Here is a 72,089-nt window from a genome sequence, read left to right on the forward strand (position 1 = left end):
CCACCCAAAAACACTCAAAAACATGCTATTTATGGATCATGTCAGCTGCTCCACTGAGCATCTGCGCTGAATGTCAACTGCTCCTCCTTGTACCTGCGCTGAAGGTAAAAACTAATGAAGGCTACCTGCGCTGGGCGAGATTGGCCAAGTGGCACAGTCATTCTGCAAGGTGTCAACTGCCCAGGAAGCTTCCAAACTGACACTTGGGTCAAGGAATTCGCCTAGTGATGAGTAAGAGAGTCTTGATCTCCAAGTGGAAGCAAGATTCTCCAAGTGGACTCAAGAACTGAAGATTAACTAAAGTGGGAGAGGACACAAGTCAGCTTTAGGCCAGTCTCAAGATGACTCATCCTTTCTCCAAAACCCTATATATAGAGCTCTCTCATGAGGTCTAAGGACGCTGGAATTTTGTGCAAGTAAGGAAGTGTTGTTGGTTTGTGTATAGAGCTATTGGGTGTTTTGCTTGAAGGAGGTGAAGAGGAGATTTCTTTCAGCTGGGAGGTGTTGCTGGATTGGGCCCATTGTGGTTGTAACTCTCTCAGAACTTTACTTCTATTATCAATAAAGTATTTGAGGTTCTTCTATATGCATGTGTCTTTATGATGAATAGATGCTTGTATATTTGATTTATGTTAATCCTATAATCGATTATGGATGTATGCTTCTTGTAGTTTCCTCTTCTTGTGCTTTTACAGGATCTGTGTGTAGCTGGGCCGGTGAAAGGGCGAGGAGCTAGGAGCAAACAGCAAGGAGTGAAGACTGGATCGACTATTAGCGCAAGATAACGGTTAGTAGATCATCCTTTTCTTCCCTCTCTCATCTCATAAAGAAGAAACTTTGAATAGCTTTGCATTCAGTTGTTGCTGAAGTACTATCACCTTCAGAGTGGGATAGAGGCATTCTGCATTAGATACTTTTCCCCCCAACAAATTGGCGACTCCGCTGGGGAACGTATCTTGTTGGTTGTTTGTGGTTTTTTGCTATTCATTTCATAAACAAAGGGAGTACCGAATCGAATTGTGTTTGAATCCATCAAACACAAAGTAGAGGGCAGCTACTCTAGCTCAGTTTCTGGGCAAGTTTATGATTTGAAGAGCTGATCCACAAAGACTCTAATAAGCTCTTAGTGATAGCTTTTCATCCTCCTTTACATCCCTTAGTGTGTCCTTGACTGATAGCTTCTGATTTGAGCAAAAACTGTGAATTTTTGAGCAATCTGTGACCCGGAAACCAAGACGGACGAAAGTCTCGTCCTTCATTGCAGGCTGTACAAAGGCAGTCTGCATTTCAGCGCAGTTCCCGAAGGGGCTACCTGCGCTGAAGGTCAAACAGGCAGTGTTACACCTGCGCTGGACCAGTCTTGGCTTAAGTTACTGAGGTTTCCTGCTGTGTCTTGCCTTGTTTTCACTATTGTTTTTTGTTGTTTGTTGCCAGTCAGTAGGCCTATCTGAAATCATCTTCCTTTGTCATTATTCCGCCTCAGTGGTATAAAGAAACTGTATTTGTTCTTTTGTATTTCTTGTGTCATTTACACTTTCCCATAACGAAAGTGAACCAGTCTTGCATTGACCTCTTAGATCTAGACCTGTGATTAAGTGTCGTTTTGATCTTAAGAGTTAGTTTATTTGTTGTTCATAGCTGATTGAGTTTGTCGCTTTCGTTATATGGTTTGAATTTATATATTTCTAAGTGTCGAAACAAGTGAATCGTAAGGTGTCTTTCGATTTTGGACGAACTTGTTTGCTTTCGCTTGAAATTGAATTCAAAGTTATACAACAGCTTTCTTTTTGCATTTCATCAACATTAAGAAAGAGAAAAGAAATACTTGCATTGTGCATGTACATTATGACAGTTTGCATGTTGATTTAGGAAAGTGCATTAGTGTGTGCTCTATGATCTGTGTGAAAAGGTGTTATATTCCTTCTCCCTCAGTAGTTAAGGTTTTCAAAGTTGAAAGATTGAAAAGCTTGCTTATCATCTTAGATTGCATTCAAGAGTGTTTCTATACATCTCGTGGTGATCCATAAAGGCAAACTGCTAAACAAGATCAACCTTAAAATAAATTGAATTTACATAACAACGCATTGAAACATAACGCAAACATCTAGAGGTCTAAGCTAGAGACGTGTTTCGTCGTCGTTAAACGTGATATCTTAGCGTTGAGTGGTTGGGTGATTCCTCCACGGTGAAGCGATAAGTATCAATACGGACTTGTGCTCCCACGTACCGTCGCGTATATATTGGGAGACCCCTATAGGATCAAAGTCTTTATCCATAGGAAACCGTGTCGGCCGCCCTACTGATCGCAATGCAGTGAACACAGCATTCATGAAGATCGACCACTCGTACCGTAAAACGTATTCTGTGGTTTTGCGAAAGGTTTGGCACACCCTCTGCCTAGAACTCCAGAGCAGTTTCTTTTGGCCTTTTTCAAACTCTATAATTGAAAAAGTCCATCCGAGCATTTGTCACTTCGGGCTCGTTAAAACATCGAAGGAGACTAGAGACATCTTTAGCTTTTTCTCGACTCTTAAAAAGTGAAAAAGCAAGTTGTGTCTAAGCGTCGTTATAAAATTTATTTTAAACGGAACATAATCACCTCCTATTCCCGCGTTGATCTTTGAGTTGAGAACATGGAACGCCCCAACCAAGGAACTCCACATGATGGAAATCCTGGTCCTTTCTCCTCTTGGGGAGAAGTTGGTGCGCCCCACATGGCCACATTGTCGTTTCCAGGACTGACAATTGGCCTGCCTGTTTGGCTATTCTCAACTAGTGTAGTTCAGAACACCGTGGTTCCTGAGCAGTCGAGTCAATAGTTAGATGAGTCTAGAGCCTCCCACCAGCCTTCTACTTCCTTTAACCCTTCCTCCAATCCTTCATCTTCAAAAGGTAAAGCTGGCAAAAGCCAAGCTCCTACGGAGAAGAAGGAAAAGAAGAAGGAAGAGAAGAAGAAGAAGGAGCCTAAGGCGACTGGGGGCAAGCAAAAGACATCTGACAAAAACCCACACACAGTACAGACCGGGCCTAAATCGCCATGTGTCATATGTAGAGGAGACCACTTCCATAGAGATTGTCCCTGTATTCCCCGGATACTAAGGGACTGGTCCCCTCGTCTGCACAATTCGGGAGCATCAACCTCTGATAACCATGTTGATTGTTTACCGTCAACCAGTGAAAGTGAAGGTTCAAGACAAAGAGGGGGAGCAAAATCCCCCTGCAGACTGTGTGAAGGCGGTCACGCCATCCACCGTTGTCCCTTCTTAGACGAAGCGAAGAGAGTTTTGGAAGGTCGTCCGGTTTCTCCAGTAGTACTTCCTCCTGGATACAAAAAACTCGTGCCAAGTCCTTCGTTGGTTGAAAATACAGCTGGCCCGCTCAAGTGGTCAGCTGAAGCGTCAGTCATTGAAAATGAACCTACTGAATCCAGACCAGACGAAAGTCTAAAGGTCGATACGGCAGTTGACCCGGTTCCTCCTTCAGAGGTTTCATCCTCAAATGACACCGTCACTGAAGATTCATCTTCAAATGACACCCTCACGGAAGAGAATAAGGATGACACCATCCAGATTCTTTTCATCAACACAGATTCTGATGAGCATCAGGGCAATGCGCCCATTCCTTTATCGCAGGAAGGAACATCGTCAGGGTCGTATCCGGCCGTATATTCGGTCCCACCACCAAGCAACCTGGTTGTGTCCTTTGATTGGAACCAACTAGGCAGACCCCGGTTACCAGCCAGTATACCATTCAGAATCATAGTCCAAATTTATAGAATGGTGATGGCTAGAACTATCATTGATGAAGGGGCATCTGTGAGTATCCTTTCCTCTGTTGCTTGGAAAGCACTGGGTTCTCCGGCGCTTTTGCCTGAGATAAGAAATCTCTCGGGCTTTGATAAAGGAACCAGTCGACCATTAGGGATCCTCCCCAATGTGCCTGTTACATTAAAAGGGAAGACCGTTAATTTGAACGTGATGGTCGTTCAAGGACCCTTGGATTATAACCTACTCCTTGGACGAGACTATATATATTGCATGGGAGCTATAGTCTCCTCACTCTTTAGAGTAATGTGTTTTCCACACGAAGGAAGGGTGGTCAAGCTCGTAGACCAACTTTCATTTTCGGGATCACGCATCGCAAATAGTCAAATACCAATCCTCAATGGTCTATTCACCCAAGAAATGTCTCCACCCCCAGTCCTCCTTCCCGATGAATGCGAGTGATTCGGAAAGATAGAACTGGAACCCAGGGGGCATGCATCCTGGTCTGCTTCGGGCAGAGGAAACCTTGGGTATAAAGTAGAATTTCCGCGAAAGAATATGACTAGTCCGTACCCCGTCCATGGAAGGAAAAGGGGTTGTTCTAGAACAAGATTCTTTTGTCAAAGTTATGTGTTTGATGATTTCTAGTCATTCACCTTTGCCTAAACAAGTAGGCTACCAAGGAAAGAGATTCTATTGCGGCAGCAAATGGTAACCATCTTTGGGTAAAAGGCAAGCCTCACCCATTAAAACTAATGTTTTAGAGGATAAGTAGGGGCAGCCTCCAAAGAAAGGGATTCCTTTGCTGCAACAAGTAGTAACCATCTTTGAGTAACCTAATGATAGACATCGCCGAAGAAAGAGTTTCATTTGCGGCAGCAAATAAAACCATTTTTTGGATAACCTGAAAGAGGCAAGCCTCACCCATCGAAACGAAAGTTTTGAAGGATAAGTAGGGGCAGCCTTGAAATTGTACCTCATACCCGGGGGCATGCAAACCTTTTGGAGTGTAAGCAAAGAGCGGTCATTGATCGTTTCCTAACTTACATAAAGAAAGGATGAGAGGGAGCATAGCTTTGCTAAGGCGCAAGCTCTATAAAAAATGGGATCTTTCAGGAGACATTCTTATCTTATGACTGGTATATCGAGCAGTTTTAGCATAAATTTCATGCTCGTTAAAAAATAAACGCAAGATCCGAGCAGTTTTAACGCGGTCTTCATGCTCGTTAAAAAATAAATAAAAGCAGTGAGCAATGTTTCCTCCAGAGTTTAAGCTCATTTTTATCTAAAAAAAGAACCTATTCCGGTAAATAACCATGGTGATCGTAAATTTATTAGCCATAAAAGCCTTGGTCGTGTTTGCACCCGCCACCTCCATTCCATTTTGCCTATCGTTCACCTCCATATGATTGTTTACCCATTTTGAGGAACAGCTGCGAAGAGTGATTCCACTTAGCCATCCTTGTGACACTGCCGTGATTGGAAAATTCCAACCTGCACCTGGAATCTGCTGCTATCCCTGTTTATCACTCGTTCCTCAAAAGACGAGTCTTCTTTGAGCTCTTTTCATCTGACTCGTAAAATATGAAAAGTTTGCCGAGTTTTGGCCTTCCAGCTCGTTAAAAGGACCGGAAGAGCTATCCCTCCTCTAGATTTTAATCTTTTTGGACTTGAGGGATTATTGCACAAAAAGGTCGAGCGCTTGTTTTATTCGGCTCGTTAAAGTAATCGAAAACTCATCCCTTCTGTATTGTTTTATACTTTTTCGGACTTAAGGGATTAGATGACGAAAAAGGAATTGTGGAGTTAACTTTCTGTACCTTTTCAGACTCTCTAAAAATGAAAAGGACCGAGTTGTCTTTGTCGCTAGACTCGTTAAAATGATTAAATAGCGACAAACTTGTCTTTAGACGAGAACGAGTTTCCCTATCGCTAGGCTCGTTAAAACATAGCGATGGGCTTGCCCGAAGGGCAGGTTATAGAACAAGCATATGTTATCCTCCTCAAGCTTGACAAAAATAAAGAGGTACTGGTCAGAAATGACTGGGGAAAAATTGGGAGAACCTCAAAGCTTTGATGGTAGCAAGTCGCTCTTGAACATGACACTTTGTCCTCCGTACCACATCGGGTTGGGTTGTTTCATTCACCGGTCTCATCACCATGGTCCTCGCCAAACCATCCGTATTTGGGGTAATGCTACCGATCCATCACATTAGTGTCGTTATATGTTCAAGAGATGTGTTCAGAAAGAGTCAACCGTGTCCCATCCACTGCCATACATTATCCTTCATCCACCCATGATCGCCACCCTGAATCATATCTCACAGTTTGTTTTCACCTCCACTAAAGTCATTAGCTCCGTTCCGTGTCACTGATGTGGGATTCATTAAGGCCCTCCTTTGACGGTTCGCTTCTTGTCGACTTCAGCTCATTATCCAAGAAGTTGATCTAGGAACACCCCCCCCAGTACTTTGAAGCTTGCATGCCTCAATGGCAAGTTTCTCACTTCCGGCGACAGGTATACATCAATGACCTTCGACCAGAAGATTTTGCATGGTGTTCGACGCCAAGTCCTTTATTCACACCACGTGAATTGTACTGTAGTACCTTCAGGGTCATTGTCATTATTGGTGATTCCTCTCGCGCTTGTTAACGGTTTACATTATTGACCGGTAATCAAGCGATGTCTTTCCATGTTCGACTTCAACGAAATTCTCACATGGATCGACTTGTACTTAGAGTGAAGATCGAACGAGATTGAAGACCCCGGATCTAGTTTCATCCATCCGGGCTGCGATATATATTCAGGAAATATAAAGACATTTGATATGTACATCATTGCAGCAAATGATCATCCTACTCAAAGGATGATAATTTCAGCAGAGAATTATCAGTCTATAATCAGACGGTCGTCTGTTATGTGTACCAAAATGAATTTATAAAGCTGAGCATGGGAATGCCCGCCTCAGCTAGATCATGAAAGCAGAATGAAAAATAATGTATTGTATTGTATTTTATTGCAGGGCACCTCTCAGCGATTGAATGAACTTCGGATCCTCCTAATAAAGCATTTCACCCGATAAACGACCTCATACTTTAGGGGGCAACTGTTATAGACATTTTTGTGCCTAACAGCATGGAGCATGAAATGTCAATAATCTGAGAGATCCAAAGTCCCTAAACATGTTGTTCTTACCCTTAGAGGAACAAGGTCTGCAAACCACAGCACTGAGAATCAGTTCTCCACCCAAAAACACTCAAAAACAGGCTATTTCTGGATCATGTCAGCTGCTCCACTGAGCATCTGCGCTGAATGTCAACTGCTCCTCCTTGTACCTGCGCTGAAGGTCAAAACTAATGAAGGCTACCTGCGCTGGGCGAGATTGGCCAAGTGGCACAGTCATTCTGCAAGGTGTCAACTGCCCAGGAAGCTTCCAAACTGACACTTGGGTCAAGGAATTCGCCTAGTGATGAGTAAGAGAGTCTTGATCTTCAAGTGGAAGCAAGATTCTCCAAGTGGACTCAAGAACTGAAGATTAACTAAAGTGGGAGAGGACACAAGTCAGCTTCAGGCCAGTCTTAAGATGACTCATCCTTTCTCCAAAACCCTATATATAGAGCTCTCTCATGAGGTCTAAGGAGGCTGGAATTTTGTGCAAGTAAGGAAGTGTTGTTGGTTTGTGTATAGAGCTATTGGGTGTTTTGCTTGAAGGAGGTGAAGAGGAGATTTCTTTCAGCTGGGAGGTGTTGCTGGATTGGGCCCATTGTGGTTGTAACTCTCTCAGAACTTTACTTCTATTATCAATAAAGTATTTGAGGTTCTTCTATATGCATGTGTCTTTATGATGAATAGATGCTTGTATATTTGATTTATGCTAATCCTATAATCGATTATGGATGTATGCTTCTTGTAGTTTCCTCTTCTTGTGCTTTTACAGGATCTGTGTGTAGCTGGGTCGGTGAAAGGGTGAGGAGCTAGGAGCAAGCAGCAAGGAGTGAAGACTGGATCGACTATTAGCGCAAGATAACGGTTAGTAGATCATCCTTTTCTTCCCTCTCTCATCTCATAAAGAAGAAACTTTGACTAGCTTTGCATTCAGTTGTTGCTGAAGTACTATCACCTTCAGAGTGGGATAGAGGCATTCTGCATTAGATACTTTTCCCCCCAACAGGACCGCACCCTCCGGGTTAGACACAGTGTGTGGGACCGCACCTTGTCTACATGGAAGGTGCAGGCCCCTGGTTTTTTCCCAATGGAGAAAAATTTGGGGTCCGCAGGCCAGCAGTGGTAAACCTACGGGCCCCCGCGCGCAGGTTTCAAGCCTAAAAACCCTCCAAAAAATAAAATGAATGACTAAAACAAGAAATGAAACGGTTAAAAATGAAGAGTAGGATGATGTGGATTACCTGGAGAAGACGGCGTTCGATTTCGATAGTTGCATTTTCCGCAATCTTCACGGGAAGTTTTCTGAACAAAAGCACTATTTTCTCACCCAAAATTCAAACGGTAAAAATGAATTGACAAAGGCCCTTTTTATAAGTTTTTTGAGTAAATAAATTGCAAATTTGTTTATGTTTCACTTTGAAAAGGTATTTTTGTGACATTTTTATCCATTTCAAACAAGTATAAGTAATGTTTGTGTTTTTGTGCAGGATAACGGATTATTCAGGAAAAATCTATCGTTTTCAACGAAAAAACATTTAGAGTCACCTTTAAGCTCTTTTCTGACTCCTGAAACATGAAAAGATTGCCGAGTTTTTCTTTTAAACTCGTTAAAACAGAATTAAAAGACGGTCCACTTACAGCTCTCTTCCGACCGTAAAAACATGAAAAGATTGCCGGATTTTTGCCGTTTCACATTCGATATTGGTTATAAAACGACGTGTCATTGATCGCTTTTTTACTTTTTCGGATCAAGGGCACTAATGACGAAAAGTACTCCTTGGTCGTAAAATATCAGGCGGTTCTCTCAAGTATTATTTTATACTTTTTCAGGCTTGAGAGACACAAATTTACGAAAAAGGTCAACCCTGGAGTCTTCTTAAGTTTTTTCAAACTCTCTAAAATTGAAAAACGCCAAGTTTCTCCTATACTGGACTCGTTAAAATTTCACAGTAAAGGACCTGTTCAATTACAAACAGGAACGAACCACTCCTTCTTAGGGTTCGAATTTAAACTAAGTTGGACTCATCCAAAGGATGAGCTTATAATCAAGCAAATGTTATCCTCCTCAATCTTGTCAAAAATAAAGAGGTACTTGCCAGAAATGGTGGGGGAAAAAAAGAAAAATGAGTCTGTTTGTTATACTTTGTAACCACTCTTGAACATGACACTTTTATTCACCTAGTTTGGGAAATCCTTTGCCTAACAATTGATCAAACCACATTGAAAGTCTTCAGCCAGTTTCAGGGTATTAACTTTGGGTCAATTTTCACCAAACCATCTGTCGTGTCATTACGTGTTCAAGAGGTCACTGCCAATAAGCCATTCATCTGCAAAATATCTCTCATCCATCTTGATCATCCCTGAGTCAGTCCTTGCAACTAAATTTCTTCGACTTGATCTATGATTTCGTGTTGTGGGTTTGCCTACGACGGATCGCTTTCCATCGACTTCAGCTCATTATCTAGAAATATGATCTAGAAATCGTCAGTGCCTTGAGATCTGCATGCCTCAATGGCAGGTTTCTCGCCTTTGACGACAGGTTGCATCATTGACCTTCGATCAAAGGATTTCGTGACATGTTCGACATCAACACATTTATTCGCATCTCATGGATTGTACTGGGTACTTTGAGAGCCGTTGACATCACTGGTGGTTTCTCTCACACTTGTTAACAGTTTACATCATTGACTGGTAATCAAGTGGTTTCTACCAAGTTCGACATCAACACATTCATTCGCATGGATAGAATCGTACTGTTTTGGGAAATAGAAATGAAGACCCTCGATCTAGTTTCCACAATCCAGGCTGCGAGGAATTTTGTATTCATTATATAATGGACTATTCATAAACAGATAGCTGCGTCCATAATGTGTCCACATGAGTCTATACTTGTGATGTTTTACAAGATCATTCCTGTATCAAAGCAGTAGTTAGTTTTCTAGTCAGTTTTGATCTAAGTATGGGAATGCCTACCTCAACGATGATATGATCTCATATATATATATATATCTTGCATTGAATGTTTTTACAGGTTCCAACCGGGCTCTCCACAAGATGATCCTCGAAATGATAAAGTACTTCACTCTTCCTAAATGATAAATGAAATCCACATCTACTACAGACTTCGCACTTTAGGGGGCAATCTGTTACACAAAAATATCATCACCATGATTATTTGCAATCAGTATGGGTCTATCATCACTTGTACTGTCCTCCTGAGCAAGTCTCAGACCTCAGCTCTTCAAGTCAAGCTTTGAAAATGGGAGAAAGACATTAAAAATCAATGAAACTCTAGTTATGCACTTTCTCTCACTGTCACCTGCGGTCCCGCACCTTCTGTTTACAAAAACTACGGACCTGCCCGCTCTGTCCTTAAAGGTGTGGGTGCGGACCCCTGTGAAAGTCAAAAGGCACAAGTTTTATCTTAAAAAACTCACTTTGGGTTAATTCTAGACTCTAGAAGGAATTTTGATGTGGATTGCTCACTCTGAGGTGGTTCATGCATCCCAAAAGAGAAGGAGCTAATCCCTTGATGAGAGGAGCTATCCCTTTGAAGGAGGACCTAGTAACCTCCCTCCATTGCACTATAAATTCAGGCATTGGGCTAGTTGCTGAAGAAGTTAGAAGCTGAGCATTTTTTAGGGTAAATGCTGGTGAAATCAAGACTTCCTAGTTGAGCTTAAGAGGAGAGATCACATACCTTTTTGGTTTCATTGGGGAGTGAGTGAAACTTGTCAAAGTAGAGGAGACTTCTTGCTGGACCCTGGGAGGAGCTTGTACAGCGTCAAGGCACAGGTTGTAAAGTTCTTCTTCTTTCGAATTAATACAATCAAACTCATTTTTCTCAACAAGTATCTCATGTTATTTGTTTCATGGACTCCTTGACTTTCATGATAAATATGTTTTATGATATTGGCTTTTCAGGTGCTATTTAATTTGTTTGCCTTGTTTGTGTTTGCAGATTTGCGACAAAGGAGCTCATTTGGATCGGAGGAGCGATGGCATCCACAAACTTGCGTTGGACCTAAGGTAGACCGTAAAAACACTTGTTTGCCATTGTTTATAAAAGCATATTTAAATAAAGATAGTGTCTGGTTGGTTTGCTTGTCATAAGGTCTTCTTTAGATTCTAGGAAGGCCTATCTTGTCCGCAAGATCGACTTATTCTGTGTGACAACATGACACCCATACCACCTAGTAGAGCTTCGTAACATAGCTCATGGCGGTATTTACATCCATATACATATGTACATATAGCAAGATCACAAAAGTATATACCAAAAACATGTACTAAAACATATACCAAACCAATGTATCAAAACATATACCAAAACACCATATCAAAGTGGCTTTGCCTCAACCAGAAAACAAGGAAGGAGACATGATTTGCCATCTCGTAGCTTCAGGGCCCAAAGTGCTTCCACTGTGCATTAACTTGCTCGATTGCTTGGTTCTGGATCATGAGCACCTTTTTCTGCAATATACACTAAGGCTTTGGTTGGAATTCTCCATCTGGTTCCACCTACAATACAAACCAATCAATCACATGATCAGTATCCTTAACATACTTCTTAGGAAAAGATACATGGAAAATATCATGGACTTCCGCTATCAGTGGCAGTGCAATTCGATAGGCTACTAGCCCAATCCTCTTAATGATACTGAAGGGTCCACAAAACCATGATGCCACATTGGCACAAGATCCAATCTGCAAAGATCTCTTCTTTGGTTTGATGCACGAGTACACCTTTTCCCCAACTTGGAACTCCTTGAGCAACCTATTCCTATTTGCATAACTCTTCTACCTATCCAGTGTTGCCTTTAGATTCTTATTGATCACTTGCATTTCTTGTTCCATGTCTACCAACATCTCTGGTCCAATCAACACCCTCGTAACCAGATCACTCCAACTGATAGGAGTGTTACAACTTTGCCCATACAATTCCTCAAAAGGACACTTGATAATTGTTATTGTATGCAAACTCTACCAAGGGGAGATATTCTTCTCACTTCCATTGTTGATGCATTACATACATCCTCAACATGTCCTCTAATATCATATTGACCCTTTTTGTCTATCCATCTATTTACGGATGATAGATCGTATTAGAGGCAAACTTTGTGCCCAAACCTACAAATAACTCCTTCCAAAACTTGGAAATTAACTTCACATCCCTGTCTAAAACAATCTTCTTCAAAACACCGTGCAATCTGACCACATGTCGAATGAATACCTATGCTACATTGCTAGTTGAGAATGTAGGCTTCACTAGAATGAAATGTGCAACCTTTGTGAACCTGTCCACAATAACCATAATGGAATCATGTTGTCTCACTGTCTTCAGCAACCTTTTGATGAAATAAATTGAAATAACCTCCCATTTCCATTATGGAATCACAATCGGTTGTAGCAATCCACCTTGATGCTTACATTCTACTTTCACTCGCTAACAATCAAAACATCTAGCCACAAACTCTACTACATCCCTCTTCAAATTCGGTCAATAATAAAAAAAATCACTATTGTCAATGTCTTTTGATACCCTCATTGACCTGAATATGGTTTTGCATGAAATTCCCTCAAGATCACCTTCTTGAGCTCACTGCTATTTGGAACATATATCCTCTCTCAAAGCCTAACCAATCCATCTACCGTAAGACAATAATCCATATCCAGTGCACCTGCACCTATACATGTACCTATACCATCACCTGTACCTGTACCTATGCTCTGATGCAATGATCCAGATTTAAACAAGAACACAATAAATTACAGAGATAACCATAAACACAGAGAAGCAACAAAAATAATACTCCATTTCATTAATGTAAAATATTGAAATATGCTTACAAACAGAAATGGAAATAAACCAGCTAGGGCGATGGTAGCTTATCTCTAACAAGAGATGTGGCAGCTACATGCCTTTGAACTGAACTAAAATGAGGCTCAAGGGCCTTTTTATTATTGAACAATAAGAGCAAACCCTAAACAACCAAAACTGTAACCCGAGGAGATGTAACACCAAGAGTTTATGGGCCCGTTGGGGTGAGTTGGACAACCAACTTCCCGAGGTCACAACTTGGTCATATTATCTTAGTTTGACGCACAAGATAACCCATTGGAAAGATCTCTCCGACATAAAAGACAACTTTTGATAAATAATCACTAGCAGTAGATTTCCAAAAAAATGTTGTTTAGGGCCTCAAAACGGCTCTAGAAGTTTAGGACCAAAAAAAACTACTAAAAATAGTAAACTGTGCTACAATTAAGGAAACTGAAAAACTGAAAGAAGCAACGGTGGGGGTCCAAGTGGAATTGGTGGGTGGCCACCAATATCCACCTGGATCATTACTCCCCCCTTAGGAAGCAATGGTCCCCATTGCGTTGAGTTCCTCCATGAGATGAGGAAACTTCTGCTGGACTTGGTCCCTGGTGACCCACTTTCCCTAGTGAAGGAGTTGGCTTGCTTTGACAACTCAATACAGTGGCATATTCTGTTGGCGAGTGTGCTTGATATATGTGTCCATGATCCGATCCGTTGCATCTTGTTCCAAGAAATCTGGATTTAACTCTGTGGGTGTGAGTTGTTCTACAATGTCATATGTGTTTAGTAATGGTGGAAAGTATGGCTGAAGGCGGTCCACATTAAACACTAGGTGAAGGCCAAGGAATGGGGGAATGTTGGGCTCAAATACAATGTCTCCCAAAGCCTTGGTAATGTTGTAAGGACCATGTCGGAGTGGTCTAAGTTTACGATAGGCTCCGGTAAGGCGTTCCTTTTGCAAATGCAACCAGACTTTGTCGCCCACCTGAAACTTGTATAACACCTAATGTCGATCATGTCGCTGCTTGTACTTGGAATTTGATTTCTCCATAATGTCATGGACCTGCTGGTGAATATGTTGGATGTGCTCAATGAAGTTGTTTACCTTATCTATTTCGAACTAGACATGAGCCGAATCTACGTGAGTAGCTGCAAATGGCATGGCCACATCAATGGGACATAGTGGTTGGAATCCCAAGCCCACCTGAAAAGGGTTGTGGCCAGTCGAGTTGTGGAGAGCCCGGTTATAGTTGTGCTTAACATAAGGGAGGCTCTCATCCCATGTGCATGGATTCTTTGAGTTGTACATGCGCAGAATTTGTACGATCATCTTGTTGACAACCTCTGTCTGGACAACAATTTGAGGATGGAAGGTTGTGAATTTAGTGAGTTTGGTGTCCAACATCAACCAGAGACTAGACCAAAATGTACTGAGGAACCTGTTGTCCCGATCTGAGATGATAGACTGTGGGATCCCAAAGTGTACCCACACTCATTCAAATAAGATTTTAGCAGTGGCTTCTGCTATGATATTCTCCTTGCAGGCTGCCATAATGGCCATCTTCGAGAACTTGTTGACGACCACAAAAACACAGTTGTTTCCATGCTTAGTGGAAGGAAGGCCTAACATCTAATCCATGGAGATGGATTCCCAGGGTTGACTAGGGGTAGGCAACAAGGTATAAAGGCCTTGCTTCTTGATGGTCGATTTGGCAATGGCGTAGGCAATGCATGATCTAATGTACTTCTCGAAATCTTGCCGAAGATTCAGCCAATAGAAATACTTCTGCAGTACTACCATTGTTTTCTCGACCCCAAAATTCCTAGTAGCCCAACTGTAGTGTGCTTCCCAAATCATCTTGGCACGCTTGCTTGAAGGAACACAAAGGTGACCCGAGTGGCATAACAGGGCATCCTGGAGGTGAAAATCTGGAACATTCTAACCCTCCAAAAGTGTCTGATATGTGTGGCCAAATTCTGGGTCACTTTTGTAGAGAAGTGGCCAATTAAAATTCTCGTGCCCACAAGAGTTTAACACAGTGGTTAACGCCATGATTGGTGGTCGACTGAGGCAATCTGCAACATTGTTGGTGTTGCCCTTCTTATAATTGATATTCAAATGGAACTGTTGCAGGTATGTGGACCACTTCTGATGGCGATCATTCTGTAATTTCCCTTGGGTCTGTATGAACTACAGGGGTCGGTGGTCTGTGTGGATGACTGTTTCCTTCCCCACCTCATGGTGCTAGTCTAAAAAAATGTCCAAATCTACAACCTTAAACAAATACATAAAAATTCATAATAATGATTGAGAAAAATAAATTTTGTTTCTTTCAAAAATCCACATAAACAAGGTGTAATAAACTTACCTACAAGGTGAAGAATACACTTACTAGCAATTTCATGATATGTTTCACATCCCTCATCCTGGTGACTGCAACCATTGTGTGGGAGATGAATCTCCACCCAACCATAGGGATAACTACACCATATCCTTCTAGATTTTTCCATGCTCAAGCACTTAGTCTACTATACTATATTTTCTTACCCTATTGCCCCAAGTCAAGATGTCATTCTTATTCACCTTTCTTATAGATAATCCATCCATCATAAAGAACTCAATCTTTAAGATCCACTTGTCATTTTTAATTCTTCATCTTGACTTTTCCTTTCCCATATCTTATTTTTAGAGTGTGTTTTTCCCTTGTTATTATATATGTAGTTTTTATTTTATTATTATTTGTAGTGTAGTAGTAATAGTTTACTTATTAAATAATTTAGGGCATTACACCTTGTGGGTGTTGAATATTACAAGTTGTACACTACGTGTGACATTTCTTTATTAGACATGGCAACAAAAAGTATATATCTATTAAAAACCTTATTAACACATTAGTGTTTCAAGTTTGTAATTTTGAAGATGGAACTTGAGGTCGAGCTTTTACTGCATCTACTTGTTTCCCTAGTTATCGGTGCTACTACTTTATGTTCAGAAGAAGCCAAGATTTTCCACCATGCCCTAGCCACCACCTCTAAAATTTTGATATCTGTTCTCCACATTGCATGAATTGATTTTTTGAGATCCATTATTGTTGCCTCCATGATTCAAGAATCACCTCTCTCTATCTCGAATTTATAGAAGATCCTATCAAAGGATTCCCTGGGAGGGAAAAATTGAAAGGTATGATGATATCCCTAAGCCTAGACATCTCAACCCGATAAGCCAAGCATAAAGATAAGTTATTGTTGGAACAAACCTTAGTCCAAAAGTTCACAGGCCTATGGCGTAGCCCTCATGCAGTTGAGGTATCACGGGCCACAGAAAAATTTTAATACTTATTTTCAATTTGTTTACTATGGAATTAGCTTCTTCATGTTTTTAATTGACAACAAACAAGAGAGAGAACAAATTCTCATATCTGGTCCTTAATTCATGGGTTCTAAGGGAATGTATCTTTCCACTAAACCATGGATTTTGATCCAAATGTCGAAATGTTGATTTCCCTTATATGGGTTAGGCTTTCACACCTACCTAAGTTCTTTTGGGACAAATCCACCCTCAAAAATATTAGAGATAAGATGGTCGCTTCATTGATCGACCAAAGATAAAATTAGAAATATACACGTGCTAGAATTTGTGGGGAAGTGGACTTATAAAAAGGTATTCTAGAAGCAATTCCACTTAATATGGAAGGTTAGAGTCATATTCAAAGTCTCCACTACATTCCCTTCAAGTGTAATGTTTTTCATGAATATGGCCATTTTGCAAAACTTGGCCCAAGTACTCAACAATCACAACTCATTCAAAACACCAATGAGAAAGAAATATTCAAGAAATGACAAAGAGGCACAAGAAATCTCAACCTGAAAAAATTCAACTTCCAAACTACTATAATGGATACGAAACTCTTGAAGAACAAGAAGAAAAACTAGAAAATCCAAAGGTTCCTTTGAATTCAATATGGTCATTTTGCAAAAATTGGCCAAAGTACTCAAGAATCACAACATGTTCAAAGCAAGCACTTTTCTATCAAAACACCAATGAGAAAGAAACATTCAATAAATTACGAAGAGGCACAGGAAGCAACAACCCAAGGAATCTCAACTTGAAAGAACTCAACTTCCAAATTCATGCATAGATATGAAACTCTTGAAGAACAAGAACAAAAACTACAAAATCCAAAGGCTCATTTGAATTCAATCTACTAGGGCAGTAGAAAAAGAACAAGCGAAAGCAAAGGAACAAATTCTGAATCTCAAGGATGGGACATCATTTAGGGTAAATTTGGTGACTCCACAAGAAAAGGAAAAGAGCCAAAGTTAGAAGAGGAAATGTTAGAAGAAAAGAAGACTAAGGAGATTCAATATTATTGAGACTCATCGCTACATCATCTTTCAGAACTCCATCTCCTATCATTCATTCCAAGGCATTGTTTTTCCTATTCTTACCACCATCCCATCTAGTTTTCTATCTCCTAGGGATCCAAGTAGATACCTAATTCATCTAGGTTATGGTGGGAAACATGAACCCTCATAAGAGTCCACAACCTTGGAAAATAAATCTAAGGCTCATAAATATGAATTTCTTTGTCTATCAATTTGATGATAATGTAACTCATTCTTACTTGTCATTGATGTGTCTCATAGTTGCATCAAAACAATAGGTTTGTGACTTTGGATCTGAGCATTCTCTAGAGCCTGTTAGATATGCACCCCATCATCTTTGGCATTCCTTTTGCGCTTTCTAAGGTCGTTTCTTTGCATGTACATCTGAGGTATATATCTATGCACTCTTCCATGCTCGTTTCCTATCTCTTATACACCTTTTTAGACATCATGAAACCCTCGTGAGTTCTCCTCATTTCTTCTCCACGAGACAGATAGGAGGGCTTCCATATCCGGTTTTGGAGGTGTGTTTAAAAATTGGTTCAATTCTCTCTTGTACCAGGGCCAATTCATGTGAAAATCCATAGATAACACACAACGCTTTTGTGCTATACCAAACTGTGAATTCCACCTCTATGCCCTCTTAATCCAAGCTCCCTTTAAAGTGCTTGGCACATGTACAATTCGTACCATATCTGTGCAAAATCCAACAAAAGAAGCTCCACCTCAGATCCCCTTCATTATCAATTCAATTGAGTCCAATACTTATTTTACAACAAAAGCCCCTGAAATCCACATACCATCAGACGAATTTGATGATCCAAAAGGTCATCGTGAACTACGAGAGGTTGTTGCAACCATCTAAGTCAGCAAAGGGAAGTGAAATTCAGCAATTCATATGAACATATCCAGGTGTGACATATCTAGTGGTGAATAAATCATCTATTATTTCTTCCGTATAAAACGAGTGGGAAACATATTGAACACAGTTGTACAAAGCTAAGTTTTGTTAGTAAACCCTAGGCCTTATATCTATAATTCAAAGGCATTGTACATGGATCAGTTCAAGGGCATCCAATTTATCAGTGAAAAGAGCAAATACAACATTGTTAAGAGTCAAGACTGAGAAACGGATCCTTGGTGGTCGTAGAAGCTACAGTGCGTGTATATTAATTTATATTCAAGGGTGTTTTTTTTTTGCTCTCAATGGTTATCAATGTATTTTGGGTCATAGTGGAGGCCTTAATACAAAACTCCTTTGGACTTTTAGTAGTTTATGTGAAAAATGGATATTTTGAGCCTAGACCTTATTTATGGTAATCAAATCCTCTATTTTAAGTTTTATAGGTTTTCACTCACACATGTGCATCAAAATCAAAATCATGGATGATATTTATGCTAGAGGTGCATCAAAATCATATTTGGAAACATCATTTGCTTACTCTATTATTTTGAGAGAGTTATGAAATCTTTGAAGTCTGAAAGTATAGATCAATTCACATTTAGAATCAAGAATATGGGTAGCTTGCAAATAGTTTCTTAGTAAATTTACTAATTAATTTGCATTGAAAAAGGGTGAAATTTTGATAGAATATGACACCTTCATTAAGTTGGCCACATGGAAGATCAAAGTTTTTGGTCTTCATCCTGGTAAACAGTGTAAAAATATTTTCATCTTCTCACCTTGTATCTGATGGGGAAAATATAATATCAATGATTTCTAGTCACACTTCAAATTTCAATTTTGAAGTCCTATCAATTGAGCATGAACAAGCGAATCTAAAGCCCGCAGTCAGAGCCTTGAGCTAGGGGAGAAGATAATATCAATAATTGTCATTCAAACGTCAAATTTCGATTTCGAAGTCCTACCAATTGAGCATGAACAAGCGAATCTAAAGCCCAAAAGCTGAATCCATGAGCTAGAGTCAAAATTGTAGCTAAGAGTTATATTCCATGAACATGATTTCGTTTGTGGTCCTTGGTCAATACCATTTAGTAGAAGAGTTACATAGTCTATTAGACAACAATTTGCAATCATCCTCAAACCGCCAGTTGAGATCACATCCAATTAGAAAAAATTTGACATCAACTTCTAGCCAATTAGGTAATGTTTAGGAAAAAACTAAGCCTTAGAGTTGAGTTCCAAAGTTTGTGCACATATTTAGACTACCATCTCCACCAAACAAAGTTTTATGTCATCTTAAACCACCTTTTAATAGAATACATCAGCTTTTTCTATCCATTTAGTTTGTAGTCATCCCAAAACCACAAGATTCAAAGAGCACATTCAACCATTGACAATTATCCTCAACTCTCTACTTGGACTCACATACACCTGTTCAAATTGAAGGAATGAATGTTGGACACCTAATTAATTTTGTTTGTGGTAAGAGATATGAATTGTTGTTAGGAGTCCAAGAGACCTTGGAATATGAATCCAACAATCATAAATATGTATTTACATGTCTATAATTTTAATAATAATGAACTCGTATTTATCTCACGTTGGTGTCTAATCGTTACATATCACAATTTTGATAAACATCAACTTGATGTATGAAACTCCTTATTTGAGAAACAAGAAACACCCTCTGCAAAAGGATCTCACTATTTAGTCCATGGTGCATCCTAACACGTCTGGATTTGACCCTATAATGTCCTGTAATGTCCTCTTCAAATTAATTGCCCAAGGACAAACATAGTAGCCTATTTAACCTCGTAAGATATAGTCATTTGAAAAGGGGGAAATCATTATTAGGTTACATTAGAGATTAATAGTTAATTTGGGGGAAAATGGAGGGACACTTGCTAGTCACTCAAAATTGAAATTAGGAGGGAAAAACCCCAAAGAGAATGTATAAAAAGGAGAGAAGAGACTCATTATGATCATCATGGATTGATATACTTCTTGATTTTGGAATGAGGGTCTTGAAGGGTTTTAAGAGCCCTTTTTATGATTCATATCAGTGGTGAAAGATTCGAATCTAGCCAATCCATGACATCCCCTAGTTAATGTTTTTGCATTGTAAATAAATAATAATTAATTAAAGGCTAAGAGAAAGGGACACAGATTCCAGATTGCTTGAGGAGTGAGATTGCTTGAGGAATGGATTGTTTTAAACATCAGTCATGGTTGACTAAGTGGTTTTAATTCAGCTGACTATGCAATAAATTTAACTAAAGCGAAGAGGGCAAGCCCAGGTGTCCTTTATAGCTCCAACCATAAGTGAGAAAAGGACAAAAACTTAAAGGAAGAATGGGTTGCGTTGTCTTGAGTGGTTGACTGGCATGGAGCTGGGATGAATAAAAACATTTAGTACGTTGATAGGACACACTCCATTCGCATACGCAGCAGAGAAGGGCACTCTCTCACTATAATGCATACGCAAAGAGAGAAAGAAGGGGCCGTGAGAGAAGGGATGCACACGGAGATGATGGAGAAGAGCGCGAAGGTAGTGAAGAAGCTAGAAAACTCAGAGAAGGTTGCAATCAAAATTGGAAATTAATCAAGTTTTGGAGAGATTAAACCAGCGAAAGAACCCTCATAGAGGCTCGTTGGGTGAAATAAATATAGAGAGCGATGGCTTGCCTGTAAGTGATCCAAATTTAAACTGGAACGCAACAAATTACAGATATAACCATAAATACAAAGATGCAGTAGAAATAACAATTCATTTCATTAATATAAAATAGTGAAATATGCTTACAAACAGAATGGAATTAAGACTAGATTCGGCGATGGTAGCTTATCTCTGAGAAGATATGTGGCGGCTACATGCCTTTGAACTGTGTTACTTTGAGGCTCAAAGGCCTATTTATTGTTGAGAAATAATGGAAAACCCTAAACATCCAAAAACCTAACCCTAGGAGATGAAGCGCCAAACTATGGGCCCCGTTTGGCTAAATTGGTACATCAACTTCCTGGGGTAGTAACTTTGGCATACAATCTATTTTTGACGCACACAATACCTTGTTAGAAAGATCTATCTGAGGACTACAACTTTTGAGTGACCCATGATGGCTCTGTTTTCCCAAAAAAAACGTCGTTTAGGGCCTCAAAACGACTCCGGAATTTCAAGACCCGAAAAACTACCAAAAATAGTAAATTGTGTTACAAATAAGGAAACTGAAAAACTGAAAGAAACAATGGTGGGGTCCAAGTGGAATAGGCGGGTGGCCACCAATATCCACCTACTCCCCCCTTAGGAAGCAATGGGCCCCATTGCATTGAGTTCCTCCATGAGATGAGGAAACTTCTACTAAACTTGGTCCTTGGTGAGCCACTTGCTCTGGTGAAGAAGTTGGTCTGCTTTGACAACTTTATATAGTTGGATCCTTTGTTGTCGGGTGTTCTTGATCTACGTGTCCATGATCCGATCAGTTGTGGCTTGTTCCATGCAATCTGGATTTAACTTTGTAGGTGTGAGTTGTTCTGCAATGTCTGATGTGTCTAGCAATGGTGGGAAGTATGGTTGAAGACAGTCTACATTGAACACTGGGTGCAGACCAAGGAATGGAGGAATGTTGAGCTCAAATGCATTGTCTCCCATAGCCTTGGTAATGGTGTAAGGACCATATCGGAGTGGTCTAAGTTTCCGATAGGCTTTGGTAAGGTGTTTCTTCCGCGAATGCAACCAGACTTTGTCGCCCACCTAAAACTTGTGTGGCACCTGATGTTGATCATGTCGCTCCTTATACTTGGCATTTGATTTCTCTAGAATGTCGTGGACCTGCTAGCAGATATGTTGGATGTGCTCAATGAATTTGTTTGCATTATCGGTTTCGGACTGGACATGAGTCGAATCTACCTGAGTAGTTGTAAATGGCATGCCCACATCAATAGGGCATAGTGGCTAGAATCCTAAGGCCACCTGAAAAGGGTTGTGGCCAGTCAAGCTGTAGAAAGCCCGGTTATAGCTGTGCTAGACATAAGGGAGGCTCTCATCCCATGTGCGTGGATGCTTTGAATTGTACATGCGCAGAATGTGTACGATCATCCTGTTGACAACCTCTATCTGGCCATCATTTTGGCGATGGAAAGATGTGGACTTAGTGAGCTTAGTGTCCCGCATCAACCAGAGACTGGACCAAAATGTATTGAGGAACTTGTTGTCCTGATCTGAGATGATAGACTGTGAGATCCCAAAGTGTACCCACACTCATTCAAAGAAGATTTTAGCAAGGGCTTCTGCTATGATATTCTTCTTACAGGCAGCCATAATGGCCATCTTCGAGAATCTATCGACAACCACAAAAACACAGTCGTTTCCATGCCTAGTAGAAGAAAGGCCCGACATGTAATCCATGGAGATGGATTCCCAAGGTTGACTAGGGATAGGTAGCAGATTATAGAGGCCTTGTTTCTTGATGGTTGGTTTGGAAATGGGGCAGGCAGTGCAGGATCTAATGTACTTCCTGACATCCTGTCAAATACTCGGCCAATAGAAATACTTCTGCAGCACTGCCACCATTTTCTCGACCCCGAAATGCCTAGCGGCTCAACTATAGTGTGCTTCCCAAATCATCTTGGCACGCTCTCTTGAAGGAACACAAGGGTGTCCAGGTGGAATAACAGGGCATCCTGGAGGTGAAAATCTGGAACTTGATGACCCTCCAAGAGCGTTCAGTATGTGTGTCCGAATTCTAGGTCGCTTGTATAGAGAAGTGGCTAATCAGAAGTCTAGTGCCCACAAGAGTTGAGCACGGTGGTTAACACCATGATCGGTGGTCGGCTGAGGCAGTCTACCACATTATTAGTGTTTCCCTTCTTATAATTGATAATCAGATGGAATTGTTGCATGTATGTGGACCACTTCTGATGGCGATCATTTTGCAAATTCCCTTTCATATGTATGAACTACAGGGGTCGGTGGTCAGTGTGGATGATCATTTCCTTCCCCAAAATGTAATGCTTCCATTGTCGACAGGCCTGCACAATGGAATACATCTCTGTCATAAGTGGCATACTTCCGGACTGTGTCTGAAAGTGTCTCACTGTGATATGCCATTAGATGCCCCTATTGAGTAAGGACTGCCCCAATAGCATAGTCAGAGGCATCTGTCTCGATCTCAAATGGTTTTTGCAAGTCTGGTAATGTGACCACTGGTGCAGAGCAGAGACGATATTTCAACTCTGCGAATGCCTTCTGTTGAGATTCAGACCAAAAGAATTTTTCTTTCACTCCTCCCTTGGTGACTTGACTCAAGGGCCAGGTGATATGAGAGAATCCCAACATGAACCTGTGGTAGAAATTGGCAAGACCCAGAAAGCTGCGGAGCTCTGTCAGAGTGGTTAGAGCTGGCCAATCTCAAATGACTTGGATCTTGGCTGGATCCACATGCACCCTTCATTCATCCATAATGTATCCTAGATACTGAACATGGGTCATGCCAAAAGTGCATTTCCCCAAATTGGCACATAGCTTGTGTTGTTGCAGTGTTTTGAGAACCTGTCGAATGTGGTTGAGGTGCTCTTCCCAACTCTGGCTGAAGTTCGGGATGTAATCCAAGTATACCACTACAAATGAGTTGGTGAATGGCCGCAATATGTCATCCATCAGCCTCATGAAGGTTGCAGGAGCATTCGTCACCCTGAAAGACATAACCAACCATTCAAAAAGGCCCTCCTTGGATTTGAAGGAAGTCTTCCACGCATTGGAGGGTTCGATTTGTACCTAGTGATATCCTAACTTCAAGTCGATGTTGCTGAAACACTTTCCCCCCTTGAGTTGGTCCAGAAGGTCATCAATCCATGGGATCGGGTACCTAATCTCGATAGTGATATTGTTCAGTGCCCGATAGTCAATACAGAGTCTCCAAGTCCCATCCTTCTTCTGTACCAACACAATTGGGCTCCCACAAGGTGATGAACTCGGACAGATGTGACCTTTCTACAGCAGCTCATGAATTTGCCTCTTGATTTCGACGTTCTCCATAACATAGCACCGCTAGATTGGTCCATTGGGCAACGCCGCACCTGGGGTCAGATCGATGGAGTGCTTGACCTAACAGTGCAAAGGCACCCTGCAGGGGAGGTGAAGATTTCCTCGTACTCCTCCACAACCTTGTCCATGTGTTGTTGTCATGCATAGGGGCCCTGTCTGGAGGTTGTGGCCATCCTCTTCTTCTTTCCCTAAGGGCGTATCATCAGGAAATCAAATTTCCCAGTTTTGGAAATGAGCTTACTGCAGTGTTTTGTAGTAACCAAAGAAATGGCGGTAGGCGGTGCTACCTCTGTATCCTATACAACTTATTTCCCAAAGTAACAATAGCAGCACGAGGCCTTGACTCATACGCAGCATGTCAATTCCACAAGTATGGTTGGCCTAATAATACATCACAAACATCAAGGGGAGAAATGTCACATAATACCTCATCCGTGAAGGGTTTGATGTTGTATGGAAGGTGGCACTGTTGGCTCACGCGAAGATCTCGTCCTTGGTGAAGCCACCCAATGGTGCACGATTGTGGGTGTGCTATGATTGGTAAGCCCAGCTGCTTCACAACCTCTGCTGAAATGAGGTTCTTTTGGCTCCCATTGTCGACAATGCACTGTAGCAGGGAACCCTTTAACCACATCTGGGAGTGGAAAAGGCGCCCCTCCTCCTCTAGATCTTCAGGTTCCTCCTTCTGCATCTTCGTGGTGGCAACGGCAGCGTTGGGCTTCGCATCAATAATCTACTTTCCTTTGTCATTCCCCTTGTTGGGTTCTGACTCAGAGTCGGAACATGCATCTGATTCCGAAGCCTTTAGCTCAACCACTAGTGACTGCTTGGCCCGAAACTCACTTTTTTTTGTGAGTGGAGCTCTTATGAAACTCACACCAGTTTCCTATGTCCTTCTTCGACTTCGTGGTGTTTTTCTTTGCTTGCGGATTTGGTGGGTTGCCTTGGGCCACCCCACCTTGGCTTTTTCCTTTGTTCTGCAGTTTGGGGGCACCTTTCCTTTGCTTCGAATTAGCAGATCCAAAGTCTTGGTTCTTCTGTTTAAACTTTTGTTTGATCTTGACAGCATATCGGTATGTCGTGCCAAGCGAGGAGATGTCTAGGACCTCCATCTCGTCCTAGATGTACCAGTGTAAGCATTTGCGGTACTTGAGAACCAAATGCTTCTCAGAATCCTTAATACCCAACTTAATGCGTAGGGTATGAAAAACATTCGTAAACTCTGGCACATCTTGGTCCCTTTCATGTCGCAGCGTTGTCCACTTTATGTATTTATCCTCATAGCTCTCGGCATGGTAGTACTACTCCTTGATGGCATCCCGGAACGAGTTCCAAGTGGGTGCGGCTGAAAACATTGAGGTCGTACTTTCATCCTTCTGCTCACAGTAGGTTTCCCACTAGTCCTTGACGTGGGGGGCAGGTTTGAGAAGAGCAAAAGTAATATTTTCTTGACTGGAAAAAGCATTAATAGAAAATATCCTTCTAGCAGATTTAACCATTTATCTATGGTGTCTGCATCTATTTGGCCCTCAAATATGGAAATTTCAAAGTTTACTTGTACCTTAAAAGGAGTGGAGCCTCCAGAGTGGCTGTTGGATGTGGATGCACCGTCGGTGGGCAACCATTGAAGGATCTGGGCAAAGTTATCCATCATCGTGTTCCTTTGTTTCTCAAGGGCCTCCTCGAGCAATATTTTGATAGGATCTCATGCCCCCTCATCTTTCTTTTCTTCTCCCATGGGCAGTCGTCGAAGTTTGTGAGGCTAATCTTGCAAAGGTTCAACCAAATCGAGCCCTAGCTCGTTATATCCTAACCTCGTTTGGTACATGCAAAGAAAAACAAATAAAGAGAAGACCACTATGATACCACTGGTCCAGATTTAAACAAGAACGCAACAAATTACAAATATAACCATAAATACAAAGATGCAGTAGAAATAGCACTTCATTTCATTAATATCAAATACTGAAATATGCTTACAAATAGAGTGGAATTAAGACTAGTTCGGGTGATGGTAGTTTATATCTAAGAATAGATGTGGCAGCGACATGCCTCAGAACTGTGTTACAATGAGGCTCAAAGGTCTATTTATTGTTGAGAAATAATGGAAAACCCTAAACATCCAAAAACCTAACCCTAGGAGATAAAGCGACAAACTATGGACCTCGTTTAGGTAAATTGGTACATCAACTTCCCGGGGTCGTAACTTTAGCATACGATCTTCATTTGACGTGCACAATACCTCGTTAGAAAGATCTATTCGACTACAAATTTTGAGTAACCAACATGAATTTATAACCCATGTTAGTCCCATTTTTCCCAAAACAAAAACGTCGTTTAGGGCCTCAAAACAGCATCGGAAGTTCAGGACCCGAAAAACTACCAAAAATAGTAAATTGTGCTACAAATAAGGAAATTGAAAAATTGAAAGAAACAATGGTGGGGGTCCAAGTGGAATAGGCGGGTGGCCACCAATATCCACCTATATCAATAAGGCTGAAGAACCCACTGGAAGCTTGTGGATTGATGAACCCAATGGATTGGGAAGATTCACTCGAGTGATTGTAAGGGCTGATGAACCCACTGGATTGGGAAGAGTCACTCAAGTGCTTGTGAGGGTTGATGAACCACTAGTAGTTTCCTTAGGACTAAAGCTCTAGTGCTTGACTCACTGATGAACAACCTAGAGAGGTGACCTCTTAACCCAACAATAGCTTACCCACTGATGTACCTTCCTTCACGTGGACTCTCTTCTCCTGAAGGTGAGTTGAGACTCCCTGTAGTATGGTATCCTAGCATGGATGGTAATTATGTCTGAGAAAATTGAATGAAAACTTGTGTAACTAGTGGATGAAGGTAGTGTTGCCTTTTGACATCCTATTTCGGTTGTCTATATTGGTTAAAGTTGTTGAGAAACAAAAATGCTTATAGATAATGATGATTTCTCTTAACTTGATAATTACTTGTGAATGTTTGTTGGATTCTCATTAGTATTATATTATCTTCATCAAGCAATTACCAAAACATAAAGATCACAAATGGACAAAGAACACTATAAATTAGGCTCCAAGCCAAGGAAAACCAAAAAATCCTCTTCTTATAGACTCAGATCAAAGTGAGATATCCAATATCCAAGACCAAGACCAGGACTACCACAAAGACCCCAAGTCAACCCTCCTCCAAGTCACCTCCAACAAAATCAAAGTCAAAAAAAGTCAATGTTGGTCAAATCTCTGATATTTTTGGCCAAAATTTTGGACTTACAATAGATGGCCAAATTTCAACCCTGTAGGACCTCAAAAGAATCACAAAACCTTCGCATGTGTGAGAAAAAATACAGCATAAAATTATGATCTTCTCTTTCTTTTGACTTGTCTCTCTCTCCTTTGAATTTCATTGATTTTTCTTCTTTCTTTGGCACGGAAATTGATGTGTTGAGTGAGTGAGTGAATGAGGTCGAACTTCCTTGTATTTATAGTTGTCCAGGAGGTCGAATAGCTGCCTCTTTAGGCCGACTTGGCCTTTTGCATGACAAATTGATTTTTTTACTCAGATAAAATATTTTACTTTTTTATTAAAAGATGTCCAAATGGGACTTTGACGCAATTACATTTCTTTGACTCATAATAAATTTTCTTTTGACTCAATTGACCCTATAAGCATGAAGAACATTCTTTGACTAGAAATAAAATAATAATAATGAATTTAATAAATGAATATAATAAGTACATCAATGATATATTTGTATTACATTATGAAGACCGACACTAGTTACATTCCAAATGAAGTTTCCCCTTGGAAGCACTCCACCTCAAGCACTTGAATGTGGCTCACGGGCGACAACTACAAGTAACGGTGGTTGTAGTTTGTCTATGATTGGGTGGAGAGTTAGAGTCCCACTCTCAATTGCTAAAACTTTTATAAGCACAATCTTATGTTTGCGCTTGTGGTCACTATCATGTTTCTGTCAATTGCATTAAAATAATGTCATGATTGATGTTGAGGAGTGTTGTTTCTTGCATACACGAGGAATGTCAATGTTGTGTAAAGGTTTTATGAAATAGTCCAGTCTTCATGGATATTTTGATCTTGAGATGACTTAAGATTGTTAGAGCCTAAAGAGATAGAAATCTCTATTAACAAGAAATTATTCACACTGGTTGTTGGTGTGTGTATAATATATATATATATGGTCACTTTGTTAATAGTTGGCTTATGTTAATATTAAGGAATGTAGATTCCTATGCAAAAATGATCTTGCATGTTTTCCTCCCGAAATGATTTATTCATGTAACTATCTTGATGAGGAATTAGTCTTTATAACATGCAAGTAGAGGTAGATAACCTTTGTTAAGTAATTGACTGGTTGCATGAAAATGATGAAACCAACGCGTCTTGGCTTATAAGTTGTAGTCTCAAGGCTATGGTATACATTCCTATGTATGTAAGTACACTCACATATGTTTTGCAAGCCAAGTTCTTGTAACCTTAGGAGAGGTAGTGATGGGTATATATATATATATATATATGACAGGCACAAGGGAAGAGTTCCTTGAAAACCATTAGTTCCAAGTCCTTATGTTTATGCATATGGGCACTAAGCGGGGCCAAAGCCTTAGTGACATACATCTTGAGCACTAAGCCGTGATAGGCCCTCATGCAATCAAACCACCATGACCAAGTTCCAAGGGGACGGAAGGGCTCCAGTCATTTATATGTTATTTAAGTCATGAGCTGGAATTTTAGGGCTCGAAAGAGCCAGGAAACTCACGCCTGGGGACGCCAAGTGACCGTGTGTAATGACCATGTGTGTCAACCTGTGAGATTTGGGGCGTTGATAAATAAGTGTCCATGGTTGTCGGATGACTCTAGAAGCTTGGTAACTAGGAGGTTTTGAGGGGATCACTAAAGGAAACTCTCAGGATCAAATCCCTCGAATGATGTGTCAAGAGGGGCCAAAACTCGAGAGTGCCACATACACTTTGGCAAGGAGGAGAAAAACCCGAAATTTCTTATAACGGGAAGACATGAAACACGAGTCGAATTCTAAGTGGAACCATGTCCGTGTGGATGGTATGATGCAAGATGATTTCACCACAGATCCCAAACCCCTGAGGATTTAGATGCAACGCATGGCGGAATAATCGAGATTCACTCCCCGACATGACATGGAAAGTGAAACCCTTTTGGTGGGGTCAGTGTCAATGTGTGGTGGAACCTATAGTTACTAGGAATGTGGGAAGGGAGGCATGACAAAGGGTGACTTCACCCCAGATCTCTGGACCCCAAATATTTTGGATGGAGCACATAGTATAATGCACGGTATTTAAGTCTCGAGGTGACTTGGTATGTGGGGCCATTTAGTGGGGACGAGCATCACAAGCTGTAAAGACCTTGGCGCTCATGTCTGGTCAGTGGTTTAGCCTGAACACAAAGTTGGCATTGCCAACACAACCGAAGGACTGGCCCTAGGTGTTTTAGTGTAGAGTCAGACGATAACCCTCTAAAGATTCTTTGCAGCAGGGTGACGTGGTTTTCGAGAGGCCCACACTCGTATACCTCTCTTATGGCACACTTGTTTTATGAATTGGGTCACGCACGCTACATACTGAGTTACTACATGACCAGTATGAGAAGTTCGATAGCTAAGGTAATGCTACCATGTGGCAGTGAGAAGCGGACAAGGACAGCTACATGGGCACCACATGGCAGGTTGTTGAAGTGCCATTGTCTTATAGGATAGTTTTCAAATGGACATATCTCTCAATCTCGGAGTCAAATTGAGACAAGTTTTATGACGTTGGAATGGTCTCGACGAGACGAACACAAGGATGTTATATATTTTTTGTTTTGTGTTGAAATTTGGTACCAGAGGACAGGTGGTTCCCTTAGGCTTTGATCTTTGGCCTAGGGAAAAGTGTCCAAAAGAATTTAATTTTTCTCCTAAAGTGACTTTATAATTTTATAAAGTTAAATTTAATTTAAAAGTGACTTTAAGTGATAAAGTTACTAAGTCTAATTTTAAAGTGACTTTTATAAAGTCAATGAAAAATTAGAAAGGAAAAATGACTTTGGAAATAGATGACTAAGTGGGTCTTTATTAAAGTGGGGTGAATTAAAAAATAAAAAGTGAGATTTAAATGAGCATTTAATCTCAGCCATTGATCTAAATCTATTTCAGCCATTGGATTTAGAGATCACCCAAAAGTCACTTGGATCACCCAAGAGTCACTTGGAGTTATATTAAGGGAGGAAAATGAGGAAAAGATCACATTCGATTCAATTCTTTCATGAGCAGATTGAGAGAATGAGAGCAAGGGAGATTTTTGGTCGGTGTAACAGCTGCGGAGTATCAGCAGTGGTGTATCAGCAGCTATGTATCAGCAACAGCGACGGTGTATCAGCAACAGCAGCGATGTATCAGCAGCTGTGTATCAGCGACAGCAGCTGTGTATCAGCAACAGCAGCGGTGTATCAGCAGCGGTGTATCAGCAGCTGTGTATCAGCAACAGCGGCGGTGTATCAGCAACAGCAGCGGTGTATCAGCAACAGCAGCGATGTATCAGCAACAGCAGCGGTGTATCAGCAGCTGTGTATCAGCAACAGCAGCGGTGTATAAGCAGCTGTGTATCAGCAACAGCAGCGGTGTATCAGCAGCTGTGTATCAGCAACAGCAGCGGTGTAACAGCTGCGGAGTAACAGCAGGCTGAGTTTCAGCAAGGCTGAGATAAGTTGTAAAAGTTTGTTTGCTGATTTTTCGCTGAACATTTCTCTTACTGTAAAAAGGCATTTTCCAGAAATAAAGAAAAGCTCTCAAACTGGTTTTCCCGAAAAGTTGTAGGGGGTTTTTCCAGGGTCACATTGACCAAAAATCTCAGTGCTTAAATGTGTTTTAATGGCTTTTTATTACTGCTGATTTTTATTTCTGCAATTTCCAGCATTCTGTAAAATTTCCAGAATTTGTGTTTTTAGCAAATTTATTTTTTTTCAGCTTGCTAAATGTATGGTTATGGGAAAGAGCATTTAACTATATGGGAGAAATAAGGAGAAACTGAAAACCAGGGTGGGAAATGAGAAATTTCTACATTGTATCGTAGCTTGAGTGCTGAAGGGCAGTTTGGGACAGCAAAAGGAAAAATTACAGTTGCTGATTTTTCACTCAGAAAATTCCAGCAAGCTGATTTTTCATAAACAACAGTTTTATCTTTACTACAGCAGTGCTATTTTTTAGTTTGAGGATAGGCTGGATGAGGATGTAGCACTGGTGGCAGGAGGCAAGAAAGGCAAAGGGAAGAAGCAGGCTTCCACAAGCAGTGGTGGAGGCAAAGGCAAAGGTAAAGGTAAACAGGGGAACACACAGAAGGACTATTCCAAGGTGAAGTGTTGGAATTGTCAAAAGATGGGACACTATGCAGTTGTGTGTCCGGAGAAGAAGAAGAAGAAGGGGAAGAACCAGGACATGGTAGCTTCAGCAGAGATTGAGGACTTTGTTGGTCGCTTTGACCGAGAGTTTGCGTTCACTACGTGTGAGTCCTCTAGTCCAGGATCACCTGCCACACAGGTTCAGAGGGAGCATGCTTTTCCCTCGATTAGCGGAGCATCTTCAGGTATCTAGTATGTGGACAGTGGGGCTTCACGTCATATGACAGGAGTCCGTGAGTACTTCTCAAAGCTTTCAGAGAGTGGCACTGATATTGAGGTAGTACTCGCTGATGACAGAGTTGTTAGAGCAGTCGGGGTGGGGACAGTGACATTTCAGAGGGAGTCCAAACCTCCCTTGAAGGTGTCAGAGGTTCTTTATGTGCCAGGGATGAGGAAGAACCTCATATCCGTCTCAGTTTTGGAGGACAGAGGATATGAGGTACTGTTCAGGGGAGGACAGGTGTTGATGTATCCCAGGGGCACTCCAGCTGATTCAGCTAGAGTGATAGGTGTACGCCATGCAAAGGTGTACAAGTTTGCATTCCAGCCCTTTTTGGCATTGAGCAGTAGTACCGACAGCAGCGCTAGCAGTTCTGAGCTGTGTGAGATTTGGCACCGCAGGATAGGACATATGTATCATGGAGCCTTGAGGACATTGCGGGAGATCACTACAGGTGTGCCAGATTTCAGTACTGATCACTTTGATACTTGCAGAGGTTGTGCGATGGGCAAGTTTGCCAAATCCCCTTTTCCCAGCAATGACAGCAGAGTGACTGGGATACTTGATTTGATTCATTCCGATGTGAGTGGTCGGATGTCTCATGTTTCCTTGAGTGGATATGAGTACTATGTTTTATTCATTGATGATCACTCCAGGAGAACCTGGATTTATTTCTTGAAGACCAAGAGTGAGGTCTTCAAGCGGTTTCAGGAGTTCAGAGCTCTTGTGGAGACTCAAACAAGTCGAAAGATCAACTCCCTGAGGTCGGACAATGGAGGAGAGTACACCCTTGGAGAGTTTGTTGACTATTGTGCAGAGGCAGGCATTAGGAGGGAGTTCATTGTTCCTTACAACCCCCAGCAGAACGGGGTTGCGAAGAGGAAGAACAGATCCATCATAGGGGCTGCCAAAGCCATGTTACATGATCAGGGGTTGCCATTGTTCTTGTGGGCAGAGGCCTGCAACACAGTTGTTTACTTGCAGAACAGGAGTCTGCATCGTGCCTTGGGGCACATGACTCCAAAGGAGGCTTTCTCTGGGAAGAAGCCTGATATTGGTCATCTTCATATCTTTAGATGCATTACATACTCCTATATACCCAAGGAGAAGAGGACCAAACTAGAGCCCACCGCAGAGAAGGGTATCTTTGTGGGCTACAGTGACTCAAAGGCCTTTCGGATTTACATTCCTGCACAGAGGAGAGTTGTTGTCAGGCGGGATGTGAAGTTCGAGGAGGACAGGGCCTTTAGGAGGTCACGGGAGTTAGAGTATCTGGATCAGCCAGACCCTCAGCAACAGTTGAGTCAGTCGCAGGGATCCAGTGGGCAGGGATCAGGAGGATCCGGAGGTACATCTATGAGGATGTCAGGTCCGTCAGTGAGCAGTGGCTCGTCGAGCCAGAGGGGTGGTGCTCCGGGCAGCATGCAGAGCAGTTCACTAGGGAGTCCATTGATGGATAGTTCACACGGTGCCTCAGCTTCTACAGGTTTAGGTGCAGGCAAGGAGGACAGCAGACAGACAGTCAGGAGTTCAGGCTACTGATGGTGATGAGGAGGAGGAGTTTCATTCTCCGGTGGGAGAAGCATGCTCAAGGAAGAGGAAGCCCAAGTGGCTTCAGAACACCTTGAGAGATGCCACATCTGTTGCTGAGCCGAAGAGGCCGGTCAGAGAGAGTAGACCACCTGAGAGGTTTTGTAGCTATATGGCGATGGTTACCAGCATCCTTGACTCTGAGCCTTCTAGCTATGAGGAGGCAGCTAGCTAGCAGGTCTGGAGAGAGGCCATGCAGGAGGAGTATTCTTCTATCATGAAGAATGATGTTTGGGAGGTGGTGCCGAGGCCTAAGGGAAAATCTGTGGTTACTTCCAGATGGCTTTACAAGGTAAAGCATGTTGCATATGGCAGCATTGAGAAATTCAAAGCGAGGTTTGTGGCTAGAGGGTTCTCCCAGGTAGAGGGAGTTGTGAAGCTTGAGTATATTTCCACTGATGAGCAGGTTGCAGATATCCTTACCAAAGCCTTACCACGGGGCAAGCATGTCCACTTCAGAGACAAGTTGGGTGTGGTGAGGAACACCTTCCTCGGTAAGAGGAAGTGTTGAAATTTGGTACCGGAGGATAGGTGGTTCCCTTAGGCTTTGATCTTTGGCCTAGGGAAAAGTGTCCAAAAGAATTTAATTTTTCTCCTAAAGTGACTTTATAATTTTATAAAGTTAAATTTAATTTAAAAGTGACTTTAAGTGATAAAGTTACTAAGTCTAATTTTAAAGTGACTTTTATAAAGTCAATGAAAAATTAGAAAGGAAAAGTGACTTTGGAAATAAATGACTAAGTGGGTCTTTATTAAAGTGGGGTGAATTAAAAAATAAAAAGTGAGATTTAAATGAGCATTTAATCTCAGCCATTGATCTAAATCTATTTCAGCCATTGGATTTAGAGATCACCCAAAAGTCACTTGGATCACCCAAGAGTCACTTGGAGTTATATTAAGGGAGGAAAAGGAGGAAAAGATCACATTCGATTCAATTCTTTCATGAGCAGATTGAGAGAAGGAGAGCAAGAGAGCAAGGGAGATTTCTGGGCGGTGTAACAGCTGCGGAGTATCAGCAGCGGTGTATCAGCAGCTGTGTATCAGTAACAGTAGCTGTGTATCAGCAACAGCAGCAGTGTATCAGCAGCGGTGTATCAGCAGCTGTGTATCAGCAACAGCAGCGGTGTATCAGCAACAGCAGCGGTGTATCAGCAGCTGTGTATCAGCAACAGCAGCGGTGTATCAGCAGCTGTGTATCAGCAACAGCAGCGGTGTATCAGCAACAGCAGCGGTGTATCAGCAGCTGTGTATCAGCAACAGCAGCTGTGTATCAGCAACAGCAGCGGTGAAGCAGCGGTGTATCAGCAACAGCAGCGGTGTATAAGCAGCTGTGTATCAGCAATAGCAGCGGTGTATCAGCAGCTATGTATCAGCAACAGCAGCGGTGTATCAGCAACAACAGCGGTGTATCAGCAACAGCAGCGATGTATCAGCAACAGCAGTGGTGTAACAGCTGCGGAGTAACAGCAGGCTGAGTTTCAGCAAGGCTGAGATATGTTGTAAAAGTTTGTTTGCTGATTTTTTGCTGAACATTTCTCTTACTGTAAAAAGGAATTTTCCAGAAATAAAGAAGAGCTCTCAAACTGGTTTTCCCCAAGAGTTGTAGGGGGTTTTTCCAGGGTCACATTGACCAAAAATCTCAGTTTTTAAATGTGTTTTAATGGTTGTTTATTACCGCTGATTTTTATTTCTGCAATTTCCAGCATTCTGTAAAATTTCCAGAATTTGTGTTTTCAGCAAATTTATTTTTTTTCAGCTTGTTAAATGTATGGTTATGGGAAAGGGCATTTAACTATATGGGAGAAATAAGGAGAAACTGAAAACCAGGGTGGGAAATGAGAAATTTCTACATTTTGAATTTGTAATAGGTCGAAACGTTTAGACCAAAATGCCATGACATGAATATGGGAGTTGGGCCAACATAGTAACCACCTCTTGCTAACTTGGTTGGGGTTAGGTTTAGTAGGGAATATGTTACAAAGCGATATCAAAGCTTCCAAGTTCAACACTTAGACTAGATGGTCTTTATCGCAGAAGTAACCAAGTGAAGGTTGAACACTAAACTTTGAAAGGTCCAGTGAGGCCTTAAAGCTTCGTGACAAGCATTAGAAATTTGGTTGTTGTGTATTGATTATGAATGTTGTTTGGTGTATTTTATTGTGATATTTGCATGTGACATAGTATTAATGATTTACTAGATTTACTAGATTCTAATGCACTAACTAAGGTGTAATGTTGCAGTTAGTTTTACACTAGCAGAATTCCATCAGCAATCCAAGTTGATAGTGTTTATTACGTATCTGAATTTTGTTAAAATATAACAGCTATGTGTGTGCATGACAACACATAAAAAACACCAAGGCCCAAAGAGATGAAGGTCAAGCACCACAAGCAAAGGGTGGTATAGCATAGAACCAATAGACCAATGAAAGAAAAGTAAAATGGTGCAGTATAGCTCCAACCAATCATAGCAAAGACACGAAGAAGAAAGATCAGTTGAACGAGGGGTAGACTCTCCTGATTGGGTGGACACGTTGAGAAGCCTGAGAATAGAGATAAGGATTTGTAAAGTCGATAATGAGAGGCATGTCAAAGCACAAGAAAATTAAGTTGAAGTCAATGCAGTCATACTACAAACCCTATCAGACTTGCGAAGGCAGAGGCAGTATGAGATAAGGACCAACCATAGAGACATGAAAATCCCATTGGGGCAAGAGGAAAGAACCAATGGGGAAAATGAGAGAAGATCTAGAAAGAGGCACCAATTGTCCAATGAAGACACAGTGAAAGGAGGTGCTTTGTTGAGTACTCCTAGAAGAACTCAAGAAACCATGAGCAATGAGGGAACTCATAGAAGGTCGCATCGTCGTCGCTATCATCATCATCATCATGGGATAATAAGGGAAAGAGAGTATATATCATAGGAGTTTAAAAAGGCTAAGCCTCCTACCTTTTATGGTGAAATGAGGAAATCTGATGACGTTGAACCCTGGTTGCTAGGAATGAAGAAGTTTTTCCAAATCCACGATTATTCAAAGAACATGAAAGCAAAGGTACCCACTTTTAGCCTAAGAGGAAAGGCTGATATATGGTGGGAAGATCTAAAAATGTAAAGGTAATAAAGGAAGAAGAATTGTCCTGGAAGTAGTTTGAGGAGTATTTCAAGAGAAAATATCTATCTGAAAGATACTTTGATAGCAAGGAGAAGGAGTTCTATGAGCTCAGATTGGGACAAATGATAGATAATGAGCAACTAGGGCCAAACTTCATGTGGGTCATCTTATTCATGGCTGATAATATTTTTATTAGATTCCTCTCATCGAGAGGTGTAGGAATGATATAAAGATCATCCGATTCCGATAAGTATTCATGGAGATATGAATTTATTTTGATTATGGAATTATATCAAACCGACCTACAACTCATGTAGGCTCAGAAGCCCAACAATCGCATCTATTCAAACACCAACGTTGTGTATAAATATAAGAGGACTTTTCCTCATTTGCACTCACTCTTCTCATCACATCTCTCTCTCCCTCTCTATTGCGCAGAAATGAGTCTCTTCTCTACTGCGTAGAAATGGGTCTCTCTCTCACACATGTGAAGCCGAAAGTTGTTGAACCTCAAGCTACAATTGCAGATCCAAAGATTGACCTGCGTGGCCTAGAAGATCTTCTCTTTGGAACTGCATTGTAGGTCCATCTGGATCTCCTCTGAAAGCCGCAACTTTTGGTGGTGGAATGAAGTCAATCCGACGAACAGTTTGCAAGATATAGACTGCCCTAGTTTGAAGCCGGAAACTGCTGAAAATGAAGCTACAACTGCATAAGTAAAGATTGACCTGCGTGGCCTAGAAGATCTCTTCGTCTGAACTACGGTGTAGGTTCATCTGAACCTCCTCTGAAAGCCGCAACTTTTGGTGGTGGAATCAAGTCAATCCGACGGATGGTTTGCAAGATATCGAATGCCCTAGTTTGAAGGAAGCTGCCAAAACTGAAGCTGCAACTGCAAAAGTAAAGTTTGACCTGCGTGGACTAGAAGATCTCCTCATCTGAACTGCATTGTAGGTTCATCTGAACCTCCTCTGGAAGCCGCAACTTTTGGTGGTGGAATCAAGCCGATCTGACGGTCGGTTTATGAGATATGGTCTACCCTAGTTTGATGATGAAGCCGCTAATCTGATGCTACTGATCTAGGGTTTGCTACTGCTGATATGAATCAGATTTATTGTACTATTTCTCTCTGCTGAATTATTGAAGATAAAAGAAGATTTGATCAAATGATTTCCCCACACATTGTGGGGTTTGTCCCTGGCTAGCCGCCACATCTTGTGTCTCTTGTCTTGGCTTGTTTTCTGTCAATCGTTTAATGTTCTATCTGCACTTTACTTTATGTACATGTGATTGCTAATCTGTGGAATATAATAAGAAAAAGAAGTAAACTGTTATATGCATAGAACATACCATAACTTAACATGGTATCAGAGCTGAGGTGAAGGCAAAGCCTGAGCAAGAGCAAGAGCAATCACCGAAGAGAAGATTGGCATGGCTATCCTAAAATAACTATGGGGTCCTCAACACTCCTTCCTGCCGAAGACAAGCTCCGTGAGAAAGATGACTATCACGCATGGAAGATGTCTATTGATCTAAACATAGAAGATCCAGGAGTGCTGGACCATGTAAGAGGCAATATTGTTGAGTCTCCATCAAATGCATTCGTTGTTGCATGGATCAAATGGAAAACCAAAGAAGTCAAAATAGAAGATCATCCAGGACTCTATCGACAAACACTTGGTGGCCTACATCTCTGAACTAGACACCTCCAAGGAAATCTACGATAGACTGGGAAATGGCACTCACGACTCTTGGAGGATTACCATCTGAATGGTACGTGTTCAGGACTCTCTTCTAAACAATAATGTAATTCCTAGTTTCAAGGAATTAATGGCTAGATGCATTCAAGAATAAACAAGGGAAGAAGAGCAAGAAATGCCCATGCCTAAAGATCCTCATGTTGCCTTTTCTTCTCATGGTAAGAAAAGAAATAATTCCGGGACTAAATCAAAAGGAAAGGCTGGACCTAAGGGTGGAAGAAAAGGATGATGTTACATCTGCGATAAAGCAGGTCACTATGCAAGGGATGCCCTGATAGAAAGGACTCACACTGGGACGATGATCAAAATCCCTCTGATGGCAATCAAAGGAATGAAAAATTCAATAGCAAAAGTAAGAGGAGAGTTGGGAATCAAGGAAAAGGACAACCATTCAAGAAGGCTAGAAATTCTAGGATGTATTAAATGCACCTGACCTCAAAAAGAACCTGGTGTCCATCTCGGCAATGGAAGACAAAGGCTACAAGGTAACCTTCAGCGATGGCAAGGTACGTTCTATGGAAAAATAATGTTAAAGATGCATTTACTCTTGGGTTTCGTGTTGATTCATTATATCAGGTCGATGGAAGTCTGCTAGGTGTCATGTCTTATGACACATCTCTTTAGTCCGAACTTTGGCATCGGAGGTTTGCCCACCTTCATTATAAAGCTCTACCCGGTGTAAGACAAATGGTGATAGGGATGCTCGAATTCCGAGTAGAGAAAGAAGGTGGGCAAGACCATTCCCCTCAAGCCAAAGCAAGACCTCCGATATATTACAGTTGGTTCACTCAGGCATATCTGAGGCTAGCATTAAGAGGGAGACTACTACACCACATACTCCTGAGCAGAATGGTGTGGCAGAAAGGAAGAACTGTATGAGTGTTGAAGCTGTCTCTATGGATAGATGATGCCTAATGTGGAGAAACCCATGGAGCCTCCCTCTTCTAGGAAGAGGCTTTCATGGCTTAGGGGGATACTTGATGATGCTGAAGGACATGCTGCACCCCGACGAACCTTCCGTGAAAGTAAGAAACCTAATAGGTATCAGGGATACCTGACCATCATGAGCACGATCATACAAAATGAGCCTTCATCATTCTTAGATGCCGTCAAGCATCAAGTATGGAAGGATGCTATGACCATTATGGAGAATGATGTCTGGGAAGTAGTTCCCAGACCCTAGGACAAGACAATTGTTACTTCAAAATGGCTTTACAAGATAAAGTTGCAGCAGATGGAAGTACGGAATAGTATAAGGCTTGTTTTGTGGCTCGTGATTTCTCTTAGAAGGAAGGTATAGACTATGATATGATATTTGCACCTGTTTCCAGATATACGACCATCCGCTTGATCATAGCCCTTGTGGCTTCACAAGGATGGAACCTACATCAGATGGATGTCAAGACCGCGTTCTTGCACGGTTCAATCAAAGAAGAAGTCTATGTGGACCAACCCGAAGGATTTGAGATTTATGATTGAAAATCTCATGTATACATGTTGAAGAAGGCTCTCTATGGGTTGAAGCAAGCACCCCAAGCATGGTATGAGAGGATCGATACCTACTTGATGACGCTGAGATTCACTAGGAGTGAAGCCGATCCTAACCTTTACTTTAAGGTTGAAGATGTCAAGCCTCTCATACTAGTATTGTATGTGGATGACCTCTTTCTAATAGGTGCATACCCTCTCATTCACAAATGTAAGAGGGAGTTGGCTTCTAAATTTGAAATGAAGAACCAAGGACTTGAAGTGTGGCAGAAGCAAAGGGAAATTTTCCTATCTCAAGGAAAATATGTGGTAAATATATTGGAAAGATTTTGTATGATGGACTGCAAGCCTGTGACTACCTCGAGGATCTTAACTTTTAGAAGTTATATGGTAGTGATGTCGGACTAGATTTGGGAAATGCCTCCGAGTTTCAAAAACTCATTCGTGTTGATGTTCTTGGTGAACCTCCGTTCGAACATATGTTTTGCAGTTAGCACTGTTATTTGGTTGAGCCTCACTACATTGATGCCAAGAATCTTCTAAGATATCTTCATGGCACAATTACTAATGGGTTGAGATACACTACCGGAAATATGAAACTGCATGATTATTCGAATGCTGATTAGGCAGGTAGTGTGGAGGGTCACTGGAGCACTTTTTAGTGTTGTTTCTCTTTGGATTCTGCTTCGATATAATGGATGAGCAGGAAGCAGAAGTCAGTTGCGATAAGCACCACCGAGACCAGATACATATCTATGAGTATGATCTCGTATGAAGCTACCTAGTTGTGGAAGCTCTTCAGTGAGTTGTTTGAACACATACCATTGTGATTCTCTGTAACAACCATAGGTGGGCTTTGATTACTGAGGAATCTTGTATTCGTCGATTGCTCCAACAGATAGACATCATCTAGGATATGGTAAGTCGATGAGCAAGGAGGCTCCATCACATTAAGATGATGTACAAGTCGATACACCTTGTCAAAGCCCCGAGGAATGATCTAATCTGTGATTTTCCCAAATGACTTGGAGTCGTCAAGAAACCCTTGTACAAGGGTCCTGCATGTTGCATACATTGAGCTCTAGGAGCTCTGAGGGCTTGCGATTCTTACTGGAGCAACATACGACCACAGGGTGACTCACCTCCACTGGTGGTGCGCACTGGAACAAGATGATTCGCTCTCTTGTGGGATAAGATGATTCGCTCTCTTGTGGAACAGGATGATTCGCTCTCCTGTGTAGCAAGATGATTAGTTCTCCTGTGAGGCCTGGATTGATGTGTTCTCCATGGTGATTGTAGCAGGATTGATGTGTTCTCTTGTGAGGTCTGGATTGATGTGTTCTCCATGGTGATTGTAGCAGGATTGATGTGTTCTCCTGTGAGGCCTGGATTGATGTGTTCTCCATGGCGGCCTGGATTGATGTGTTCTCCATGGCGATTGTAGCAGGATTGATGTGTTCTCCTGTGAGGACAGGATTGATTAGTTCCCCTGTCGAGGCATCCTACCCATGCAGTTTAGGACTCATGGGAAGCACCTCTCATATTATCAATGAGCAGGGAAATGAAGTTAGGGACCATAGTAGTACCGATGGACGCATCGTTGTATCTACCGTACTCCTTACGCTAGGATGACCTCAATTGATCTGGGATCAATGATACTGGTCTGGGACCAGTGGTAGGAGTTGTACCATACTATGACGCTGACTTTAGGTCGGCTGAGACTGGTCGGGGACGAGTGGTAGGTACTCCGAGACTGACTTCGTGTCAGTGCAGTACTGGTCTGGGACCAGTGAGAGTGGTACATACTATGACACTGACTTTGGGTCGGTTGAGACTGGCCTGGGACCAGTGGTACACTCTCTGAAACTGTGATACTGGTCTGGGACCAGTGGTAGGAGTTGTACCATACTATGACGCTGACTTTGGGTCGGTTGAGACTGGTCTGGGGCCAGTGGTACATACTCCGAGACTAACTTCGTGTCAATGCAGTATTGGTCTAGGACCAGTGAGAGTGGTACATACTATGACGCTGACTTCGGGCCGGTTGAGACTGGTCTAGGACCAGTGGTACACTCTCTGAGACTATGATACTGGTCTGGGACCAGTGGTAGGAGTTGTACCATACTATGAAACTGATTTCGGGTCAGTTGAAACTGGTCTGGGACCAGTTGTACACTCTCTGAGACTACGATATTGGTCTGGGACCAGTGGTAGGAGTGGTACTTACTATGAAGCTGACTTCGGGTCGATTGAGACTGGTCTGGGACCAGTGGTACACACTCTGAGACTGACTTTGAGTCAGTGGAGGATGATACTGGTCTGGGACCAGTGGAGTTGTACTCACTATGACGCTGACTTCGATTTGGTTAACACTGGTCTGGGACCAGTGGTACATACTCTGAGACTGACTTTGAGTTAGTATGATACATCCTCGATCATTTCTTCTTCTTCATAATTCGGACAAAAGTAGAGCAGAACAGAACAATGCAAGAGCAAAGCAGAACAGAGCAGAATGATACAGATCAGTACATGGCAGAACAAGACAAAGCAAAACAGGCAGAATAGAGCAGAGCAGGGCAAGGGTCAGGCTATACAAGGCAGTGCATTTGATGGATGAATAGTAGCGACCAACAGACAGATTGCAGATGAAGTTCTCCCTAGTTGAGAGGGAGTGTTAAAATTGGAAACTAGGGCCAAACTTCATGTGGATCATCTTATTCATGGCTGATAATATTTTTATTAGATTCCTCTCATCAAGAAGTGTAGGATTGATATAAATATCATCCGATTCCGATAAGTATTCATGGAGATATGAATTTATTTTGATTATGGAATTATTATCAAGCCGACCTACAAATCATGTAGGCTCAGAAGCCCAACAGAGTCATCTATTCAAACACCAACGTTGTGAATAAATATAAGAGGAATTTTCCTCATTTTCACTCACTCTTCTCATCACATCTCTCTCTCTCTACTATGCAGAAATCAGTCTCTTCTCTACTGCGTAGAAATGGGTCTCTCTCTCACACATGTGAAGCCGAAAGCTGTTGAACCTGAAGCTACAACTGCAGATCCAAAGATTGACCTGCGTGGCCTAGAAGATCTCCTCTTTGGAACTGCGTTGTAGGTCCATCTAGATCTTCTCTAAAAGCCACAACTTTTGGTGGTGGAATGAAGTCAATCCGACGAACAGTTTGCAAGATATCGACTGCCCTAGTTTGAAGCCGGAAACCGTTGAAACTGAAGCTGCAAATGCAGAAGTAAAGATTGACCTACGTGGCCTAGAATATCTCTTCATCTGAACTACGCTATAGGTTCATCTGAAACTCCTCTGAAAGACGCAACTTTTGGTGGTGGAATCAAGTCAATCCGACGGACGGTTTGCAAGATATGGACTGCCCTAGTTTGAAGGACGCTGCCAAAACTGAAGTTGCAACTGCAGAACTAAAGTTTGACCTGCGTAGACTAGAATATCTCCTCATCTGAACTGCTTTGTAGGTTCATCTGAACCTCCTCTAGAAGCTGCAACTTTTGGTGGTGGAATCAAGCCGATCCGACGGTCGGTTTGTGAGATATGGTCTACCCTAGTTTGATGATGAAGCCGCTAATGCTGATGCTGCTAATCTAGGGTTTGCTACTGCTGATATGAATCGGATTTATTGTACTATTTCTCTCTGCTGAATTATTGAAGATAAAATAAGATTTGATCAAAGGGTTTCCCCACACATTGTGGGGTTTGTCCCTAGCTAGCCGCCACATCTTGTGTCTCTTGTCTTGGCTTGTTTTCTGTCGATTGTTTAATGTTTTATCTACACTTTAATTTATGTACATGTGATTGCTAATCTGTGGAATATAATAAGAAAAAGAAGTAAATTGTTATATGCATATAACATACCATAACTTAACATCAAACAAGTGTGAACTATATAAAGGACCAAAGATGACCAAATCAGGTTGTTGTTAACCATTAGTTGTTGGTTGTAGATTGAGTTGAAGATAGCAGAGGATTCAAAGTTTTATTAGTTCTTTGTTGTGTAATAACTTGTTAGTGTCTAAGTCTTCTCTCTATGAAGTTTTGTTATGTTTCTGTAATGCAATGTAGTCCATAATATTAATATCTCGCAGCATGCACGAGTTTCTGGTGTAATGATTTGGCCAATGAATGAAGGAGTTGTTGCGAGAATGAATTGTGAATTGATGGTTGATGATTGTGTGCCCCTTTTAAAATTTTAATTGTCTTTGCATGATTATTATATTGTGTTTAGATATGAATGTTTAAACTGCATGCCGGCTTTGTTTCAATGGTTAATGAAATGCTCAGAATGAATGTATAAAATAATGATTAAGAATTCTTCACTGCCAATCTAGATCCCTTCACTCTCTCTTGTTGTTTCAAAATGCCTCAAGTGAGGCATTCCTTTTTCCTAAAAGAGGATTGAAAATGTTGGCAATAATCTAGACTATGACGATGCTTTTTGTTGGCAACCTGAGGTTGTGTTGAAAAACGTGTAACTAGGTTTGGTCTTCAAAAGTATGAAATGTATTCTTGTAAATTATAAAATGAAAAGAAATTATTATTACTATTGGAGCATTGGTTTCATGCTCAACTTATTTTATTTTATAGGTCAAGCACCCATTGAGTGCTTCTAGGGTTTGTCCTAGGTTTAAGATTCATTGTCATATATTGAAGACCCTATGGGCACATTGTATCTTGTAAAGAAAAAATTATTGTCTTTAAAGTATCAAATACCTCCAAGATCAAGTCGACCTACATGAAAAGCCACATCTACCTTTAAAAGAGCTTATATATAGATAGGAACTTGTCCTCCATTAGACACACTCACTCACACTCATTCTATGTGAAATAGAGGACAAGGAAGAGTTGAAGAAGAAGGATGAAGAGGAAGTCGAAGAAGTCGAAGTGTGTGGGCTAGTTCTCTCTCTCTTGTGAAAGTCGAAGTCAAGGTTTCTGCGTTGGGGCTATCTTTGGTTCGATCTTGGAGAAAGAAGAGAAGGAAAGTCAAGTGAAGGTCACTTAGGGTGTCTCACTAGCCCTAGGTCTCAAGAAAAGGCAAGTGAAGGAAAGATAAGGCTATACGAAGGATATCAAAGTCTCTAAGAGGTGCAGCAACAGTTGTAGCAGTTGTCGAGAGACAAAATTTTGGATCCACAATAGGAGGTCGAAGTCCTTGCAGTGGGAGGCCGAGTTGATATTGATCCTTGAGGGTATTTGTCAGAGTCATTAAGTCATGATATTTTTCAATTGAAGATCTATAAGAAGAGAAGAGATTTAAGAGTTTTCCGCTCAAGAAGAGGGGTTTTGGCCCTGACTTGCAGCCTATATTTTGTGTCATTGTTCTTCATTTTGGTAGTTACTTGATGTATCTCACACCGTAATAATAAGGAACTAAGCTAATAAGGTAAAAGGTAACACAAGAAGTTATCAAGTTAAAGAGAATTAACATATTCACTGCCCTATTGAATTCTCGACATGGTATCAGAGCTAAGGTTATCTAAGGGCATCATGAAGATCTACTCTACAATAAAGAAGTTCATCAAGAAGATCGCAAGCCATCTCAAGAGAGGTATCAACGAAGCATGGAGTTTCTTTTCTTCTTCAAAGAAGGTATTAGTCAAAGAATCAAATGAAGGACTCTTCTTGGCTCTCTCTGGCACATTCCAAGATGAAGACATTTGGGTGACTGACAGTGGTGCATCAAGGCATGTGACTAGCCATTCCAATCTATTAAAGGCCTTATCAAAAGGAAAATCCACTTATTTACTGGAACTTGGAGATAACAAGAGCTATCTTGTGAAAGTAATTGGATCAACCTCCATAAAGCTCAAAGACGGAAGCAACATTCACCTCAACAACATTCTATTTGTTCCAGGTTGGCACAAGAATTTACTTTCAATTTCAAGTCTAGAAGATAAGGGTGATAGAGTAGCCTTCATTGATGGAAAGGTCGATGTATGAAGAAAAGACTCAAATATAGATCAAGCTAAAGTGATTGGCACTCGAGAAAGAAGACTCTACAGACTGATATCTCTGATGGCCCAAGCGCTAGTTCACATTGAAATTATCCCATGTGAACTTTGGCATAGAAGATTTAGCCATCTACACTTTAAAATCCTTCCAACTCTAAGTTCCATAGTAGATGGACTTCCTAATCTAAAGGAATATCATGAAGTTGTTCGTAAGGGATGTGCATTGGGTAAGAATGTCGAGAGACCATTTGGAAGCATTGCTTCACGGTCAAAAGAAATCTTGGATCTCATTCACTTCGATGTATCTGGCCCTATGACTCCCAAACCATTTGGGCGTCATCTATATTATGTCACATTCGTATATGATGATTCAATAACGAAGTATTTACAAAATTTCAAGAATTCAAAGTTGAAGTGGAGAACCTTACAGAAAGAAGAATCAAGATATTAAGATTTGATAATGGAGGAGAATACACATCCAAAGAGATTATAGCATTATGTAAGGAGTGTGGGATTAAGAGGGAGCTGATAGTCCCATATAATCTCGAACAAAACGGAGTTGTAGAATGGAAAAATAGATCCATTGAAGAAAGTGTAAAAGAAATGTTACACGATCAAGATCTACCTAAGTTTCTATGGGGGTAAGCCACGAAGATAGATGTCTACATTCAGAATTGAAGTCCCCATAGATCTCTAGACAACAAAACTCTGGAAGAAGTGTTCATTGGAAAGAAGCCATCTATAGATCATCTCTAGATATTTGGGTGTCATGTATATAGCTATATACCAAAGGACAAAAGAAAGAAGTTGGATTCGTCCGGCATGAAGGGAATTATTGTTGGGTATAGCAACTCATCAAAAGCTTATATGATCTACATGTAAGATGGACATCACATAGAATTCAGTCGTGATGTCATATTTGATGAAAGCATAGTATTCAAGGAATCAAAAGAACTTTCCATAGACTCTGATGATGATGAACTTCTGATATTAGAGGAGGAAGTTGACAAGGGGGAAGAAGAATCACATCATGAAGAAGGTCCTAGTGAACCTGTTCAACCTGTGGTCATCCCTGAAATGAGGAAAAGACCTAATTGGTTGAAATCTACACTACTTGATGCAGAAGGTCATGGAGGAAAAAAAGGCTCATTTAGAGAAAGCAAGAAACCCAAGAGATATTATGGATATGTTGCATACATGAAAACAGTGGTAGAAGAAGAACCATCCACTTTTGAAAATGTTGTAAATAATCAAGAATGGAAGGATGCCATGAATGAAGAGTATCAATCTATAATGAAGAATGGAGTCTGGGAGATCATACCTAGGCCTAAAGACAAATCTGTGGTTACTTCCAAGTGGACTTATAAGATCAAACATGTGGTTGATGGAAGTACAGATAAGTAACGCAAGAACTGTGGCTAAGGGCTTCTCTCAACTTGAAGGCATCGACTATGAAGAGACATTTGCACCTACAGCAAGCTATACAACGATTTGATCGTTAGTCTCTCTGGCAGCATCGATGGGATGGAACATCCACCAAATGGATGTCAAAACTGTTTTTTTGAATGGCACAATAGATGAAGAAGTCTACATAGAGAAACCCTTGGGATTTGAAGTTAAACATGGGAAGACATATGTTTGCAGATTGAAGAAAGAATTATATGGACTCAAGCAAGCACCAAGGGCATGGTATGCTAAAATGGATCCATACCTACAAAGAATAGGCTTCACAAAAAGTTTCGTTGACTCAAAACTTTATATAAGGTTGTAGATGGTGAATCTATAATCATTCTTTTGTATGTAGATGATATTCTCTTGACAGGTGTAGAAGGTCAAATTGAAGAATGTAAGAAGAAACTAGCAGCAGAATTTGACATGAAGGATCTTGGGTTGATGCATTACTATTTGGGACTATAAGTTTGGCAAGTGCCTGATGAAGTTTATTTGGGTCAAGGAAAGTATGTGATCAAGGCGTTGAAGAGGTTTGACATGATGTACTGCAAACCTATGACCACTCCGATGATCACAAACTTGAAGAGACTAAGAAGTTTTGAATCAATCCATGTGGATCCTTCCAAGTATAGACAACTTATTGGCTCACTGATGTACTTGGTGAATACTCAACCAGACATATGCTTTGCAGTTAATGTTCTCAGTCAATTCCAAGTGGAGTCGAAGCATGATCATTGGATAGCAGCAAAACATATTCTGAGATATTTGCGAAGAACCATTCACTATTGTCTGAGGTATGATAGAAGAAATGATGTCCAACCAATTGGATATACACATTCTGACTTGGGAGGCAGTGAGCTAGATGGAAGGAGCACTACGGGAGGATGTTTCAGTTTGGGATCCTCCATGGTCTCATGGATGAGAAGAAAGCAAGACACAGTTTCTTTGAGTAGTGTTGAAGCATAATATGTTGCAGCCTGAGAAGTAAGAAAAGAAGCAATATGGTTGAGGAAGTTGCTATCCAATTTGTTTGAAGGACCAATGAACCCTACAGTGATACTTTGTGATAACACCAGGTGTATACGTTTGTCTCAAGATCCAGTGTTTCATGGAAAGACAAAGCATATAAACAACAAGTATCACTATATTCGAGAGCTAGTACAAAATGGTGAGTTGCAGCTATAGCATATCTCCACTTATGAGCAGGTAGCTGATATATTGGCAAAATCACTTTCAAACAAGAATCTTGTGTATTTGAGAGACAAACTTGGTTTGGTTGGTGTATCCTCCTTAATTGAGAGGGAGAGATAGAAACTACATTCTTGTCTTCACTTGGGAAGAAAGAATCAAAGATTGGGTAACCATTTGGCATTCGATATTCTTTAAGAATGTGGTAGGGAATTCAAGGCAAGGGTAGCTGTGGCCTAGTATTCTTTGAGGACTAGCTATCTAAGATAAGAATAGTCCAAAGGAAGGTCATAATCGGTGAACACCCAGGTGGAGTATGTACCTCGAGAGACAATGATGATGGTGTCTATAAATCATTGGTCTCACCAAGCATTGTGCTCTGATCTTGTGGAGATATAGAGTTGTTAGTCAAGGCCTTGCTATGTGACAACGTTGGCTAAATATTATGCTAGATAGACGGGTTACAAATCTGACACTTTTTATGAGATATCTTCAAATTGAGAATGACTATGTACTTCTTATGAATACCTCCCTAGTTAAGAGGGAGTGTTGAAAAATGTGTAACTAGGTTTGGTCTTCATAACTATGAAATGTATTCTTGTAAATTATAAAATGAAAATAAATTATTATTATTATTGGAGCATGGGTTTCATGCTCAATTTATTTTATTTTATAGGTCACGTACCCATTGAGTGATTCTAGGGTTTGTCCTAGGTTTAAGATTCATTTTCATATATTGAAGACCCTATGGACACATTGTATCTTGTAAAAAACAAAATATTTTGTCTTTAAAGTGTCAAAATACCTCCAAGATCAAGTCGGCCTAGAAGCTGTCAAGTCGGCCTACATGAAGAGCCACATCTACCTTTGAAGGAGCCTATATATAGAAAGGAACTCGTCCACCATTAGACACACTCATTCACACTCATTCTATGTGAAGTAGAGGAGAAGGAAGAGTCAAAGAAGAAGGACGAAGAAGTCGAAGAAGTCGAGTCCTTGGGCTAGTTCTCTCCCTCTTGTGAAAGTCGAAGCTAGGGTTTCTGCGTTTGGGCTATCTTTAATTCAATCTTGGATAAATAAGAGAAAGAAAGTCAAGCGAAGGTCACTTAGGTGTGTCTCAGTAATCCTGGGTATCAAGAAAAGACAAGCGAAGGAAAGAGAAGGCTATATGAAGGAGATCGAAGTCTCTAAGAAGTGTAGCAGCAGTTGCTGGGAGACAGAATTTCGGACCTACAGTAGGAGGTTGAAGTCCTTACAGTGGGAGGCCTAGTTGATCTTGATCTTGGAGGGTATTTGTCTAACTCATTAGATCATGGTATTCGTCAATTGAATATCTATAATAAGAGAAGATATTTAATGGTTTTCCCCTCAAGAGGAGAGGCTTTGGCCCTAGCTTGCAGCATATAATCTGTGTCATTGTTCTTTTGTTTTGGTAGTTGTTTGATGTATCTCACATTGTAGTAATAAGGAACGAAGCTAATCAGGTAAAAGATAACACAAGAAGTTATCAAGTTAAATAGAATTAACATATTCACTGGCCTATTGAATTCTCAACAGGTTGAACCCTGGGTCTCTGATAATTAGATTTTACGCCAACAAATGGTTTCGTTGCCAGGTGTTACAGATCCATTTGGGCACATCAACCACAACTTACAGATCGATACTATTAGGGCCCATCAACCCCTAATGCAGTTGTTACATGCCCTAAAGAAGTTGAACATCAAAATGCCTCACTTCCCAAAATGTTCCATCACTGAAAACATCCAGAAACTGCCTCTAAGAAGATCAGCGCAGATAGGCTTTCATTAGGGTGCACTACAATGCAAACCATACACTGTTAGGGTGCTATGCAGTGCACTTGGTCCCTCTTTGGCCTGTGTTGGGTGAATTTGAGCGAATTTCCATGAGGGTTTGAAGATTCCTTATCCATTGGAAGCCTCTAGAAGTTTCTCAAGGCTAACCACTCCTTTGAGTTCGCATTTGGATGAGGAAGGGAGTTAAGGAACATCAATCCCCTATCCCTTCTTCCATGGAACTGATTTCTAAATTTAGAAAGGCATTCATTATCACCATTGATGGCATAACCTCCTTCATTCACCTATAAAAAGACCACTCATCTAAGTGATCTGGGGGCTGAAGATTGTAGAGAGATGTTGTTGGTATGAGATTTGAGTTGATTGCAAGTATTGTAATGATGTCAAAGTGTCTTGCTTGTTGTGAGGAGAGGATGGGATTGAACTGGAGGAGTGATGCTGAATCAGGAAAATTGGGTTGTAACTCTTCCTTTTACTAATAAAGTATTCAAAGCTTTTTCCATATGCTTGTATTGTCTTTTGATGCTTTCATATGCTTATCATGTACTTAATTCCATACTATGTTTAATCAATATATCATTATCATATGCTTTGATGGGTTCTTGTTTCTATCTGTGTGCAGATACTTCTCAAGTGGCTTAAGTACGGGAAGGAGCGACAAAATTGATCAAGGGAGATAAAGAACAAGCAGAAGTTACAAGTAGGTTCTTTGTTCTCTTATTTTATCTATTGTTTATAGAAAAGGTAGAAAATGCTTTGTAATGTTGTTTCTACATTGAGCTACTAGTCTAGAGGGTTAAGCGTTTGTCCAAGAACACTAAATTTTCCCAAAACAAATTGGCGACTCCACTGGGGAAAGATCACATTTCCTAGTAGCTTATCCACCTCCTTAGACACCTTGACATACTTTACTTTTTGTAATTCAACCTTTTGCATTGAATTTTGGTCAAAATTTGAGGTTAGATGACTCTTGAGTGGCCTCAAAAGAATCAGCGCAGGATATCTTTAGAGGCAGTGCTCTGCAACTCAATTAGGCCTTCTTTGACCTGCACTAAGTAACCTTGGAATATTTTAATCAGTGCAATTTGGCCCTCTTTGGCCTACGCTGATCATTCTTGAAATCATTGAAATCAGTGCAACCTTTAGTGAGAGACAGTGCTTTACAGCGCAGTTAGCCCCTCTTTGACTTGTGCTAATCAAAATTAGGTTAAATTCCCACCTTTCGATTGAGTTTTTGCCAAAATTCTTCTAATTGCTTCCTTGCTAAATATCAATGATGCCTTATCTCTTAAAACAATCTTTTCATCTCCTTAACCAGCCCTACTTTGATTGGATTGATTAATGTTTCTTTAATGTTTTCTTTGTCACTATCATTCTATAGTCAAACTTAGTTTTTGGTCAATTGATCTTTGTCGAAAGAAAGTGTCATAAAGTCGTCTTTTCTTTTGAAAACTCAATTGTCATAAATTCTTCATTCATAAAATATTGATTGACTGATGTGTGCATATGATTAATCTTTTTACGAAAGAAAGTGTCGTAAAGTCATCTTTTCCTTCGAAAACTGAATTGTCATAAAGTCTTCATTCAGAAAAGATCGATTGATTTATATGTGCATATGGTTTGTCTTTTCGTCGAAAGTGTCATAATTCCTCATTTCTTTGAAATCGAAAGTGTCGTAAATTCTTCATTTCCTTGAAAAGGAATTGTCGCAAAATCGTCATTTTTATGAAAAGAGATTTTTGATCGATTATGCATATTTCCTTTTTGGTCATCATAACATTAAGGGATTTGAAAATAAAAACATGCATTGTGCATATTAAAGTTTGTGAATGCTTGAAAAGAATAGTGTAGGGAATTTTCATTTAGATTGTGCTCTTTGCTCTATGATCAAAAGAAATCTGATTGCTCTATCCCTAAGTAGTTAAGATTTTCATTGTTAAAACTGAATGGAAAGAATGCTTATCATGATAGTTGCATTCCTAGGAATTTCAGAATACATCACATGGTGAACTTGAATGGAAAATTCCTAAGCAAGATCAACTTAAAATGAACATCAATTTACCTAATGGAGCATTGTCATTAACGAAAACATTTAGTGGTTCTAGGCTAGAGACGTGTTCCGGCATCATTAAACCAAGCAGTTGTCGCTAAATTGTCTGCAATACATCCCAAGTGTGATACCTCATTCCAATACGTGATTATATCGTAGCTTGCCCACGTACCTTCGGGTATATAGGGCAGTGTTACAGTACGTAAAGTATATGGGAATGCTCTCACTGTGTGGTTTCGCATTAGGCGTCGCTTATACGGATTGGGCCTCCATGTACCTTTGAGTATATATGGGAGGACAACTCTAGGTTGCTATCCATCCTTAGGTAACCAATTCGGCTGCCTTGTAAACTGTGATACACCGAACACAGCATTCGGGGAGATTGTTTGCTCGTACTTCTTGGTTCGCCAGGAGGTATTCTGCAGTTCACAGTTGCTTGGTAAACCTTTTGCCTAGATCATCCCTCTTTTGTTTTGTTATGTTACTTTGATTAAAATAAAATTAATTCGCTACGAATAACATCCTCCACGCTCACTCCTTAGTTGATCTTAGGTTGAAACATATGGCGACAAATCCAGAGTCCATTGATCAAGGAATTCCTTTTGATGGGAATCCTAGTCCTTTTCCTCCTTTCGGAAATATTAGTGCTCCATATATGGCTACATTGTCCCTTCCGGGATTTACCATTGGCTTGCCAGTATGGTTGTTTTCAACCTCCTTGGTTCAAAATGTCATGATTTCTCCGCAATCGAGTACACCTCCAACTGGACAAAAACAACCTCCAGTTGATCCTAAAGTTGACCCTTTTCCTTCTTCCTCGTTTGTTTCTTCCTCCTCTTCTTCCTCTTCGCCAGGTGAAAGTATTGGTACTAGTAACCAGGTGGCTAAGAAGAAGAAGAAAGGGAAGAAGAAGAAGAAGAAGAAAATTCAACAGAGGAGCAACCAAGAAACCATTACTTTGAATGCAACATCTCATGAGAAACCATCCGTCAAGCCTCACAAAGTTCGATATCCATGCAAACTTTGTGCGGGAGACCATCTTCTTTGAAATTGTCTTGATATTCCTCGGATCTTAGAAGAATGGTCTTCTCATTGACATCATCTGTGTCATCAACTTCTCGAGATCATGCTAGTGACACACCATCAACTAGTGATAGCAACGGAAACAAGGGTAAAGTTAAGTTTCCCTGTAGGTTGTGTGAAGGGAATCACCCCATTCACCTCTGTCCCTATCTGGATGAAGCCAAAAAAGTGTTGGATAACCGTCTTGCTTCACTGCAGCGACTTCCATTTGGTTACATGAAACTATCCCTAAATCCTTCACTAGTAGATGAATTGACTGACCAAAATCAACCGTCGATCAAACCCACTCTCTCTGAAAGTGAATCCTATGAGTCTATACCCGACCCAAATCAACAGGTCGAGGTAATAGTTGACCCGATTTCACCTTCAGTAAATCGTACCTTTCCCGAAGAGAGTGAATATGATACCACTCAAGTTCTTTTTGTTTCTTTATTTTCTAATGAGCTTGGGGGCAGTGCTCTTGTTCCATCAAGACAAGAGGAAAATCGTCTAGTTCTCGTAACTCAAGGGGTTAATTCTCCCGTTTCTACAATACCCCCTCCAAGTAGTCTAGTCACTTCTTTTGATTGGAATCAACTAGTAGGTTTATGTCTTCCTTCTTATGTGTGTTTCCAAATCATAGTACACTTTTGTAATATGACTGTATCCGGCACTATTATAGATGAAGATGCATCCGTGAGTATCATTTCCTCAACTGCTTGGCAAGCACTTGGTTCGCCTCCGCTTGTGCCTCTTACCCAGAATCTGTTGGGTTTTAACAAAGGAACCAATCAACCATTAGGGATCCTCCCTCAGTCACCTATTACTATGGGAGGAAAAATCATTTATCTAAACATGATGGTAGTCCCAAGCCCTTTAGATTATAACTTACTTCTTGGGCACGACTATGTTTATGGCATGGGAGCTATTGTTTCAACACTCTTTCGAGTGATTTGTTTCTCGCATGAAGGCAGAATTGTCACTGTTGACCAGCTTTCATTTCCCAATCCAAATATGGCTTCCAGTCAACCATCTTCCCTAAATGGTCCTTTTGTACCAATGGTGTCATCCCCGCCATGGGCCAATTATGTGGCAACCTATTCCAAACCTACATCAACTAACGATTAATTCAGTTATGTTGTACATCATGTACTGGGGGCATTGGAACCAGATCTCTCCTTCATGACCACTTATGAGTTGTGATCGAAATATTTGAGGATAGTTTTTTACTGTGTCAACCTCGTTAAAAAATGAAACAAGTCCATGAGGATAGTTCATTGTCTTGTGTCAACCTCGTTAAAAAATGAAACAAGGGTCCATGAGGATAGTTCCTTGTTTTGTGTCAACCTCATTAAAAAAGGAAACAGTTCCCATGAGGATAGTTCTTTTATTGTGTCAACCTCATTAAAAAATGAAACAGCGCCTATGAGGATAGTTTTTTGTCTTATGTCAACCTCGCTAAAAAATGAAACCAAGGAAATGAGGATAGTTCCTGGTCTTGTGTCAACCTCGTTAAAAAATGAAACAAAGAGAATGAGGATAATTCCTTGTCTTGTGTCAACCTCGTTAAAAAATAAAACCAAGGGTATGAGGATAGTTCTTTTACTATGCCAACCTCATTAAAAAAATAAAACAGGCCCACGAGGATAGTTCCTTGTCTTGTGTCAACCTCATTAAAAAATGAAACAAGGAATATGAGGATAGTTCTTTTACTGTGTCAACCTCATTAAAAAAAGAAACAGCCCCCATGAGCATAGTTCCTTGTCTTGTGTCAAGCTCGTTAAAAAATGAAACAAGGAATTTGAGCATAGTTCTTTGTCTTGTGTCAAGCTCATTAAAAAATGAAACAAGGTCCCCTGGAGCAAAGTTCCAAGTCGAGTCTTTGAGTAGATCTCGTAAAATCCCAGTCGAGTCTTTCACTTGATCTTGTAAAAGAACCTTCATTCCATCCACTTAATAGCCACAAGTACTCTACTTAGGTGAATGTAATGAAGCTTGGGAGGGCATGCACCTAGTGGTAAAGTTAAGTTTCCCTATAGGTTATGTGAAGGGAATCACCCCATTCACCTTTGTCCCTATCTAGACGAAGCCAAAAAAGTGTTGGATAACCATCCTACTTCACCGCAGCGATTTCCATCTGATTATAGGAGACTCTCCCTTTCATCATGTTGGAGGCATGTAAACCAACTTCAAGCATAGTTTTTCCTCGTTTCCAGCATGTGTAAAAACCAGTTTCAAGCAAAGTTTTTTCTCGTTTCAAGCTTGTGTAAAAATGAAACTAGTTCCAAGCATAGTTTTTCATTTTAAGCTTGTGTAAAAATGAAAATGAACCCAAGCATAGTTCCCTATGGTTCAAGCTTGTGTAAAAATGAACCCATTTCCATTTTTAACCCTCGTGATTGCCATTCTATCAGCTTTTTCGTCAGATGAGCCTTAGTTGTTTTCATCCCATTGCCACCATCCCTTTGGCCGATCATACGCTTTCCCTTGGTTGTTTTACCTTTTTTGAGGAACAGTTGCAATGAGTGGTCTTATTAGCCATCCTCTTCACATCAATCAACATGTTTTGAGAAGTTCCTGTTGGAAATAATACTGAGAGGGGGGTTGAATCAGTATTATTAAATCAATAAAACTTTTTCATTTCCATACTTAGATACATATACGCTACTTCAATTAAGGGAACCCGCGTGTATACGCAACTGTGTCTAATCCAACTAGTGTATATTCAGAATACTTATGATTCAGTTAATCCATTAAATGTTGATCTTTAGTTAGTGCATCAGAACTTCATTTACCATATGTATAGTAAGCAGTGCAGTAAAACAGAACAGATCATCACACACAAGAAGCACACATGAACACCATGATATAAGGTGCAAACCCAATGTGGGTGAAAACCACCTGCTGCAAGTCGTCTCTATCTTCTTTTAATAAGAAACTTCATTTTACAATAGTTCTGTATTGGTGCAGTCTTATACCAATACGCAGGCTTCTACCTGCAAAGGGCTACAACCCTCTCTCGTTTTCCAGACTCTCCTGGATGGGAGCTACAACCCCCTTAGCTCTTGTACTAGTTGATCCATTTACTAGTACGTAGGTGCCTGCCTACTGAATGCTCCAATCTTCACTTGTTCTCTAGCTGCTACTGGAAGGGAGCTACCACCCCCTTTCCTCTTGTACTAGTTGATGTACTAGTACGTAGGCGTCGGCCAACAATATCCTTTCATCCTCCAGGGACCACATTTCATACATTTTCAGACTGGATACTCCTAAAGCACAACACTATAATCTGAAGGCCATGTTTCATCCAATTTTCACACTGGACCCATCAATATCATTGAAGCACAAAAACAATCAATACTAGCATCATCAGTCTATGAATCACCCAATTCTGAATCATCAAGACCCTGTCAAAAAAATGCAGTCACCAGAACACACAGAGCATAACACTGAACTCTTCAACCATATTCAGAACCAACTATATCATCAAAATCATGCATCAGAGTGCATACGCTACTTGGAAGTGCCGAAACAGCGTGTATACGCAACTTCACCAAAGCGAACCAGCGTATATGTTATTAATTACTTATTCATAACTTCGTTGCACTTCCTGACTTCAGACATACCCAGATCATTACATATACAAAGGTAATACGTGTGTTAGCAACCAGATCTAGTTCATCAAATCACATAAGGATAAGTCATTCTGATCCTGATCCACTATAGATCTCATCCATCAATACTGAAGCTAAACATAATCAACCAACCTGAATATGTAGAATACTGACACCAGTAAACAGTCATCAGAACTCATCAACAACCAGAATCACCTGTAACTTCAAACATCATAGCTCAAAATGTATATGCTACTACAATGAACCAAACCGGTGTACATACGCGCTTTCACCAAAGCCAACCCGCGTAGATATCTATAAATATTCAATGATGACTTGCAGCGATTTCAAACATAAGTTATACCCAGTTCAGATCATTACATGCGTCAGTATACAGATCTAGAATAAACATAATCAACCATATAGAGATAGTTCATTTCAAACCATTTGATCCCGATCTATCCTTAGATCTTGTTCTCCATCAACTGGTGAGATCCCTCCTTAGCTCAAATCAAACAATGCATCATAAACCCATAACCTGCATACTAGATCTCATCCTTCATCAGATATTCAAGACTTTTTTGATACTCTTGCCTAATGATCTTCTTCTCCTTTTATAATCTTAGGCCTTGCTCAATACCATGGTCCAAAACCATAACAAACCAATACCATGGACCCAATACTTGGGATCAACACATCTGACAAGATACTATGGTCCAAAACCATAGGTTCAAATACCAAGGACTAACTACCATGGACCAAAAGTAAGTTCTCCAACATATACGCGCTTTTCCTTGCATGAAAGTGTGTGTATACACATACGCGACTTTGTAAGGTCTAACCCGCGTGTATACGCCGCTCGGTAACGACGAACCTGCGTATATATATTTTCTCTTCATTCTTGTAGTCTGATCATCAAATCCTTACTGCTGACCTGCTGCACTATGATCTGTCATCTATGTGATTTGCCATCAAGGACAACACTTATCTCATAATGCCAACAATCTCCCCCTTTGGACTTGATGGCAAAGCTAACTTGTCACACTTAGAACTATCATTTGATTCCTTTGAGCTGTCATGCATCCCATGCATTCAGTCACATCTGATATCTCTTCTGAAGATTCATCTAGTTATAACTAAGTGAGATGTTCTTCTATGAGTGGGTTGCCATCAAGTACAACACATGCATCATAATGCCAACAGTTCCAACATCACCGGAACCAGTTGCTACCCTAAACACCACTCGTTCCTCAAAATGGAGTCCTCTTTAAGATTTTTTTAGACTCTCTAAACATGAAAAGATTGTCGAGAGCTTGTCCTTTCCAGCTCGTTAAAGGATTGGAAACGATATCTCTCTTGTATTATTTTACGCTTTTTCGGACTTGAGAGATTATTTTACGAAAAAGAACTTGTGGAGTTTTCTTTTCGTCCCTTTTCAAACTCTTTAAACATGAAAAGGACCGAGTTTGATTTGTCATTAAACTCGTTAAAAACATCGAATAGCGACAAACTTGTCCATCAAGACAAGACCAAGTTTCACCTTCGCTAGACTCGTTAAAGCATCAAATAGCGATGGATTCGCCCGAAGGGTGAAATTATACAACAAGCATATGTTATCCTCCTCAAGCTTGATAAAAAATAAAGAGGTATATGACTGGGGAAAAAGGAAAAACCCGAGAAAACTTTATGGTAGCAAATCGCTCTTGAACATGACACTTTCACCTCATCATCGTGACTATGTGGGTTGGGTCATTTAGCTTGATGGTTATCACATCGTTGGTCTATCATACCATCCATTACTTTGTTTTGGGTCAATGCTACCAATTAATCTTAGTGTCGCCGACATGTTCAAGAGAAGTCATTCAGTTCAAACTTCATCCTTTGCAATACTGTAAACCTTCATTTTCATGACCGCCATTCCTAAACTTTTTGTCGTCAGTCGATTTTTCATCTCTAAAATCATTTACCTCGTTTCGTGTCGTAGATGTGGGATATATCAAGGTCCTCCTGCGACGAGTCACTTCTTGTCGACATCAGCACATCATCCAAGAAGTTGACTTAGAAACAACCCTTCAGTACCTTGAAGCATGCATACATCAATGGCAAGTTCCTCGCTTTGACGATAGGTTGACATCACTGGCCTTCGACCGAAAGACTTTGTTTGGTGTTCGACATCAAATCATTTATTCACACCATGCGAAATGTATTGTAGTACCTTGAGGGTCATTATTGGTGATTCCTCTCACGCATGTTAACGGCTTACATCATTGGTTGGTAATCAGCCGATGCCTTTCCATGTTCGACTTCAGAACATCTATTCACATGGTTAGACTTGTACTTGAGCAAAATATTGAACGAGATTGAAGACCCCGTATCTAATTTCATCTATCCGAGCTGCGATTTTTTCACTTGTACTAAACCAATGTACAATGGCCTTACATTCATGGTCAAACATTCATGGGTCTATATCTATAGTTGTACGCTGAGCATGGAGATGCCTTCCCTCAGCTAGTTCATGAGAAAAAACAAATTATCATGATAGATGTATTGTAATTGATGCAGGTCACCTTCCATTTCGAAACCTCCTCTCCTCATGATAAAACATTTCACTCGACATATATATTTACAACTTCATGCTTTATGGGGCAACTATTACAGATCCATTTGGGCACATCAACCCCAACTTACAAATTGATACTATTAGGGCCCATCAACCCCTAATGCAGTTGTTACATGCCCTAAAGAAGTTGAACATCAAAATGCCTCACTTCCCAAAAAGTTCCATCATTGAAAACATCCAGAAATTGCCTCTAAGAAGATCAACGCAGATAGGCCTTCATTAGGGTGCACTACAATGCAAACCATTCACTGTTAGGGTGCTATGTAGCGCACTTGGTCCCTCTTTGGCTTGCGCTGGGCGAATTTGAGCGAATTTCCGTGAGGGTTTGAAGCTTCCTTATCCATTGGAAGTCTCTAGAAGTTTCTCAAGGTTAACCACTCCTTTGAGTTCGCATTTGGATGAGGAAGGGAGTTAAGGAACATCAATCCCCTATCCTTTCTTCCATGGAACTTATTTCTAACATTAGAAAGGCATTCATTATCACCATTGATGGCATAACCTCCTTCATTCACCTATAAAAAGACCACTCATCCAAGTGATCTGAGGGCTGAAGATTGTAAAGAGATGTTTTTGGTATGAGATTTGAGTTGATTGCAAGTATTGTAATGATGTCAAAGTGTCTTACTTGTTGTGAGGAGAGAATGGGATTGAACTGGAGGAGTGATGTTGAATCAGGAAAATTGGGTTGTAACTCTTCCTTTTACTGATAAAGTATTCAAAGCTTTTTCCATATGCTTGTATTGTCTTTTGATGCTTTCATATGCTTATCATGTACTTGATTACATGCTATGTTTAATCAATAGATCACTATCATATGCTTTGATGGGTTCTTGTTTCTGTCTATGTGCAAGTACTTCTCAAGCGGCTTAAGTACGGGAAGGAGCAACAGAATCGGTCAAGGGTGATAAGGAACAAGCGGAAGTTACAAGTAGGTTCTTTGTTCTCTTATTTTATATATTGTTTACAAAAAAGGTAGAGAATTCTTTGTACTGTTGTTTCTAGATTGAGCTACTAGTCTAGAGGGTTAGGCGTTTGTCCAAGAACACTAAATTTTCCCAAAACACTAGGACCCATGAAAATTTCAAAAGGTATCTAGATCACGGTGTCGAGGACTCTTAGTTGAGACATTCAAGACTGGTGGAATGAGAATATTGTTCACTTTATTTTGCAACAAGCTTAACTACAGCTGAGAAATTTAGATTGGGTTATGGAAGAGATTTTGTATTCAGAACCTGCTTGAGATCAATAGAAATTTTTTTGGTGCAAGTTCATTGAAGAACTACATAATTGGTTGAGGAGGCTACAAGTTAAATTCGGAGAAGGGAATCACCACACGCTTCGCAAAGATTGCACTACGACGAATTTGGCTAAGTTGCACAAGTTAGATACTGAACTAACAAGACTTGTTGATTTTTAGGTTCATGCAACACTAGAAGGGTACATTATTGAGTTTACAGCTAAGAAGCATCAATATTTTTCTAAGACTGAAGCAGTATTTAAATATGAGTCGCAAGGAAGACTATTGAGGGAAATTTCGTTGTGGATCAAAATTTTGTTGGTCGAAGAAAACCTGTTGTTGTTCCAAGAAAATAGGATGGTCGCTTAAAACCCTCGGTGTTGGGGGTCAGATCTAGGGGGAGGAATGTTGCGCAGTTGCAGAAGATGAGGGGTTGTTGCAATGGATCAAGAGCAGTTATCGAGACTTAAGAGTGATACAGAGGGCACAGATATCTCATGAGTGGAGGGAGGGAAACTTGTGGGAAATTAGGTTTAGAAGAAGAGAATTGCAAACGATAAGAGAAGCAGTGATGAATCAAGCGTTGCGGAAGGAAGGGATGGATAGTTCAGGGTTGTAAGGGAAAGGAGAAAGTGAAGGATCTCCTTCTGGCAGAATAGGAGGCTCCAACAAAACTGTTGTGGAAAGTTCAAATGGAAGAGATGGGCCCTACCCTAAGTCAGGAGGATTTCATATGCTCGAACCAGTCAAACAGATGATTATGATGAGTGATGAGCATACTCCAGTAGACGGTGACGTGAATTTTGTAATAAAGAGATTATTTTTTGAGGATGACTCGGTCCCTGTAAGTAACAGTCAGCAAGCTAGTGGTGCAACTATTCCTCTCCTTAACCTTCCCCTGGTACTCTATCAAGATCCAGGTAACTTTTTTTCTAAATTGTATAAGACTTTAAAATTTCAACAAGTGCACTTTAGGTACGCAACAGGTAGTTCTAGTGGAGCAAATAGTTCTGGTAGTAGTTTTCAGTCAAGTTCAAGTAGTTATTCTCAGTCGGGTTCCCAAGTATTTGTAATAGTTCATCCAGGGAAAATAACTATGGCTGGAAATATCACAAGATCACTTACCTTGTATCTAATGTTTTCAGGACAAGGTGGTGAAGACGTTGACGAACATTGTTACTTATGTGACGCAGTTTGGAGGGCAAGACAGACTCTTGATACCGCTAATATCATTGAGTTCCAAACGACTTTTTGAGATCACGTTATGCGATGGTTCATTAAATTATTTGATTTCAATCCAAACCCCACCATGGATCAAGTTAAACAAGATTTTCTTCAAGAATTTAAACTCCCTTAGTCAAATCAGCAAGGTTTAGCAGAGTTATTGGATATTAGGCAAAGAGAAGGAGAATCTGCTTGGCAATGCATGTAACAATTTAAATATGCAATTATTAAATTATCTTATCCAGTCGACCCTCATCATCAAAGAGATTGCTTTATTAAATCTTTGTTACCAATGACTAGGATTTTGTTGTTGCAACAGAAGATTAACACTTTGCAAGATGTTTTAGAGCATGCAATGCAGATTGAGGTAATGGCGGGATATCTGCAAGACTATCGACCAGGAAGTACTCCCACTGACCCTACTATTATGGGACTCCAAAATAAAATTGTTACTTTTCCAGAAAGGCTAAAGGATCTTACGCCTGCACGACCAATGAGGACTCACGTTTGGTGTACCAATTGTCAAGTTGAGGGACATCATGCCACAGAATGTCCACGGTTGAAGGGTATGGGACTGACTACTATGCCTATGGGACCCCCTCTATCGCCGCACAAAGCTGGGTTTGCGCAAATCCCTTCAACCATGCCATTCCAAGGGCACACTTAGTACCATGTGTTTCCTAATCACCAAGTTATGTCTATGAATGAGTATTGTGAAATTTGCAGATCTTATGGTCATTTGCCACGTTTGTGTCCTATTTTGCAGAAGTATTCAAATGTGCCAAACAAAATATTTTGTGAATTTTGTGGATCTCCTATGCACTACACGGATCAGTGTAGATATTTATATCCTCTAGCAAATCGTCTTGATCGTACAGCATTTAAAGTGAATGAAACTCCGCGTCGTTGAGGAGGAGGTGCTCCAAGGGGAAGAAGGACTAGAGGCAGAGGTCCGATCAAATGTTATAACTGTGATTAAGAGGGTCATGTTGCAAGTGACTGTCTGATGCCAAGGAGGCTTTAGTGATCGCATTGTCGTGTAAATACACATGCCACTGAGGATTTTCCATAAATCATTGCTCGGTGGGAGGAGTACAATCGAGTAAAAGGGGAAATTTTGATCAATGAAAAACCACGAGAACCAAAGCCATTTGTGCAACCTAACATAAATATAGTTACCCGAGGAGGAAAAATAACTGGAGCCGATATTAGAACTTCTGAGAACCTTGTTGTTATAAGTTCAACATCACCAAAAAGGTCTTATGACCCCAATCAGCGTAAAGAATAGTATAAAGATGCAGTTGCAATCTTCATACAATTCGTTTCCTCTCACAGCCCTTATGCAGAGCAACAGGAATGAGTGCAGGCTAAGAGTCCTAGATTTTCACAGGAAATGTCTCAAACTATTCTAGAGTGGCTCCAGTTATTCTTACAAATTATGAATGATGAGCAGTTGATTGACCAATTGTGCAAGAAATTGAAGGCAATTTCGCAAGATGACCCACTCTCAGAAAAAACTATTTCTGATAATTTACTTGAAATACATTCTCGAAGAGTTTGGAAGAATAAGAAAAGAACGAGAAGGGAATTCTAAGTGGATACACAAATTGTAGGATACCATATTAAATATTTTATTTGGTTGCGAGACTCATGTTTTCGGTTGATGAAGTTGAGTGGATTAGTCCCATTGTGATCCGGGATAAGAGAGATTCATAGGAGATCTGAGTCTGTGTGGACTATAGGAGCCTTAACAACGCTTGTGTCCATGATCTGTTTCATACTCCTCTTAGTGATGAGGTCTTGCATAACGTAGCAGGTAATGAATCTTATTCCTTTATTGATGGGTTCTCTAGCTATCACTAATTCTGTATTACATAAGAAGATAAGAAGAAAACCATCTTCACGACGAAATGGGGTTCCTATTCTTATAATGTTATGCCCTTTGGCCTAAAGAATGCTCCTGTTGTATTTTCACATATTGTGATTGCAACATTTCGTGATTTTATTCATAAGTTTCTTGAAGTATATATGGATTATTGGACGATTTATAGTTTGTTGAAGAATCATTCTAGTTTGCTCATAGTCATGTTTGATCATTGTAGGCAGTTACACATTTCTCTTAATTTAAAGAAGTGCATTTTTTTTCCCTTTTGGAACATTGCTAGGGCATATCGTTTGCAAGGAGGGAGTATGTGTAGATCCTGCCAAGGTTGCAGTAATATTGAATATGCCACGACCAACTAGTTTTAAACAATTAAAATCCACTCCCGGTCATATAAGATACTATCACAGATTCATTCGTAATTATGCTCTCATTACTGCACCACTGGAGAAATTTGTTTGGATTGTTGAATGTGACTCTGCATTTGATCCCCTAAAGGAGAAGCTTGCAAGTGCATCAACCCTAGTTTATCCAGATTGGAATAAAGAATTTCATGTCCATATAGGTGCATCATGGATTGCCTTGGGAGCTATCTTGACTCATCCTAGCGAAGTTAATTTAGACCATCCAATTTATTTCACCAGTAGAAAACTTTCTACTACAGAGAAGAACTATACCACTACTGAACGGGAGGCCCTTTCCATGGTGTATTCATTACAAAAGTTCAAACATTATCTGTTGGGTGGTCCCTTTAAATTCTTTACAAACCATTTTTCTTTGAAGTATTTGGTTAATAAGTTTGTCTTAGAGGGAAGGATATGCAAATGGATCTTGTTCTTTCAAGAATTTTCATTCGTAGTCATTGTCAAGCCAGGTCACTCGAATGTGGGTCCGGATCATTTATCCTGATTGGAATCAGGGGAATTTGAAGGCCTTGTTGAAGACCAATTACCAGATGCACATTTATTCAAAGTTAAATCAATCCCAAATTATTTCAAGGATATTTCATTGTTCCTCGCCACTGGTAAGTGCCCAAATGATTATACAACCACTCAAAAACAGCATATGATTGTCTGAGTTGTCGATTATCAACTTATTGTAGGGCAGTTATATAAAATGGGGCTTGATCAAATCTTGTGTCGTTGTGTTTTGGACCATGAAAGGGATAATATTTTATGGGAATGCCATGCAGGAGTTGTTGGAGGTCATGTTGGAGGTAAAGCCATTGCTCGAAAAGTTTTGCAGGCTAGTCTGTGGTGGCCAAAATTATTTTCCAAGATGCTAAATAATATGCTAAGAAGTGTTATATATGTCTATGTTGGTCGACCATATCAATGGGATGAACTTCCTCTTCATCTCGTCAAAGCACTAAGCATTTGAAAAATGGGAAATTGATTTCATAGGGCCGATTAATCCACCTGCACAACACTCACATGCTAGGTAGATCATCACCACAACAGATCATCTGACACATTGGGTAGAAGTTCCTCTTGTTAAGGATTGCATTGCTAATATGGTTGCACGATTTATATTTGAAAATATCATTACCAGATTTGGTTTTGCGTGAAATCTTACCAGTTACCAAGGCTTGTATTTTATTAATGAGACATTTAGTTCGCTACTCCGCAATTTTATGATTCAACACCACAAAAGAAACCCTTATCACCCACAAGCGAATGGAACTATTGAAGCCTTTAATAAAATTCTAGAGAAGGGTCTCACTAATATTTTCTCCATGAATAGGGATGACTCGGATGAGCAGATTCCAGCAACTTTATGGGCTTATCACACTACAGTTAAGAGATTGCACAAGTATACACCATTTCAATTTTTTTATATGTGGGGAGCAGTGGTTCCAGCAGAATTCATAGTCCCCAATCTCTTCATTGCTCAAGCTACCAAAATGTCCGATGATGAGTCCATTTTTGAATAATTATAGGAGTTATGGCAATTGGATGAGAAGCGGTTCCTTGCAGAATTTCATCACACAACTGAATAAGAAAGCCAAAAAACTTGGCATGATAGGCACATTAAGAAGAAATCATTCTTAGTTGGCAACCAAGTACTACTTTATGACAACAAATATCTTAAGTATCTATCCAGGTAAATTACAAATGCATTGGCTTGGACCATTTTATGTTGCAGAGATTCGAGATTTTGGAGTTGTCAATCTTGCTCAGTTGGATGGTATCCTATTGCCTAGTTGGTTGAATGGCGTGTAAACCCAATTTGATTTTGCATGCTCTATGCACAGGGAGTATTAGTTAGGTTTAGAGTTTAGTCAGTTGCGTCAATCTTAGTCAGAGTCTATGTTTTATTTGGTCTTGTGTTTAGTTGCATCAATAAAATTACTTTCGTTTAGTTATGCCCCACCGCAACTCATTGTGGTCGGGGAGGTGTCATCATGATCAGTGTGTCAAATCGTCAGTTATAAATATGTGTATTTTTTGTCATTAAGTCTTGTCATTTCCGTAACAGTTGTCCTTTGTATTAAGTAATATTTCCATATATAATTTAGTTAACATCCCAGTCTTGTCAATCCATGGTTTAAATTCTTCAGGCAAGTTGAACAATTCTATTGCTCTTTGTGCAGATTTTTGAATTCGCACTGATTTTCTCATGTATTGCTTCCATCAAGTAACGATCCAGTCTTCTTGAAGTCCCACAATGTGTTTTATACATCCCTCGCTGCTCGTCATTTCTTTATCGTTGCACTTGTGTTTTCATCGAGTTTTCATCTTGGCTCCTGTGTCTTCTACCTTTGTGTCTCCACCTCGTTGTCGACCCATTGTTCATCTTATCTACACCTGTCACTCATCCTCAAGGGGTTGTTCTTCAAAACTTGTCGTTCACATGTTCCCTTTTGACTCTCGCATTCACACCACAGATGACCTTTTGGGGAAATATGAGAAGGCTAGCCTCGTCAACAACGATTTGTCTGACCATGTCCTCTTTCCTACACTCTTCTCTAATGTATTCATGCAGTTGAATACACGACCAAGTACTCGAGCCTCTCATAAGATCAAACGATACTTCTGCCCTCTGAAGCTATCAACCCCAATGATATTCTGAGACCTACCTGTCTTTGGTACCAAAGGAGAAGTTATGTGTTGCACCAAATTCTTGATCCACAAACTTCAAGGGGTTCCTTATGGTTAGATAGGGAATACCTTATTCATGTTGAGGATATTTACAAGCTTACAGGATTATCTCCCTATGGTAAAGATGTTTCTACAGCTTTTCAAAGCATTTCAAAGCACAGCAAGGAAATCGTTGATAATAATCTTTATACGAAATATGGCACCCAGCCCAAAGGGCGTGGAGCAATAATTGATTTGATTAATAATGCGCAAATTAAGTTTGATTGTTATATTATTGTCGGTAAGCTTATGCGACATTACATGAAAATGGAATGTTCCTTGGATGTTATCTCTGTCGTTGAAGTCTCCAACAATGGTGTACAACTCAATTAAGCTTCTTGTTAAATGAGCTCTTCGAGGCATGCAAAGATGTTCATAAGCGTGTGCCACATATTTTATTTTTGGCTACTTATTTATTCCATTGGCTATGATGAAACGGTGTCCCCCAGAAGTCTGAGACCTTGCTAAAGTTGCAAATGGAGAAACCTACGCTTATGCATATATTCCTTCGAGAGTTGTCGCTGACTCCGCTAATAAGGAATATAATGAACAAGATTTTACAAGTGGTGCAATAAAGGTCACACGCAACATATCCAAGGTGCCACTTCCTTTACTTGACAAATATGTTTATCATATATGGTTTGGTATCATCCACGGCAATTACCATGTTCGCCCTCATATTGTGAATTTGGCGACCTTCTCTATGTGCATATTACCTTTCTACCTAAATGATGAGGCCTTCCACACTGAAGTAATTTCATGGCCAAGCGTCCAAGATATGGTGACAGAGGGTGAACGTATCTACTCTCTCGAGGGAATGATGTCACGCAGTACTAGGGATGACACTTTGTCATCCTCGAAGAAATGTGTAGCCTATTTTGAGCAAGAACTTCAACAAATGCTAAAGAAAGCCCAGGAGTTTGTCTCCTTAATCTACAACACTATGTTCGAGGTAGGTTCTCTGATATACTCTGATACACCCGCCTTCGTTATTAGTCCCATTTTTGTTGCTCCACCTACCATCGCCGAAACCCTTCCTATGTCCACGACTCCAAATACATTTTCCCCTAGGATGCGTCCTCAAAACCCCAAACCTATGAATTCTAGTGTCATTGATCTTACCAGCAAAGGCATTATTGGTCCTCATGATTCTATTGTTGTTACTGAAGAGAAGCAAACCACACCCACCCCCCATTCTCATAATTATTCACCTCAAACCACTTCCGAAGCAACTATCTCTGACCGACTCAATCCTAGTACTACCCTCGGCCACACTGTCGATATGGAAATTGAGTTTGTCTTTGTAAACCCCATTATTGTACTTGAGACCGCTGCCCCTACATAGACTCAATTGGAGGAAGTCATATTACCACTGGTTTCTTCACCCATTGTCCCTCCGTCGGAGCCTACTCCATTACTGTCCATCGAGCAAGTTGCTACATTTTCTATTGACCCTAAAAACTATCATGAATTTATTTCCTTGGTTGCCCAACAACAGGATATCATCTCTCTACTTCCTGTACCAATTCTTACTCAATTATGCATGGAAATTCAGAAGGAACACAGTCAGGATTGGGAATCCTCACCCCAAGTTCATTCAAAAAATTCGGTTGACAGCGAAAAACCCCTACAAGCTTGATTCCCACAATTAGATACTCTTTCCGCTGATGATCTTCAAAGCTAGTCAACATCACATTTGTTTCAATTCATCATAGCTTCGACCACGCAGTTAGAAGGTCGCCTCACTCTTGTGGATTCCAAATGTAATGAACTTTCTGCCACGTGTGAGCAGCAGAGGCAACAACTCTCTTTGGTTACAATTGAGCGAGAGCAGTTGCGTAGAGAGAAAGAGCAGTTGGAAAACCATATTTTAGATTTGGGCTCTAGCTTTCAGAAGATGTGACTCACTATTGTTGAATTTGTACCTACGCCTCCTGAAGACATCTTTGTATGTTACCCGATCAAATGTTGCGACTATGTTAAGTTTGCCTGTCTCAGACTTGTTGCAGTGAATTAGGAATTGCAGGGTACTATTGTCGAACTCCGCCAAGCACTTCTAGATCCCTCCGTGTAGTATCGAGAACGGATTACTCGGGAAATTGTTGTAGCATCATCATTTGTATATTCCCTCAAGAAAGCCATGGAGGAGGATGATTCCCAGGCAATTTTCAATCAAGTTTCAAATTGGAGCAGTGTCCTTGCAAAGAAGAATCAGTCGGTGTACATGCTCCGTGAGACTATGAAGAAATTGTTTGATCAACCGATGCAAACTCCTAACTTGGATCAACAAAAAAGTCTCCTCGAGCAAGTTGATACTTTGGACGCCCATATCCACCAAATAGAAGAAGCATCACAAGCAACCAAGCGCGTCTTAAGGGACCTTTGACCTATTGCGCAGAACCACTTTGTAACTATGTAGGCCCTTAAGGCTACAACGGATAGCCAATTTTAGTAAGTCTTTCAATCTCAGCCCTCTGAGCCTACCGCAGAGGCTACTGAGCATTTTTTCAGGAAGGTCATTGTTATTTTGGATAGTTAGAAGGTTGTTGTTCATACATATACCAGTTTCAAGGAGAATGTGTTGCATGATGTGCCAGAGTTGGGTCTTTCGTTTGAAGGAGAGACAACAACGCAGACAAATGAAGCAACAAGTGAAGAAATACAAACAGATGCAGGATCAAATGTGCCAACAGCAAATTAACTCGAGGGCGAGTCAATAGTTTTTGGTCGGGACCTGTTGGGTCCTTCATTTTTTGGAAGAATTTTGAAGAATATGATTGAAAAGTCGTTGGAGAGAAGAAATGGCTAGACTTGCAGAAGCGGCCATTGAAAATTAGCAAGCAACAAAGAATTGAAAAGGCAGTTATCTTGGGATTTGCAAAGCCACGAAAGAAGGAAGCATGGACCAGATATTGAAAATATCAATGTTGATAAGGACAAAAGCACCAGAACTTGTCAAAGGGGACCTGATCGAGATTGGGATCAAGGAAGTTACACGTTAGACCAGATCAAGCGAGCGTGATCTATAAAAAGGGCCAAAGATGAACAAATTGAGTTGGTGTTAACTATTAGTTGTTGGCTATAGATTGAGTTGAGGTTAGCAGAAGAGTTGAAGTTCTATTAGTTCTCCACTGTGTAATAGCTCGTTAGATTCTAAGTCTTCTCTCTCTATGAAGTTATGTTGCTATAATGCAATGCAGTCCATAGTATTAATATTTCACAGCATGTGCGAGATCTTGGTGTAATGATTTGGCCAATGAATGAAGGAGTCGTTGCGGGAATGAGTTGTGAATTGATGATTGTGTGCCCCTTTTAAAATTTTAATTGTCTTTGCATGGTTATCCAATTGTGCTTAGCTATGAATGTTAAAATGTATGTCGACGTTGTTGTGATGGTTAATGGAATGTTCAAAATGAATGTATAATATAATGGTTAAGACTTCTTCAATGTCGTTTTAGATCCCTTCTCTCTCTCTTGTCGTTCCGGCACGCCTTAGGTGAGACGCTTTTTTTCCTCAAAGAGGAGTGAAAATGTCGGTGATAAGCTAGACTACAACGGCGCTTTTTGTTGGCAACCTAAGGTTGAACCTTGGGTCTCTGATAATTAAATTTTACACCAACAAGATTCAATGGAAATGCCAAGTTTAAAGGGAAAAAGCAAAAGGCAATTAAAGGAGCAAGTGTGACCCAACGCTTCTACTCAAGATGAAGCCAAAAGTTATGGGAAATGTCCATATAAGTATTGGACTTGTGGAGAAAATTGTAGAAATTCCCACTGTAGATCACCTGGTAATGCAATGTACTAAAGCAAAACACTTGATGTACTTCTAAAAACAATTGAGCGGAAGCTTAATCGAACATGAGCAACATCAAGCATGAGCATATATAACTGAGAATGAGAAGTAATCAACCATAACACAGAAGATATATCACTAGGGAAAGCACCAGCCTAAAACCCCAACTCTGTATTATCATACAAATGGAAATATTGTTCAAGTTACAAAAAGAATTAGCTCCCAAGCTATCCTGATCTCTCTGCACTCAAAACAATATAGCTCACATACTCAATAGACATAGAATATACTTCCTCAAGCCCTCCAAGCCTCCTATTTCCTTACGCAGTTTTGGTTGGGGTCCAATGATATCACATGTGTGAATTGGCCTCATCACACTCACTGTAACCTCAGGTCCAACTGCATAATCCATAAGGAATAATATTCCTTCTACATGCAAGGAATATTCACAAAGGAATATCCTAGCAACTGATAGTACATTGTCCCTCCATCTGATCTCAACTAGGTCTCTGATTGAACTGACATGCATGAGTTATCCATGAGTGAACACTCAGTTATCTGAATTACAGTAGTTACATGCATGCAAGCATTAACTAACTGAACTCTCATTAATTTAACAAACTGTTAAATTAATCTAACAGTTTGTTAAATTAAACTAAGTCCACTGATTACAACTCAATATTACAACTCACTCTTATCTCTTTAGCTAAAGGTTAAATTCCTCAATTAATGGAGAAACTGTTGCATGTGCTCACATAGACTTCAAGTTTGATTTTCATTAACTAATTAACTCAAGATGAATTAATTAATTAATTTCCAAATTGATGTTGATATCAAATTCGAATTTTACTTCCTATGTTTAGTCCAAGGACTGACTAAAATAAGAATGGATCCCAAAATTCTCTTTTTGGAAAAGTTATTTTTAACACTTTCACTTTTCACCCATTGTATCTAAGACCTCCAATGGTTGAACTGCTATTTATAGCAGTGTTATTTTTAGCGATTTCTATTTTAGCATTTCTTGTTGCACACTTTTCAACACTCCCTCTCAACAAGAAAGGGATTATCAGCAACCTCGATCTTGTCTCTGTGGAACTCGAACTTGCATTTTGACAATGCCTTTGTCAAAATATATGCATCTTGCTCCTCGGTCGAAACATACTGCAACATCATGATCCTCTTGACCACACAGTCTCGTAGATGATGGTAACGGATATCTATATGCTTGGACCTGTCATGAAACATTGGATTCTCATAGAGTTTTATGCAACTCTGATTATCACAGTATATCACTGTAGGATCCATCATCTGACCAAACAATCCCACTACAAACTTCCGCATCCAAATG

The sequence above is a fragment of the Pinus tabuliformis genome, chromosome J, assembly GCF_031772625.1.
Source record: "Pinus tabuliformis cultivar Carrire ecotype Pingquan chromosome J, CPIR1, whole genome shotgun sequence".
Lineage (NCBI taxonomy): Eukaryota > Viridiplantae > Streptophyta > Pinopsida > Pinales > Pinaceae > Pinus > Pinus tabuliformis.